At 32.0% G+C, this 71,113-nt stretch overlaps 8 protein-coding genes and 1 long non-coding RNA gene across 14 annotated transcripts in view; 5 read left to right on the top strand and 4 right to left on the bottom strand.

Annotated features, from left to right (window-relative positions):
- The window catches only part of LOC130954078 (increased DNA methylation 3), a 1,925-nt gene extending 1,714 nt beyond the window's left edge, over positions 1–211 (top strand). For both annotated transcript variants that reach the window (XM_057880814.1, XM_057880813.1), the window contains exon 3: positions 1–211. This exon is cut by the window's left edge and continues 103 nt beyond it. In XM_057880814.1, the coding sequence (XP_057736797.1) occupies positions 1–130 (130 nt within the window). In that variant the 3' untranslated portion in view covers positions 131–211.
- A 1,318-nt stretch (positions 212–1,529) lies between these two features.
- On the bottom strand, positions 1,530–5,204 carry LOC130958065 (uncharacterized). Its single transcript, XM_057884955.1, has 5 exons — positions 4,719–5,204; positions 3,782–3,891; positions 3,314–3,685; positions 2,308–2,917; positions 1,530–2,059 (listed from the first exon to the last, which is right to left on the bottom strand). The coding sequence occupies exons 1-5, from the start codon at positions 4,963–4,965 to the stop codon at positions 1,965–1,967; spliced, it is 1,434 nt and encodes a 477-aa protein (XP_057740938.1). The 5' UTR covers positions 4,966–5,204; the 3' UTR covers positions 1,530–1,964.
- A 9,765-nt stretch (positions 5,205–14,969) lies between these two features.
- On the top strand, positions 14,970–16,951 carry LOC130956662 (serine/threonine-protein phosphatase 7 long form homolog). Its single transcript, XM_057883682.1, has 4 exons — positions 14,970–15,041; positions 15,462–16,102; positions 16,322–16,393; positions 16,471–16,951. Exons 1-4 carry the CDS (start codon positions 14,970–14,972, stop codon positions 16,949–16,951), a joined length of 1,266 nt encoding a protein of 421 aa, XP_057739665.1.
- Positions 16,952–18,015: 1,064 nt separating this feature from the next.
- Positions 18,016–20,293, top strand: LOC130956459 (uncharacterized). The gene is made up of 4 exons (XR_009077127.1): positions 18,016–18,166; positions 18,258–18,312; positions 18,401–18,529; positions 19,966–20,293. It is a non-coding gene; the product is annotated as an uncharacterized LOC130956459 (long non-coding RNA).
- Positions 20,294–30,075: 9,782 nt separating this feature from the next.
- Positions 30,076–31,311, bottom strand: LOC130956661 (uncharacterized mitochondrial protein AtMg00810-like). Its single transcript, XM_057883681.1, has one exon. It carries the CDS (start codon positions 31,309–31,311, stop codon positions 30,076–30,078), a length of 1,236 nt encoding a protein of 411 aa, XP_057739664.1.
- Positions 31,312–36,235: 4,924 nt separating this feature from the next.
- On the top strand, positions 36,236–39,915 carry LOC130954921 (probable plastid-lipid-associated protein 4, chloroplastic). Of its 2 annotated transcripts, XM_057881692.1 has the most exons (6): positions 36,241–36,689; positions 37,424–37,537; positions 39,152–39,250; positions 39,339–39,413; positions 39,497–39,564; positions 39,659–39,910. In XM_057881692.1, the coding sequence occupies exons 1-6, from the start codon at positions 36,393–36,395 to the stop codon at positions 39,729–39,731; spliced, it is 726 nt and encodes a 241-aa protein (XP_057737675.1). In that variant the 5' UTR covers positions 36,241–36,392; the 3' UTR covers positions 39,732–39,910. The 2 variants fall into 2 exon arrangements, with proteins under 2 accessions (XP_057737676.1, XP_057737675.1); XM_057881693.1 differs by lacking the exon at positions 39,152–39,250 and having other exon boundaries at positions 36,236–36,689; positions 39,659–39,915.
- A 1,649-nt stretch (positions 39,916–41,564) lies between these two features.
- LOC130954419 (uncharacterized) lies at positions 41,565–44,266 on the top strand. Its single transcript, XM_057881156.1, has 7 exons — positions 41,565–42,117; positions 42,238–42,381; positions 42,757–42,829; positions 43,116–43,221; positions 43,321–43,417; positions 43,531–43,626; positions 43,709–44,266. Exons 1-7 carry the CDS (start codon positions 41,596–41,598, stop codon positions 43,862–43,864), a joined length of 1,194 nt encoding a protein of 397 aa, XP_057737139.1. The 5' UTR covers positions 41,565–41,595; the 3' UTR covers positions 43,865–44,266.
- A 4,120-nt stretch (positions 44,267–48,386) lies between these two features.
- On the bottom strand, positions 48,387–53,295 carry LOC130954800 (sterol 3-beta-glucosyltransferase UGT80B1). Of its 4 annotated transcripts, none has more exons than XM_057881566.1 (15): positions 53,185–53,295; positions 52,890–52,961; positions 52,288–52,381; positions 52,040–52,182; positions 51,820–51,890; positions 51,485–51,566; positions 51,185–51,286; positions 50,965–51,020; positions 50,738–50,772; positions 49,886–50,090; positions 49,565–49,774; positions 49,272–49,331; positions 49,120–49,159; positions 48,769–48,990; positions 48,387–48,601 (listed from the first exon to the last, which is right to left on the bottom strand). In XM_057881566.1, the coding sequence occupies exons 1-15, from the start codon at positions 53,251–53,253 to the stop codon at positions 48,548–48,550; spliced, it is 1,515 nt and encodes a 504-aa protein (XP_057737549.1). In that variant the 5' UTR covers positions 53,254–53,295; the 3' UTR covers positions 48,387–48,547. The 4 variants fall into 4 exon arrangements, with proteins under 4 accessions (XP_057737549.1, XP_057737550.1, XP_057737551.1 ...); XM_057881567.1 differs by having other exon boundaries at positions 52,061–52,182; XM_057881568.1 differs by having other exon boundaries at positions 51,820–51,886; positions 52,072–52,182.
- A 6,006-nt stretch (positions 53,296–59,301) lies between these two features.
- LOC130956660 (protein SUPPRESSOR OF GENE SILENCING 3-like) lies at positions 59,302–62,348 on the bottom strand. Its single transcript, XM_057883680.1, has 5 exons — positions 61,533–62,348; positions 61,033–61,327; positions 60,393–60,637; positions 60,009–60,139; positions 59,302–59,524 (listed from the first exon to the last, which is right to left on the bottom strand). Exons 1-5 carry the CDS (start codon positions 62,346–62,348, stop codon positions 59,302–59,304), a joined length of 1,710 nt encoding a protein of 569 aa, XP_057739663.1.
- Positions 62,349–71,113: the final 8,765 nt, after the last annotated feature.

Here is a 71,113-nt window from a genome sequence, read left to right as displayed (position 1 = left end):
AGTCCGGCAGTTGTGCTCGCCTGGACCATTCACGCTTTCATTCAGACTTCCAGGGCCGGTCGATCCAAGACTGTTTGCACCTAACTTCAAATCTGATGGCATTTTTGAAGGAGTTGTAATCAAGCACTAGCTAGTTATCAGGGAAAGAGTTAAGAGCAATTAGTCTTCCTTTGTAAGCAAAATTTTGAAGTTTCCTCAAGAGAATGAACTACATTCCTTACCTTTTGTGGAAACCTTGATTGGCTAATGAAGTAATTTTGTTCATGTAATTATTTAGTATAATTTAAAGAGTTTTATCTTATGGGAAGCCTTTTTGGTACAACTCTTTTAGACTTTAAGAGTCACTTTAATTAACTACCATCTATGGACATACTTGACTTCTTAATCTATCCTCAACAAATTTAACTTCAATTTCCACTGGAACTAGTTTACGTTTGTTCAACTACTGATGTGTCATCCAAACCTTTATCAATAGCTACTAGATAAAAGAATTTCCCTACACAACAAAAGATGATTGGCACTGGTTTAGGCACATTTCAATGCAAATGTGTCATACTTGGAAATTATTTAACCTCTGTTGAGACAAAATCAGTCTCATTCTACCAAAGAAAGAAAAATGAAAATCGAAGAAAAAAAATGTTTTACTATGTAGTGAGTTGATAGGATAAAGATTGCACTTCTAGAGTATTTTTTATGTATACATAACAAACTATAATTCTTTGGAAAGTTTTCAAGTAGACCGGTACACTGGTATTTCAGTGATTTTTAACCGTTGATTTTAATTAGGTGGAAACTTAGGTGCAGTCGACTTCATGTGAAGTTAATAACTGAGAACTATTAGATAATTTGACCGATTTGACTAAATTTTCATCTAACAGCTCTTAGCTATCAACTTCACGTGAAGTTAACTGCACCTGAGTTTTCACCTTTTAATTATAAAACACTGATATATCGGTACACTTGAAAATTTTCTTAATTCTTTACCTATTTAACAAGAATTATCTAGAATTTTTACATTTATCTATAGGAGTGTATAACAGAAGCAACCTTTGATTGTATGGGAACTAGTTACATTTTTTCTAATTTTAATTTAAACCACCATTATTTAGAATTCATTGACCTTCATATTTGAGACATTATTCGACTTGATATAATAACTTGTCTAAAGTCAGGACCTTCATACTTCTTAGGGTTATGTTGGACCTAGTCACATTACATGTGACAACTAGCTAACTACAAGTATATTCTGCTGCCAAATTTTACAAAAACCTTTCGAGAATAAGGGGAAAGAGGTTCATCCTTTTCCATATTCCATGCATATGGCATATGTATATTGTGTGGTACGTATAAATTGCAATTTAATCCGCATATGCCTTACTTAACTACACAGAAACTGAGAAAAGTATCATTCAATTTTTTGTTTTCTAGCGACTTCCATGGTCCCTTTCAGAAAGCATCTTGTTATCTTTTATCTTTTTCTGCATATTTTCCACTTAGCGAATTTTTTAAGAGAGCACAAACAGTGAGTACTGTAAACTTATCACATTGCTGCATGTTACTACTGTAAACGTTTTACAGACTCAGATGCTCAAAGAACCTGTAATTACTTTGCATATCATACAGTTGAAAATGAATACAAGGGATGGTTCTTTTGACATCTGAAGGCCAATATTGCTCTGGAACATTCTCTTCGTTAGTTGATCCCTTTGGAATCAATTTTCAATGCTTTATAGAATAATAAAAACTAGATTGAGAGGCCTGCCAACTTTTCTGGCTTTGACCTTTTTAAGTTTAACCACCGGAAGCTTTACAATGGTGGTTGCGTTGGCTGGAGTAAAAGTAAGACCTAGTAGAATTTGTCGAAAGCTGCTTCCTTCTTTCGTCTGTGCAAAACTTCCAAAGCATCATGGTTAGGTTGATGTCCTTGCATGGCTTCAAGATCCTTAGGCAACATCTCCATGTCATCAAAATGTGATATCATTGAGGAAAACAAAAGAAACTAATAGCATACAAAATCCCAGTAGAAAAATTTTGCTATGGAAATCACCACCTGCAGAAGCTGCACCCCAGAAACAAAATATGAAGTTAAAAACAGACGTTTTAGGATCACAAAGCTAATCGGGTGGCCAAAAATCAAGGGATCTATTATATTATGTTTAACAGAATCTAATAAAATAGCACAAGAACTTTAAGATCATGATATAGGTTTCACTTGTTAGAAACATATTAGGTAAACTTATCATGAATCCCACTTACAGCAAAGCAAAAGAAAACAAAAGAAGGATCAATCAGTCCAGATAAACTTACATATTGAGGATGGAGCAAGTGAATAAGACACCAGTCTTTTAGATATTTCTTCACCCTGCAGAAGCTTGGAGCCACGGGTCACCCGAAGATCAGGTGACGCATCTGGGACGTTCTCCGTGTTGTGGCTTGCTGAATGCGAGGTAGGAGTAGGAGCGGGAGGTGAATGATAGCGGGAAAAGGAATTTTTAGAATAATCCTCTCGTGAAGGCTTTGAAGGATATAATCCACTATATGGACAGGGGTCTGGAGGAAGTTTAGTCATAGCAGAAGATGCAGGTGCAGAAGCTTCACAGTCGAAACAAGGGGGTTGCTCAACACTTGGTGAGGGTACTGGAGAAATTGATGGCGTCGGAGAAGGAGAAGGAGAAGGAGAAGGTGAGGTGGCACGCAATGTATCCCTTAAAACAGAGGATAACATTATTTGTATGACAATGCCAAAGCGAGAGTAATCAAGGCCAAGATTTCTTGCAGCAGGGCCTTTTAATATTTCAGCTAATTGTCTCAATCTTCCAGGTAGGAGGCTCCCAAAGCCTGGCATGACTGAAGCCTGCACTGTTACTGGAGGAGCTACTGTGGAGCCCTTTTCACTTGTTATTTTAACAAACACATTCTGCAGAGGAAGTGACAGCGTATTGTTATTTATTAGACATCACATAAACAGTTAGTAGAAGGTTTATTTGGCAATCTATGCTAGACTCAAACAGAAATTGTAAAAGTCAACTGGAGCAAGAACAGAACATGAAAGAGTTGTGCATCTGGACTTTGCTGTATCCAAAAACTACATTATTTTCTCACCAATAAGGACGGATTTTATTTATCACCAACAAGGTTTTGGAGTTACAGAGCTCGTACTTTGCCAAAATAGTACAAAATTTAACGAAGAGACATTAAACTTCTGTAGCCGTTTACCAACATCACTTGTTTTGCTTTTCTCATTAAAGGGATATTTTACTAAATTATGCACAAGATATAAGTAGCAAAACAGGTTATGAGAATAAGACTATACCTCATTTGACTTCAGATGCAATCCAGACTTCAATTCATCCTTTAGGTCATCAATATTATCCAGCACTTCTGATGTTGAGTTATAAAGAGTAAAATTAAAGAGAACCTCAGGTGTCTGCCAAATAGTAGCCGACTGCACTGGTATTACAGTCAACCCCCCAGAAAACTTCAATATCTCAAATATGCATGCATTCCCAAATATTGATTTTGTCAGAGTCAGATTGGTTTGCCGGAGGAACAGTTCAAGAAACGATGACCGCAGCACACTCAAGAGTGCTGGATCTATTGAAGCATTCATTGGAACAGAAAGAACACCGAAAACCACGTCAGTCCAGTTAGGTTGAACACTTTGGCGCATGGATAGGACAGCCACCTGTCAAGAGTGAATAGCTTGTAAGAGACTTGCCATGCCTAAACTGAATCTAGGGGGATGAAAAGAAGATAAGACCAAAGAAGCTTGCGGCTGAACCTTTGTATTTGGAAGACCTATTTCACCATATATATCATATTCTAATCTTTCAACGTATGGCAGAAGTTCTGAGATGGGTCTGTCCATTCTGAAGGAAGCTTGAAGGAAAGCTGAAAATATTATCAGGAAAAAACATCATCGTAGTAAATTCAGGAACATCGGTTACAGAAGCATCGAAATGGATATACCATCAAAAGAACATTCATAGGAAATATAATATAAAAGAAAGCCAAGCACAAACAAATGAGTACACAAATCAGATGCAACATACACAACAAATGATGTGAACAACAAAAAGACTAAACATTGAAACATTGAAAATCAATGCCTTGGACTGAACATTAACCACAGTTTCACAAGTATTACAGTTCTTGAGTCCTCTTGGAGATTCCCATCAATATAATTTTGTCGGCAGAGCTTATTTCCAAAATAGAACAAATTTTATATCTTTTGATCCACACATTTGTAGTTCCAAAACATTAAGAAGAAAATTAACCACCAATCAGAAAAACATCAGACTCGTATTAAAAGCTGAATAACTACTCTAACAGCCAGAGGAAGTATATAATTCCTCAAACGAATAACCAAATAACCAAAAAAAAAAAGGAAGCCATACAACAAGAACCGAAAAAAAATAAAAAATTTTGAGAAAAATATCAATACCAAATTACCAATAAATAAATAGACGGTTTCTCAGAAGAGCCAAATTCGGGTTAACAGAACACATCCCCAGCGAACTGATTACTGAATTCGTGTTAGTAAGTACGCAATTCAGCAAACAAATCATAAATATATATAATTATTAGAAATTTAGAACATTGAAATAAAATAACGAAAATGAAAAATATAAGAAAATTTGGCGTTGCTTAAAGCATGAAGAAGGGAATAATTCCTCAAGCGATGAAATCAAAGAAAAGAGAAAGCAGTAAGGACAAACCGCTATGCTTAATTTCAACTTTGGCGTCGTAGCTGAGTTTTTGGGAGTAATTGGGAAGAATCCAGAAGATTCCAGAAAGAAGAGCGGAGAGACTGAGTATGAGAACGAAGACGCACTTGAAACTGATGGTTCCGAGAAGAAAGGAGAAAGCACGGCACACGATTCCCGATGAGTGTCGTTGTTGCTGTTGAGCGTTGTTCCTCTGCTGTTGGTGCTGCAGGTACTGCTCTGGTTCCTGTTTCCCCATTTCCAAAGCATCTGGAATGAATCACAACGCAGCAAACCACAATTCTCTCTCTGAGGTTCAGAATTTGTCAGAAGCAATGAGAAGCAGTGGTGGTTAGAGAACAAATGTTCATCTTCTTTCTTCTTTCTTCTTTCTTCTTTCTTCTTCTTCTTCTTCTTCTTCTTCTTCTTTTCCACTTTCTCTCTCTAAAGTAGAAATTTTGAACACATTCTCTCACTAAAATTATAAACACTTTTTACGGTTACTGTACAGTGTTAGTGTGTAATATCTTTACTTGCAATGCAATCTCTTTATTTCTCACTAATCTTTTTTAAAAAAATATAGATTTAATTATTTTGTTACAACTTATTATTTTAGTAAAATTATAATTAATTTTTTATATTTTTGTTTTTTAATTAAATTTTATATTATTTTTAAATTTATAATTAAATTTTTTATATTAAAAATATTAAAATTAAAAGAATATTCTTTTTATAAATATATAACAAAAATTTAATTAAATATATATATAATAATTATTTATGAATTTATCTTTTATTAAATTCAGAAAAGTAAAGTAAAATAGTTTTTTTTAATAAATAAAATGACAATTGAGAAATGGGAGAGAATACCCTAAAATTATAAATCTTAAGCACTCTATTAATATAAGAATACAATAGTTTTTTTTTTGTTTACATAAAAGGTACTTGATAAAAATGCGACAAGATAATAATAATAATAATAATAATAATAATAATAATAATAAGTATTTTAATTTTTATATATTATCGATATAAAATAATTTTATGTAAATAATATATTAATAAAAATAATTAATTTTTAAATTAATTGATTTAAAATTCCTCTAAATATATAAATCAGATTGAATAATTATGTAAGACTTTTTATTTTAGATAAAAATTAAACTTTAATAATAATAATAATAATAATAATAATAATAATAATAATAATAATAATAATAATAATATTATTATTATTATTAGTAAATGCCGGCTTTAAAGGGTAGCGAAACGTTGAGGAGAAGCAAAGGTGAAAAAGAAAGAAAAGAAAAGAGTGTGCGAGCATAAAGCCAATGGAATATGTTATGACTTATCACCATATTATTATCATCATACTTCAATCTTATGCAATGCCACACACTATTATCATTCTCAATCAATTTTTTTTACATGATAATAATTTCTATATACATTTGTACCATTATTGTTATAAGACCTAAAAAGTATTTGAGTTCTTAATTAGGTATTTTAAAATGTAAATATATATTATTGAATGAATAAAATGAAAAGAATAAAAAAAAGACAACTTTGTAAACCATTTTAATTCTTTTTTTGTTTTGTATATTAGGTTGATAATAGTTTTCTTAATTATAAATTATTGAGGTATTAATTTCAAATGTAACCGCGTTTAATTTAGGATATAGAAATTAAATTATATAATTTCTGAAATACAAAAATTAAACTCTTCAATTTTTACTTCTAAAATTTAAAAAAAAAATTTTAAGTACAGAAATCAGACATTAATTTCTATACCTTCCATATTTTAAAAAATTATCAAAATTACAATGATAAAAAAATTCACCCGTCTCATCTTTACCCAACAAAAAATTAGCCATTTGGATTACTTATTAGAATACTAGTAAATAGAAATTTTACTAAAATAAAATAATGAATTATTGCTTAATGCTTATCATGTACTGGTATTCCAACCTCCTCTATTTAATAATTTATAGTTTTTCATTCACATTTACAACTGGCACCACAACAATAGCATTTTTTGTCCTTTAAAAACAAACAAAGTAACATCTTTCTTAATCCTTATCATAATTAACCGCGAATTTAAGTTAAGTTTGTTTGGTTTATTATTATTTTTTTGTCATTATAATTGTTTAATTATTCATATTTGACTACATAATGGAACTTTTGTGCGATGCTTTTGTGAGGAAGAAGCTAAGAAATACACAAATGAACGCGAAGCATGTGGGTGACAAGGGGGGAATTTTTATTCGTATACTTTATTTTCCGAAATAAAAAAATCATATAACCAATGAGACTAATGATATATGCACGTTGTAATTGTCAGAACCAAAGATCACATAGCAATTGGACAACAACTATTAATTGAATTTGCCAACGCCTTCCACTTAATAAGCACTATCATATATAATTATGGAAAAGTATAGGGTACCAACATATTATCTGTCAACTTCTGTCAATTTTTATTTATATTTGTGTTTCATGGAAGTGTGTTCGTAGATGTATCTAATAATTAATATATTTTAAATACATATATAAAGAAACACATCTAGAAAATATATCTATAAAGATATTTCTATTAAACACAGTTATAAAAAAGATATTTTTATTAGACACATCCATAAACACACTTCCATAAAACACAATTATAAATAAAAGTTAGTAAAAATTGGTAGATATGCTATTGATAACGTAGCGAAACCGTATAATTATATACCTAATTAAAGTATCCCCCACGTACACCAAATGTTTCTCCATTTTTCCTAGGCATGCCATCTATGTTATAAATAATTATATATCGTTTTTCATTCTTAAATTATTATATTTCTTTAAATATAGTATTCGTTTATTTGATTTTATTATATATATGCATGGTTAGATAAGTTTTTGGTTAAATATCACTTAAATTATCATTCAAGTTTATAGGGTATATTTTTGGCTTGCAACGAAAGGTAAAATATTTTTTATAAATTATAATTAGAACTCCAGCTGTACGTGTATTATCCATGAATAGAGAGAATACTTCAAAATGATTATTTAGGGATTAAATTTTTATATTAGTATTTAAAATTTATAATTTTTATCATTTTTTATTTTTTAAATTTAAAATATTATATTGGATTTTAAGTCTAATTTTAAGCATTATATTATTTTATAGAATTTTTTTTTGATTGAGTTAATGAACAGAATACTAAATTTATATTTTTATTTTGTTTAAACATTAAAATAAAATAATATCGTTTAGTGTTATATTTAGTGTGACAAGTTAGTGTTAAAAAAAATTTAAAGACTAATATAATATTCGAAATTAAATTTTAAAGATTAGTAAAAGAAATTTTAAATTTGAAAGACTAAAATAGTAAAAATCGTAAATTTAAAAAAAAAACTATTTTGAGGATTTAATCGTGTCATGCAGTGTTATCATTATCATTTTATACAGAGATCATTTTCTTTCATCTTACCGCTCAAAAATTCACATTTAATCTATGAAATATGAATACTTCGCTGAGTTATCGTGTCCGTCGAACACATTTTGGACACGACTTCTATCGACACTCGTCTGACACGCGTGTCTGCTGTGTCTAACCGTGTCTTAATAAAAAATAAAAAGTTTTTCTCTGGATACGTTTGGACACACCCAAATACCATCACGTGTCAAGTCTTATTCTTAACATATATTTTTGAAATAAATTTAAATATAGTATATATTATTATTTATTAAAACAACAAATATTTTAAATATTTGATATAATTAAAATAATACATTAAAAATAATTAAAAAATTTAATTTATATTTAAATATTAATAAAATATCAAAATATCATTACGAGTTATTTAAAAAATACTTTATATTTTATATGTATACGTGTCCTCATATCTTATAAAATTTTAAAATTCGTATATCGATGTGTTTCGTATCGTATCGTGTGTCATGTCCAATGTTTGTGCATCATAGCATTTAATTAAAGGCTCGAATGAATGAACTAAAAAAAATTGTCTTCTTTTTCTTCAACAAATGAAGAAGAAAGGTTTAGGTTATTTGTTCAACAATGATCACGAAGTCACTCTTCAAATAATGCAAAATTTGTTATGATAAGTACAAAGGATGTGGATGTCCATTTTTCATAAAGTTCAAATTTTCAATAGAGATTTCATTTAATAAGGTTTGATAAAGTAACCTTATGAATGTATATAAATAGAGGCTTTGCCTCTCACGAAACATATAACAAGCAATAAACTATTTTTTCTCTTCCTTATGTTACAATACTTCTCTCTCTTTATATTTCTACTACAATTTTCTCTCTTTCTTTATTTTATAAGTATTTTAAATACTCTTTTCTATTACTCTTTACATATAATATTAGTAAATATATTAATCATCTTTATTATATTGAGATAGTAATTGTGGTACCAGAGTCTTCTATTTATAGTTCTTTATTTTATATTTATTTTATAACACGTTATCAGCACGAAGCTCTAATGAAGTTTTAGGAAGACTTCAGGTAACAAATTTTTATTATGTCGAAACTCTTTCATCTTGAATATAATACTTTTGATATATCTGGAAACAATTATTTATCATAGATACTATATGCTGAAATCCATTTTGATTCAATGGATCTTGAAGATACCATTGAGGCTGAAAATAATACATCCCAGAAGGATAAAAGTCAAGGCCATGATTTTTCTTTATCGTCATCTTAACGAATGATTGAAAAATGAATATCTCACATTAAAAGATCTTGCAAATCTGTGAAAAAACCTTGAAGAAAGGTACAATCATTAAAAGACAGTGATACTTCCTCAAGCCTGATATGTTAGAGAAAATTTTCTCGACCTTCCATGTCTTGAATGTGCTCCTGCAGCAGCAGTATCGAGAAAAAGAATTTAAAAATATTCTGAGTTAATTTCTTGCTTTCTTGTTGCTGAACGCAACAATGAGTTACTTTTGAGAAATCATAAAGCGCGCCCAGCTGGCGCCGCCCCATTTCCTGAAGCAAATGCGGCAAATTATAACCCCAAAAGAGGTAAATGGAAAGGCTATGGTAGCAAGAAAAATTTTGGAAGAAAAATAAATTATGTTCACAAGAAAGGATCTCACCAGAAGTGGGATAAAGAAAGGAACAATGGGCAAAATAAATCAATTGAGGATAAATGCTTCCGTTGTGGTGGAAAGGGCCATTGGTCACGTACCTGTCGTACCCCAAGGCACCTAGTTGATCTTTATCAAGCATTCTTGAAAAAGAATGACAAAGAAAAGGAAACAAAATTTGTTTCAAATTATAAAAATTCCACCACTCATTATGATGTGTCTAATTTCTTTAAGAATTCTGAAGGAAATATTGGCTATTTAATCAATGATAGAATAGTTTAATATGTGTGTTTGCTAAATATTCATATGAATAATTTTATTGTGCATGTACTTTTACTCATTTTATTATTATTATTATTATTATTATTTATTTTTGAAGAAAAATGGCAAGGACATATTCTGAAGATATTTGCCTTGTGGATAGTGCAAGTTCGCACACTATTCTTAAAAGTAATATATATTTTACCTATCTTGTGCCAAAAGAAGAATATGTTAAAACTATTATTGGTTCAGGCAATGTGATAGAAGACTCCGGAAGAGCTATAATTTTGTTTTCCGGAGGAACAAAATTCATAATAAATAATGCACTATTGTCTACCAAGTCTCGAAGAAACTTGTTGAGCTTTAAAGATATTCGCCGAAATGGATATCATATTGAGACTATGAATGAGGAAAATCATGAGTACTTATGTATCACAACTCATGATTCAAATAAGAAAGTTATATTAGAAAAGTTGTCCTCACTTTTATCTGGGTTATATTATACAAGGATTAGTGCAATTGAATCACATGCCATGTAAACCAGAAGTTTACTAGTCCAAATGAATTCATAACTTGGCACGACGGATTGGGTCATCCGGGAACAACCATGATGAGGAGAATTATTGAAAACCCTCATGGATATTCACTAAAGAACCAGAAGATTCTTAAATCTGGTGAATTTTGTTGTGTTGCATGTTCTCAAGGAAAGTTAATTTTAAGGCCATCACCATTAAAGATTGGATTTGAGTCCCCTGAATTCCTAGAAAGGATTCAAGGTGATATATGTGGACCTATTCATCCACCATGTGGATCGTTTAGATATTTTATGGTCCTAATAGACGCATCTTCGAGATGGTCACATGTGTGCTTATTATCTTCTCGCAACCTGGTGTTTGCGAGATTACTGGCTCAAATTATTCTATTAAAAGCACAATTTTCAGAAAATCTAATCAAAGAAATTCGTCTTGATAATGCTGGTGAATTTACTTCCCAAGCTTTTGATACTTACTGTATGGCTAATGGAATAAGTGTTGAACATCCAGTAGCTTATGTTGACACACAAAATGGGTTAGCAGAATCGCTTATTAAACGCCTCCAATTAATTGCTAGACCCTTGCTTATGAGAACAAATCTCCCAACCTCAGTTTGGGGGCATGCTATTTTACATGCCACAGCACTTATTCGTTTGAGGCCAACGAGTTACCATCACTTCTCTCCTATGCAATTAACTTTTGGCCAGCAGCCAAATATTTTCCATTTAAGAATATTTGGGTGTGCGATATATGTTCCCATTGCACCATCTAATCGCACCAAAATGGGACCTCAAAGAAAATTGGGGATATATGTTGGATATGATCCTCCCTCTATAGTGAGGTATCTTGAAATACAAACTGAAGATGTATTTAAAGCCCGATTTACGGATTGTCATTTTGATGAATCAAAATTTCCAACATTAGGGGGAGAGAATAAGTTTCCTAAAAAGAAACTTAATTGGAATGCATCATCGTTGATGCATTTAGATCCTCGATCAGGCCAATGTGAACTAGAAGTTCAAAAAATTATACATTTGCAAAGAATAGCAAATGAATTGCCTGATACATTTTCCGATACAAAGAGGATAACCAAATCTTATATACCAGCGAAAAATGTCCCAATTCGAATTGATGTCCCAGTAGGACAAGTAGCCACTGAGGCAAATTCACGCCAGAAGCATGGCAGGGCGGAAAATGCCCCAATTCGAATTGATGTCCCAGTAGGACAAATAGCCACTGAAGCAAATACACGCCAGAAGTGTGGCAGGCCTGTCGGTTCCAAAGATAAAAATCCTTGAAAGAGAAAAGAGGTAAATACTATTCCTGTTGAAAAAGACATAGTAGAGACACCTGCAGTTGTCCAAAATTCTGACATAATGATAACGCTAGAAGACGTTCAGGTTCCTGAAAATTGTGAAAATGATGAGATCTCGATAAATTATGTCTTTACAGGAGAGAAATGGGACCAAAATAAGACAATTGTCAATGAAATATTTGCATATAATGTGGCATTGAATATCATGCATGAAAGTAAGGATCTTGAGCCAAGATCAGTCGAAGAATGTCGACAAAGGAATGATTGGCCAAAATGGAAAGAAGCCATGAAGGCTGAATTAGACTCACTTGCAAAACGTGAAGTCTTTGGACCTGTAGTCCGTACACCTGAAGATGTTAAACCTGTTGGATACCGATGGGTATTTGTGAGAAAACGAAATGAGAAAAATAAAGTTGTGCGCTATAAATCCCGACTTGTGGCACAAGATTTTTCACAAAGGCCCGGTATAGATTATGAAGAAACGTATTCCCCTGTAGTGGATGCGATAACATTGCATTATTTGGTCAGTTTATCTGCATATCATAAACTGCATATGCATTTAATGGATGTGGTAACAGCCTATTTGTACGGCTCATTAGATCGGGATATCTATATGAAAGTCCCTGAAGGACTAAAGATATCTAAACCATCTAATGAATATTCGCAAGGGTTATACTCAGTCAAATTACAAAGATCTTTATATGGTCTAAAGCAATCTGGACGAATATGGTATAATCGTCTTACTGAGTATCTGGCCAAAAACGGATTCAAGAATGATGATATCTGCCCATGTGTTTTCATAAAGAAAACTACATCTGACTTCATTATAATTGCTGTGTACGTTGATGATTTAAATATCATTGGGACTCCTGAAGAGATTCCAACAATTATAAAAACTCTAAAAGAATAGTTTGAAATGAAAGATCTTGGAAGAACTAAATTTTGTCTCGGCCTGCAGATCGAGCATGTAAAAAATGGGATCTTTATTCATCAAACAACATACACAGAAAAGATCTTGAAGAGATTTTATATGGATAAGTCACATCCTTTGAGTACCCCAATGATCGTAAGATCTTTGGATGTGAAAAAGGATCAATTTCGTCCTAAAGAAGAGAATGAAGATATCATTGGTTCTGAAGTACCATATCTTAGTGCCATTGGAGCGCTAATGTATCTTGCTAATAATACGCGACCTGACATATCATTCGCGGTAAATTTACTAGCAAGATATAGTTCCTCTCCAACCAGAAGACATTGGAGTGGAATCAAACAGATCTTTCGATATCTTCATGGAACGGTTGATATGGGGTTATTTTATCCCTATGGATCCAAGTCACAACTAGTTGGCTATGCAGATGCCGGATAATTGTCTGATCCACATAAAGGGAGATCTCAAACAGGATACTTATTTACATATGGTGGTACAGCTATATCATGGAGGTCCACGAAACAGACGATAGCAGCAACCTCCTCGAATCATGCTGAAATACTGGCAATTCATGAAGCTAGTCGCGAGTGTTTTTGGCTGAGGAGCCTGATTCAATATATTCTGTTATCATGTGGACTGACTGATCATAAGATGGCTCCAACTGTCCTATTTGAAGATAATACAGCATGTATTGCTCAACTTAAAGGCGGATATATCAAACGTGATAGAACAAAGTATATTTCTCCCAAATTCTTCTTCACTCATGATCTTCAAAATCAAGGGACAATTGATGTCCAACAGATTCGCTCAAGTGACAATCTGGCAGATTTGTTCACAAAGTCACTCCCAAAATCCTCCTTTGAAAGATTGGTACATAAGATTGGGATGTGCTGATTTTGAGACATTAAATGATGTCGGCAAGAGGGGGAGACTGTACTCTTTTTTCCTTGGTCAGGCTTTTTTCCCATTAGATTTTTCTTGACAAGGTTTTTAATGAGGCAGTCCCCATCACAAAGGATATTGTACTCTTTTTCCTTCACTAAGGTTTTTTTCCACTGGGTTTTTCTTTAGTAAGGTTTTAACGAGGCAATAATCCTAAATGGTCATCCAAAGAAGAGTGTTATGATAAGTACAAAGGATGTGGATGCCTATTTTCCATAAAGTTCAAGTTTTTAAGAGAGATTTCATTTAATAAGGTTCGACAAGGCGGCGACTCTGGTGTAGAAGCTCTTATGGCTTCTACACATGTAGAAGTGCAGTGGCGGATGGAGCTGAAGACACGTGCCTGAGGAGGGAACACAACTTGTGCTGCTGCAGGTGATGTACAAGGCATGTTCAGTTTTTATCACGTGGGATTATGACAATCTCCTTGTGTAATTATGTGTATTAGCGCTTAATGAAGATATCATGGTTACGGGCCAATAAATTGGGCTGAATGTTGAGGGTGTTTTTTTTAAGAGCGTATTTTTTTAATTTAAGGGCAATGTTTATATTCAGCAATTTTAGAAGCTGAAAATGTAAAAGATATGTAGAAGTTTGTTTAATTTGTCATATGTTATTTGTTTATTTTTTTTGGTTTTGAAAAAAATAATTCAAATAAATATAATTACATTTAATTAAAATATAATTTCTTATCACTTATTTAATAGGGTAAAAAACCATAATAAGCCAAGGCAAGAAGTGTGTAACGTAAATACGCCAAACCGAAAATCGTTTCAGCAATAAGCCAAACACTATCTTTATGTAATTCGAACCAAGGTGGTTCGAACTACAAACCTTAGTAAATCGAACCAGGGTGGTTCGAATTAGGGGGAGAGGAACTTTGAACGTAATTCGAACCAAGGTGGTTCGAACTCATCATGTACGTAATTCGAACTGGTCTAGCTCGAATTATTCATTCGAAACCAAACCATGTAATTCGAACCAACCTGGTTCGAATTACCCTTAGAGTGCTCCTTCATAAATCGAACCAAGGTGGTTCGAATTAGGGGTGATTCGGCTATATAAGGAGTTCGAATCACCCTCATTCGAACTATTATTCCTCCCCCCTACCCCACAAAATCTCAGAGAAAACGACCCAGATTCTCTCCGAGGAAGACCTGAACGGAATACTCTGCTCATGGGGGACGATCCGGCACGGTTATATCGCTTGGACGGAGTCGCTCATATAGCCGGGGTCATCAACAAGGAGGTTAGTACGGAAATATTTTTTATTCTAGCGGTATTTGTGCCTTAGTGGTTTTGCATGTGGATTAGATGGTGGTTTATGTTAGTGGTTTATGTAGGTGGTTTATGTTAGTGGTTTAAGTTAGCGGTTTAAGTTAGCGGTTTAAGTTAGTGGTTTATGCTAGTGGTTTAGGTTTGTGGTTTAGGGTAGTGGTTTATGTTAGTGGTTTATGTTAGTGGTTTAAGTTAGTGGTTTCTGTTGGTGGTTTATGTTGGTGGTTTATGTTAGCGGTTTTTGTGAGTGGTTTATGCAAGCGGTTTATGTTAGTGGTTTAGGGTATGTGGTTTTATTTAGCAGAATGGTTTGTTGATGATTTATCGTGCTGCTTATGGTTGTGGTTGGTTTTTATGCTGGTTCTAACTATGCGGTTCATTTTGTGCGCAGCCCCAGCGATGCATTAGGAGCATGCGGCGGCAGCAGGGCATGCGACTTGATGACAGATACGTTCCGTACTTGCAGATGGCAGGTCTATACCATCTTGCAAGGCTGAACGACCGATGGTTCCGGCTAGACGAGGCCCTTGTCAGTGCATTCGTGGAGCGATGGCGTCCCGAGACGCACACGTTCCATATGCCGTTCGGAGAGTGCACGATCACACTCCAGGACGTGGCATACCAGCTGGGTTTGCCAGTGGACGGCCGTTACGTGAGCGGGTGCTTGTCAGAGTTCCATATATACATCGAGGGTGGCCGTCCAGCCTGGGTCTGGTTCCAGGAGTTGCTCGGAGTTATACCTCCTCCCAGTCAGGTTCAGAAGTACGTAGTGAACTGCAACTGGTTTCAGGAGACTTTCGGTGAGTGCCCTGAGGATGCAGATGATGACACTGTGCGCCGATATGCCCGTGCGTACATCATGATGTTGTTGGGCATGCAGCTGTTTGCGGACAAGTCAGGGAACCGAATTCACATCAGATGGCTTCCGTACGTAGCGATGCTGGAGAAGCTGGGTACCTACAGTTGGGGTTCTGCCGCACTGGCTTGGTTGTACCGGTGCATGTGCCGAGTGACGAACAGACATGACGTCAAGTTAGCGGGCCCGCTTCAGCTACTTCAGTCTTAGATCTTTTGGCGCTTTCCTCGGTTTAGGCCTGCAGGATATGAGGAGTTGAGCTGGCCGTTGGCCTCGAGGTACTATACTAGGCCTTATCTATTTCAATTTGACATACATAACTGCGTATTCATTAATATTCTATTGCATAATCTGAACACATATTTCAGTAGATGTAACACATGTGTATGGTGCAGATGGTCAGGTTACAACCCTTCCGGGAGCGAGAAGGGTCCTAGAGTGCAGATGTGGAGGCTCAGGATAGACCGGTTACTAGACAGGGAGGGGAGTATGCTAGTTAACAAGTGTCCTTTTATAATCAAGCTTTTCTAGTTGTGTCCTACAGTTGCCCTAACAAGGGTGAGTTCCTTTTGCAGTTTATATGGATGCCGTACAGTAGCCCCGACGTACTTCAGGTTGTGCATCCAGAGGTTTTGGAGCCTCGGCATATGGCGTTGTGGCGCTCTGTGACCGCGCTGATCTACTTTTCTGTCATAGAGTGGCATCAGATAGATCGTGTTCTTCCGCAGTTTGGAGGGGTACAGCCCCCTCCGCATCCCGCCCTGAACATTGACTTTCTGATGTCCAAGGACGGGAGAGGCGGCGATCGATGGTTCCCGTCTACTTTGCAAAAGTGGCATCTCCTTTGGGACTCTCGTCAGGACTGTGTGCTGAGGTTCGACGTTGTTGCCGACCCCGGACCGTCGCATGCGTTCCTTGATTGGTGGAGTCAGCATGGGAAGAGGTTCTTGTCTCCGGAGACGCAATTGGGGGATCCTAGAGCAGTTCCGATTCCAGTTGAGGCCTCACAGCGGGGTCCGGGGTGAGTTCCTGACATGGATCGTCCTGAGGACATGCCGGACAGGCGTAGGGTTGAGAGGAGGATGGGTGTGGGGACACGGCGGAGCCAGCGTGAGTGGAGATGGCCTGATCATGCTGTGCACGATGATTACGACGCCGGTCCCGCTAGAGGCGGACGACGAGGCCAGGGAGGTAGGGCGAGGGGGCGTGCTGACCATGGGGACGACGACGACGATCAGCATGGGCACGTTGGCGGGGGTGGTTCAGGGGCTGCTGCAGCTGCTGGTACTAGCACACACGATGAGGGTCATGCAGGTGAGTGGTATGGTACAGGGATGGGTGACGGGGCTGACACAGGTGACGCTGTACTTGGATCAGGCCCTCTTGGAGATTACTTCGTTGGTGTGCCAGCCGATGACCAGCCTGAGCAGGGGGGTACACCTTGGCGCATCTCGGGATCACAGTGGTCAGACTTTATTGGGTCAGACACGCTTGTTGGGGACTTCGGGAGTCCACGCTTCCTAGAGGAGATCACCGCCATCATGCAGGGGGACGTGACTCCCCGCAGTGGTGGTCAGACCTCAGGCACACAGGCCCCGTTAGATGTTGATCTGAATGAGCCTCCATCCTCATCCGCTGGTCACCAGTTCTGTCTCGGAGGTACTCCTCCATCTGCCTTCACCGCTGCATCAGAGTCTGTCGCAGGGCTTTCGGCGGCACCCCTGCATGTTGCACCACCAGCACAGCCTGCCCCACAGGAGGATGGGGATGACATCGAGGATGAGGAGCCGTTTATCCGCCGAGGTCAGAGGGCACGGGTAGCCCGTGTAAACCCCGGTTAAATTAGTAGATAATTAGTCAATAAATTAGTTTTTAATAAGGAGGATTATAAATGTAAATATTATACCAAATTAGGATAGAGCTCATCGAAACGAGAATTTTGACACCAATTTCAAAAAAATCGGTCCAAGATTGGACCGAACGGGTCGAACCGGTTGAACCGGACCCGAACCGGGCTGTCGGTCCAACCGGACCAACTCATTAAAAGAAGCCGAACTCCTTTCTCTCCCTCATTTGGATGCAGCAGCGTGAAACATTCCAGGGAGGGGAGAAAGCTTCCATAAGGTTACGGTAAACTTCCGATCCCCGTAACTTCTCCGTCCGAGCTCCAATCGCTGCACCGTTTGCGGCCACGCGTTCATCGCGTCGAGCTCTACATTTCTATCGGAATAATTTCACTGGTAACTTGTTTAATCACTCTCAGCCTTCTCTTCCCCCAATTTTCGAATTTTAAGTGGGAATGTTGAATTTCTTTGATTTCTGATGTTTTAGGATCCAATTAGCTTGAGGAAAACGTTTACTCTTGCTTATGTGAAGCTTGGGTAAGGTGAGGATACGATAATTTTATTTTAATTTCATTGAATTTGAGCTTTGAGTATTAAATTGGATATATATGTGTTATGAATGTGTATTAGGTTGTGAATAAATAATTGGAGCTTGAAATTGTGAATACTGGAACTTGGAGGAAGCGGATTAGTTGAAGTTTTGAGGGCTGTGTTCTTTTAGGAAAATTGTCTTGGAATAATACTTGGGAATCGGCTAAGGTATGGTTTAGGTTTCTTGCATTTAATATATAATGTTCTGTGAAAACTTAGGCTAGATGACCATAGGATAAGTTGGAATGCGGGTGTATGTTTAATGTTTAGTAATTTTTTGATGAATATATTTGGTTGAAGTTTATTGGATAATTAGTTATTAATTTTGGATGGTGAATGTTATTATTGATGAACATGGTTAGTTTGGTGCTTGTTGATTAATTAATAATTTGGTGAATTATTGATTTGAGGTATCTTGTGTTAGAAGCCTAGGATTAGTGAACTATGATCCTTAGTTGAATTTTTGGTTGTTGGATTTGAATATTGTATGAGTATAATTGTTGATCTGAGGTAGATTTATTGTGGTGACTGTTATGATGATGAGGAAGGGTGTGTTGAATTGAAAAGAAAGCAGGTTTGGACCCGAAAAGGGTGGCAAAGTCCGAGTTTTAGAGGAGGTGCTGCCAAAATTTTATAAAAATTAGAGATTTTGTTTATATGATTATCTAAAAAGATTTAGATTCAAAGATTATATGGTTTGAATTAGAGTTATTAAGAAAATAAGTATGTTTTAAGTTTGAAGTTTGATTCTTAGAAAAGAATGAATTATGTTTTGAATTGGAACTATTGATGGACGAAATGAGAGGTGTGATATCGAAGGATAAGGATTGAATATGTTTAACGTATGATGATGAATGAGATGCAATTGAGAATGATGTGGATGTTAATGAATTATAATTGAATTATTTATATGGCTTATGAATTTGAATAATCTGAGATACGAGGTTCCCTGGATAAAGTGCCGTGGCTTGCCACCACGTGTACCAGGTAGAAAACTCGATACTCTATTGACCCTACGACGTAAGTGTGACCGGGCACTATATAAATTCCCGGGAATGTTACCCCCATTGAGCAATATTGATTATTTGAGATAAAGCTATGCATAGACTCTTGGGGATGCACGTCGGGGGACAGTCTAAGGACAATTCAGACTTGTCGGGTTGGCTGGATAACCGACAGATGAGCCTCATCAGCCATAGGACAGGCATGCATCATATGCATACTATTTGAACTACTTGCTTGTGCATTAACTGGGTGTGCCTAAATGTATCTGCTATGCTAAATGTATATTTGTTACTTGCAGTACTTGTAACCTTCCTGTGCTTGCTTTATCTGTTTGTTTGTCTGTGAAATCCTGATGGAGATGGAGGTATGGAGGAATGGCAATATGAGATTTAGGTTTAAGGTTAAGTTAAATCAGGTTTACATATTCTTAGAAAACCACCTTTTATGGCTTCTGTTTAATACTTTAAGCTCTACAAACTGAGTGTCAGCGTTCTAGGATTGCCTCTGGCATTCCCAGGACCTTATATATTATGTGTGTGGCACCTTTACCATACTGAGAACCTCTGGTTCTCATTCCATACTATCTTGTTGTTTTTCAGATGCAGGTCGAGAGGCATCTCGTTAGGCGTCTGGACTCTTGAAGCGGAGTGGTTACTGGGTTATTTTGTTATGTTATGATGTATATATATGTACTTAGCCTTCTCTCCACATAACTTATTCTTTTTGATCCTCCTAGAGGTGTATGGAGAGGCAGAATTTTGTTTATGTACATTTAGGTTTTGGATATGTATATATATATGTATATATGGGTGTATATTCTCCGGCCAGTCTTGACTTCGCAGGCTGAGTCAGGAGCTCGTTATTTTGTATCTTTGACTCTCTGTTCTTGTTTTGGGTTTCTTTACACTTGACAGCTGTAGCTTTCTTAGCATGCAAGTTAACTCTTTTCTCGAGTGTTGCGCTTTTATATTCGCGATTTTTTATTTCCTCTATTCTTCAAGGCTCCTAGCATATTATAATTCTTCTGCTATTATAAATATACATTTTATTTTAGAGGTCGTAATACCACACCACCTCTGCTTTACGACTTAAGCGTAAAGCTTAGTGTGGTAGGGTGTTACAGCCCGTCGCTGTGGTACTGGCTCGCATCTGTTTAGATGATTCACGTTTCATGTATTTTGTTCCCTAAAGTTCAATCATGTATTATAGTGATATGTACTTTTCTTCTTATGTTATAGTATGTTCACCTATGTTTAATCGAGACTGGAATGCGATAGAAAAACTTCTTAACCCGCTTCGCACCTTCCAGGCCAAGTTTCATCAGGACAGATCTAACAAGTTCATCATACCTTATCGTTGGATTCACGACAATACAGAGAGGATCCTTAGCTGTGAACTTCACTCCGGAACGAGTTTTCCTCTTAATGGATCCTCTGTGGTGAACCAGAACAACAAAACTCTCCTCACTAGCCATCTTACTCCATCTAATGAGACCAACTCACGTTTAGAACGGTTATATAGAGGTCTCTCTCCCACTAATTCGAACCGGCCCGGTTTGAACTAAGTTTTGTGTAATTCGAACCAGCCCGGTTCGAATTACTAAGGCCAGACTCTCTCTCTATAATTCGAACCACATTGGTTCGAATTATGTGAACTTGAAGTTCGAACCGAGCTGGTTCGATTTATGAAAAAATTCAGGTTGTAATTCGAACTGCCTCGGTTCGAATTACTTTCATTTGCAGTTCGAACCATATTGGTTCGAATTATATATATACAAGATCCTGCGCATTATTGAAACGATTTTCACTTTGACTTATATACGTCAATTTGAGATGGCATTGACTTATACTAGTTTTTTACCCTATTTAATATGTGTCTTTTTTGGGCGTATATATATATATATAAACTGTGATATTGTTGAACAAATCAAACTAACTTTGTGAATTATTTGAATTACATAATTTGATAGTTTAATTTAATATATTACTTCAAAGATTTATTTAAAATGGATGACATAAATACTATTTAACTATATTCTATTATGATTTTTTAAATTTTAAAATTATTTTACTGAATATAATTTTTGTTACTTGTATTTATTAAATATCTGTGCTACAATTTATAAAAAATTCTTTCAAAAATTAATTTTAATAAGTTACTTTTAAATTTAGAAGTTTTATCAAATTAGTGTTATATCTAAAAAGGCAAAAAATATACCACTTTTATAAATTACAATCTTTAATAAACCCACGCTATTTGTCTTTTGTTACTCATTTGTATTCATTTTACCTCATATATAACACATATTTTATAAAAATCTTTCTATATAGTAAAAGAAATGAGATTTGAAATCACAATCTTTCTTATATAATGACTTATAATAAGTGAACAACCATTAAACTAGTTAGTTAATTTAGTAATTTAGAGCATTAGTTTTTTATTTTTTATGTTATTAATACGTATAAAATTCGAAATAATTGAATTTTATATTTATTTTGAAAAAAATTGATATTTCTGCGGGTAGGGTAGAGTAGAGTAGGGTTTAGAATTTTAGGGTGCGGGTAAGGTTAGGGTTGAGAGATTCTCAACCCGCGGATAGAGTAGGATAGAATTTTAATGAAATTTTCAACCGCGAGTAGGATTAGGGTAGGGTCCAAACCCTACCCTACCCTACCAATTGCCAGCCCTATTTAGTATCATCACATTGCTTTTTAATTGTTTACTATCATAAAAAATGAATATGTTACTAAAAGACAATAAAAATTATTGTTTACTATCACATTGCTTTTTTAGTATTCATTTCACTTTTATGATAGTAAACCATAAAAAAGCAATGTGATTGATACTAAAAGACAATATCACCCCTAGAAAATGAGTACAAGTAATAAAAGATCGGGAGAATAAATTTTTCGTAGTTTAATTTTTAGCGTGGATTTATTAAAGACTGCAGTTTGTAAAAGTGGTATAGTTTTTGCTTTTTAGATATAACACTATTGATAAAACTTCTAAATTTAAAAGTAACTTATTAAAATTAATTTTTGAAAGAATTTTTTATAAATTGTAGCACAAATATTTAATAAATACAAGTAACAACAATTATATTCAGTAAAATAATTTTAAAATTAAAAAAATCATAATATAATATAGTTAAATAGTATTTACGTCATCCATTTTAAATAAATCTTTAAAGTAATATATTAAATTAAACTATTAAATTATGTAATTCAAATAATTCACAAAATTAGTTTAATTTGTTCAACAATATCACAGTTCTTTAGAAAAAAATATAAACGCCCAAAATACCAATATATATATAAACACCCAAAAAAGGCACATATTAAATAAGTGATAATAAATTATATTTTTAATTAAATGTAATTATATTTATTTGAATTGTTTTTTTCAAAACCAAAAAAATTAACAAATAACATATGACAAATTAAACAACTTTCTACATATTTTTTACATTTTCAGCTTCTAAAATTGCTGAATATAAACATTGCCCTTAAATTAAAAAAATACGCTCTTAAGAAAAAATCCTCAACATTCAGCCCAATTTCTAAGCTCGTAACCATGATATCTTCATTAAGCGCTAATACACATAATTACACAAAGAGACTATCATAATCCCACGTGATAAAAACTGAACATGTCTTGTACATCACCTGCAACAGCACAAGTTGTATTCCCTCCTCAGACTCGTGTCTTCAGCTCCATCCGCCAATGCACTTCTACATGTGTAGAAGCGATAAGAGCTTCTACACCAGAGTCGTCGCCGTTTGACAAAATAACCTTATAAATGTATATAAATAGAGGCTTTGTTTCTGACGAAACATATAACAAGCAATAAACTATTTTCTCTCTTCCTTATGTTACAATACTTCTCTCTCTTTATATTTCTACTACAATTTTTTCTCTTTCTTTATTTTATAAGTATTTTAAATACTCTTTTCTATTACTCTTTACATATAATATTAGTAAATATATTAATTATTTTTATTATATTAAGATAATAATTGCGATACCAGAGTCTTCTATTTATACTTTTTTATTTTATATTTATTTTATAACAAAATTAACTTATTAGTTAATTAAGTGAGATTATTTTAATAAGTCTCGTTGGTAATTTGGTATAAAATATATATATATATATTATATTCATAACCTCCTCTTTTTTTTTATCTATTTTGTTTTGGCAAAATTGGAGATTTATTATTATTTGACCAACAAAATATATTTTAATGCAATTGATTTGATATTTGTCTTTCGAAGTTATTAGTAAGGTAGTATTTGTTTTGAGGTATTGAGACAGACATTGGAAGACAGAAATTTAGTATCATGTTTATTGGTTAAAAAATTAGTACTAAAATTTTTGTTTCTGTTTTCAAAATTTCAGTATTTCAGTACCTCCGAAAAATGAGAACACAGGAGACTAAAATTTTTAGAGATGGAGACTGAAAGTTTAATAACATTTTATACCTAAAATACCCTCATTTCAATTAATTAATTTCAATTTTATTTTTTGTGCAAATTAAATTAGAGTTTCATTTTTATTTCAATTTTCGTCTCTCATTTTGCACCAAACAGAATACTGAGATTTATTTTAATCTTTGTCTCTTAGTCTCTGTTTCTCAGTCTCAATCTTTCTATTTTTGTCTCTCCACCAAACACTACCTAATAGTTTTCATTTGTATTTTCATTTAATTTATTACTTTGTGATATTCCAATACAATCTTTATCTTGGATTTTACACTTTAATTTGACGTTGTTATTGGAGGTTGTTATTCCTCCTCTTGAATAGTTTACAATACCATAGTACATATCTAACGTGTAGTTAGTAATTCCTTTAATTAATTCCCTTTTCCCATGGCTTTTGGTTCAACAAATAAGATAACTTACAAACACAAACAAGTAATTAAAATATTCGGTGTCCACTAATTTAGAAATAAGCAAGAATCAATGAACTAGCTAGCTCCCGTGATAAGCTGGAATCATGTAATTAATTTAGAAGATAATAACCTCATAATTAATTAAAGTGTACGTAGCATAAACTTATCGAATCATCATCATATTATTCCATATGGGACACACTGTTAGTTTCTAGCCATTTAATCTGTTTTCTTAAACTATAAACTAAAGCTATAGTACCAATGACTATGGTAATGAGTGAAAGAGACATGTATGTGTTTTCATCTCTTATAAATTGTTCACACTATTTTGATAAAAATAAAACAATAATTTAAGAAAAAACTTTCTTTAGAAGTAATGACTCATGTTTAAGACTGGAAGTGAGTCAAGTTAGCTCATGAACTAACTCAAATTTGACTCATTAATAATTTGATAAACTGAATTCATGATCTGGTGAGCCGAAATTGAGCTTGGATAAGTTCAGCTCATTAGCTCGTGAGTTGACTCGATTTTATATATATACATATGCATTTAATATATACTTTTAATATTATATATAATTTTATAATATGGAATATAAATAAAAAATTTATAATTTATTAATAGATAGATAATATATAAAATTATAGATTATGTTCCTATTTTTTAAGTCAATTCGTGAGTTTGAGTCATCTCGTAGAATTTTGATGAGTCAAGTTTAAGTTTAAAAAATAGACTCAATTGTTAATAAATCGAGTTATAAATCAATTCAATTTTCGTGAGTCGAACTTAAGCTGAATCTAACTCGACTTAACTTGGCTCATGTCTAACCCACATGAACCTACTCATGTGTATATGTATATACTCTCATAATTAAAGTTCAATGTTATTGAAATTTATTACATTACAATTTACAATGAGATCAATAACATTTTTAAGAAAAGAAGAGTAATTATTTATGCTCAATGCATTGATTTCTTTTAATTGAAAGCGGTTTAGAACTTAGAAGCCGTTTTTATTAATTGATATAATCATAAAGAATGACATGTAAGTCAATTTACTAATTAAAAAAATAGAAAAGCTTTGCATTCATATATTTTTTACATGGTTGTTAATCAAATAATTTCTTCCACACGCGCGTTCCTCATTTCTCACTCGTTTGTTATACACGCACTACATATAACGTGATGCAACTTAAAACTTTGCTCAACGTAAACTTTTTGTTGCAACATAAACCTCCTCCTCCTCCTCCTTCTTTTTCCTTATTGATCTGCATTGCCTTCGTCGTTCTCCTCTGGTCGCATTCATCTTCTCGTTTTTTTATTTCGATCTGGTTGCATTTATCTTCTTCCTATTATTCTTCATTTTCTTCTTCGATCTGTACTTTTGAATCGCAGCAATAAATGATTCAACTTCAAATCAGGAGAGCGATTCGGATTACTCTTCTAAAACGAATCAATCTGACAAAGTTTGGATTATTCAATTTTGAATCGAATTGAATGGAATGAAATTACTAATTTGAATTGAATTAAATGGATGGAGGTGTACTGAATTGAATTGAATTGAATTGATAATATGTAAATTGTAGGCAGAGTTATTTGAATTTGATTTTATATAATAGATTATGTTTCGTTCACTCAATACTATACAATTGTTTGACCATGAGTATTGTGTTCGGTTCATTCTGCAGAAAGCTGTTTGAATTTGATTTTATATAATGGATTATGTTTCGTTCACTCAGTACTATACAATTGTATTGTGTTCGGTTCACCATGAGTACTGTGTTCGGTTCATTCTGCACTATTCAAAACTCTTCTTCCTCACCTTCTACTACTTCTTAACCAGAGAGAGAAAAAGGAAAAGACAAAAAAATACAGCAACAACAACAACAAAAGAATGACGATAGAGTTTCAGGGTTTAAGATTTTAGGGTTTAGGGTTAATGGGTTCAGGATTCAGTGTATAGGGGTTCAGTGTGTTTCAAACATTCGATTCGCCCCGTGTATTAATTTTGGTTCACCATGTTCATGGTTGAGGGTTTAAGGTTTAGGGGTCTAGGGTTTAGGGTTCAGGATTTTAGGGGTTTAGGGTTTACGGTAGCGTTCAGGGTTTAGGGTTTAGGGTTTAGCATTCAGGGTTCAGAGTTCAGTGTTCAGGGTTCGGGTTCAAGATTTAAGGTTTAGGGTTTAGTGTTCAGGGTTCAGAGTTCAAAGTTCAGGATTCGGGTTCAAGGTTTAGAGGTTAGGGTTTAGGTTTTAGGGTGTAGGGTTTAGGGTTTAGGTTTTAGGGTTTTAGGGATTTAGGGTTTATAGTTTTAGGGTTCAGTGTTCAGGGTTCTGGTTTTAGTGTTTAGGGTTTAGGGTTCAGTGTTTGGGTGTTCATAATTTTTTGGTAAACAGGAGAGCGATTTGGATTACTCTTCTGAAACGAATCAAACTGATAAAGTTTAGATTATTCAATTTTGAATCGAATTGAATGGAATGCAATTGCTAATTTGAATTGAATTAAATGGACGGAGGTGTACTAAATTGAATTGAATTGAATTGATAATATGTAAATTGTAGGCAGAGTTATTTGAATTTGATTTTATATAATAGATTATGTTTCGTTCACTTAGTACTATACAATTATTTCACCATGAGTACTGTGTTCGGTTCATTCTGCAGAAAGCTGTTTGAATTTGATTTTATATAATGGATTATGTTTCGTTCACTTAGTACTATACAATTGTATTGTATTCGGTTCACCATGAGTACTGTGTTTAGTTCATTCTGCACTATTCAAAACTCTTATTCCTCACCTTCTACTGCTTCTTCACCAGAGAGAGAAGGAGGAAAAAACAAAAAATACAGCAGCAACAACAACAAAAGAATGACGATAAGGAGAAAACACGTGAAGAAGAAGTAACGCGAAAAAGGAGGAGAAGGAGGAACGCGAAGAAGAAGGCGAAGAAGAAGAAGACGCTCCGTGCGTAAACGAGCGTGAAAAGAAGAAGAAGAAGAAGAAGAAGAAGAAGAAGAAGCGTGGGAGAAGAAGAAGAAGCGTGGGGGAGAAGAAGCGTTGGATAAGAGCGATTTCGTGTGTGTTGGGTGCGTGTATTTCACGTTTCATTTAATCGTATTGGATTTTTTTAGTGTTAGGCCAACTTAGTTATATGGGTTACATGGATGTGTCGCATCCCCTTTAAAAAAGTATTTGTCAAATTAATTAGATGTTGGTATACTTAACTAATCAGTGTAACATTTGATACTAGATATTTTGTTTTTTTTTTTAAGTTGCTTAGTTTGATATTATTAGTTAATATTTTAAAAATTCATTAAAATAAAAGATGAAGCACTCTTATGTGAAACATCAAATGAATTATAATATGACAAAGCAACAACAACCGTATCAAATATTAAGTACCGAACAATATGGATATACCATATGGCTAGGTCCTACCTGTATTCAACATAAGACAACATAATTTTTATAAGCTAAGGATACAGAATATCCAATATATAAAATAGAAAAATAGATAAAGAAATCTATATAAAATTAAATCTAAGAGAGGTCTTATTAGAAAAAATGCTTATTATTTGGTGAAAATGTGTAATGATTTTATAGTAATTGAATTAAAAGAACGTTTAAAATCTCACATAGCCTTGATTTAATATTATTTCTGCATGTTGACATAACTTAATTAAAAAAATTTAGCAAAATAATGTAAAAAAAAAAAAAATAGAAGAGAATGAAGGCCAGCCACATGCACCATCACAATTTTGAAAAATATAATAGTCTTCTGTATGTGCATGAACATTGCCAAATTTAATGTCATGTATAAAATTCAATCAATAATATAAAGTGGGGAAATTAAAAGGGTGCGTTAATATTAATATTACAATAATGTTAAAAAGACAACGTCTAAAATTACTTCGGACTATATTTAGTTTTGAGAATACGATAAGACATGACACTTAGAATAGAGATATAAAAATTAATATTTTTGTATTTTATTTGATGATAAATTAAATATAAAATAGAATAAATAATAAAAAGTCTAATTTATTTAATTTTTTCACATAAAATTTAGAAAGAAAAATATATCAGTAAAAATTATAATTATGAAAAACTAAGAATGAAAATAAAAAAAAGATAAAATAAATTATATTTTCGTCTAGTGTCTCTGTATTTTTTTTTTTGTACGGAAAGGACACAAAATATATTAATTTAGTGTTTTAACATACAATATTTATGTCTATATCTTATTTGTCAAATATAATTTTATGTCGTTGCGTCTATGTCTTAGTATTTTATACTTATAAATAAATACAATCTTATATAATATAACATCTATAATTTCATCCATATAACATTCATTCATATATAATTACATATTTATTATATTTAAAATTGTACAATTATTCTAGTAATAATTAATAAAGACTAAAAAAAAGACAACTTTAGACGATTTGGATTGACTTTTTATATTATCTTTCAAACATTATTGTGAATATTAATATATCAAAGAAGAAAAAAGTGTGGTGGTTTTTTCTGAAGAATGAGCACAAGAAATAGGTGTTTGGTGCAACACCATGAGAAGGAAATAAAATTGAGAAAGTGTCAACCACCTAGAATTTGATAGCACGTCGTAGCAGCTTTCATGGTGGTTGGATATTGTTGACATATGCTTGTCCGTCCTCTAACAAGGTAGCAACTTGATGCTCTAATATACCACACAAAATACACATCTCCATTTCTATTCTTGAATTAACAATTCATTTTGAAAACCACATTTTATTTCTCTCTCTTTTATTATCTTCAAAAATACTCATAAATAAGCCTCATTCTTAAACACTTATTTTTATTAATTAAATCAATTTTAATTTATTATTTATTATATTTTATATCAATAGTTTAAATTTAAAATTTATAACTCAGGATTTATGATATTTTATTTGTTATTTCTCTTTTTTTAAATTTAATAATAAATTAATTCAAAAATTGTTTTACTATTTACTTTTTACTTTGTAAATAACAAATTTAATTTTGATATAATTGTACCATTCATTATTTTTTTTAGGAGACATGGAATGTTTAAAGAAGATGACAAATAAATCTTTATTCGTTTAACTCAAAGATAAATAAATTTTTAATTAATTAAAAATTTAAAAATATCATTCATCTTTTGGATGACATAGGATCGGATTGGATTGACTTTTGAAAAAAAAATTTTATTTTTTTAAAATTTTTTTTTTAATAAAAAAATTATTTTATATTTAGATAAGTTTTTTAAAAAGAATTTTTAAATATTAAAAATGTCTTTTACTTCTACTTTTTTTAATAAAAGTAATTTTTTTTAAGAGTAAAGTATCATTTTTGTCCTCAATGTTTGGAGTAAGTCTTAATTTGTCCCTAATGTTTAAATCGTCATATTTAAGACCCTAACATTTTAAAATTGACTCAATGTTGTCTTGCCGTTAGGGATCCGTTAACAGAATTGACGATAGGAAAAAATTGAGACAATTTTGAAACGTTAGGAACTTAAATAGGATGAAAAAGTTGGGACGAAAACGATACATAGAAATAAATTTTAATTTTATCCTTCAATAATATCAATTTTTTGCGGTACATAATTATTCAATTATTTTTTAATCACATCTAAGTAAATTACACTTAATCACATTACTTTTATTCTTATTGAACTTAATTTTGGAAAAAAATGAAAGACCTCATTCTCATTGAGTTGGTGTTGGTATATATATATGTACAGCAATACAAGTAGTAGCTTAACTAATCCATCATTTGTACACCTGGCATAGCTTGGTAAATATCATTCTAATACTAACTATTAATTCTAATATCCCCCCTCAAGTTTGGCATATAGATGTTTAAAATGCCAAACTTGGCTATAAGACTGTGAAACTGAGCTGCTGAAACGGGTTTGGTGAAGATGTCGGCTAGTTGGTGCTTGGACTTAACATGTATCAATTTGATAAAACCAGCAACTACTCTCTCTCGGATGAAATGGCAATCAACTTCTATGTGCTTTGTGCGTTCATGAAAAATCGGATTGGTAGCTATGTGTATAGCTGATTGGGAATCACAAAATAACATAGCAGAATCAATGATGACATTAAAATCAAACATCAATCTTTTTAACCAACTAAGTTCAGCCGCCACTGCTGCTAATGCCCTGTACTCTGCTTCAGCTGAGGATCTTGATATTGTAGTCTGTTTGCTTGATTTCCAGGATATTAAAGAGTTGCCAATGAAAGTGCAGTAGCCTGTGACACTGCGTCTGGTGTTTGGACAGCCTGCCCAATCTGAATCAGCATATGCCATGAGCCGTATGTCAGAGTTGGCTGGAAAAAACAAACCTTGTCCTGGACTTCCCTTCAAGTACCGAAGGATGTGGTGGAGAGCATCCATGTGGGACGAGCTTGGACTTTTCATGAATTGACTCAAGGTGTTAACTGCATAAGTGATTTCAGGTCTGGATATTGTTAAGTACATTAGCCTGCCCACCAGTCTTCGATATAAGGATGGATCACTCAAAGGGGTGCCATCTGTTGAGCTCAGCTTCAGGTTGGGTTCCATTGGTAGCGCAGTTGGCTTACAAGTTGTGAAATTAGTGTCTTGCAGTAGGTTGAGGGTGTATTTTCGCTGACATAGATGGATGCCATCAGTGGATTTAGCAATTTCTAGACCAAGGAAGTATTTCAGATCTCCAAGAATCTTGAGTTTAAAGATGGATTGAAGCAATTTCTGAACGTTTGACAGCATAGTGGAAGAGGCACTTGCTAGGATGATGTCGTCTACATATACCAGTAGATAAACCACATCTGTACCAGACCCATAAGAAAAGAGAGAGTAATCATTTCTTGACTGTTTGAAGTTGTTCTTCAACAAGGCAGTTAAGAACTTGAAAAACCACTGTCGCGAAGCTTGACGTAGCCCATATATAGAACGATTTAGCTTGCAAACAAGTCCTTTATTTCTGTCCTTGTGTCCTAATGGCAACTCCATGTACACCTCTTCGAAGAGGTCTCCATTTAAGAAGGCATTATTTACATCCATTTGCCACAAAGACCATCCTTTGATAGCTGCTAAGGATAGGAGAACTCGAACAGTGGCAAGCTTAGCCACTGGGGAGAAAGTATCACGAAAATCCACTCCAGCTTGTTGTGTGTACCCTTTTGCAACTAATCTCGCTTTATACCTATCCACAGTACCGTCAGCCTTGCATTTGATTTTGTACACCCACCTACATCCAATGGTGTGCTTGTTTGGAGGTAGTTGAGTCAGGGTCTAAGTGTTATTATCTTCCATAGCTTTCAGCTCTTCATCCATTGCTTTTCTCCACTTTGAAAATTTTACTGCCTGATGGAAGTAGGCTGGTTCTGGAATGGCTTGGACATTTCCAATAAAAGCAGCATATGATGGAGTTAAGTGTCTCTCAGTGTCAAAGTTACAAATAGAGTTGGCCTGGTTGCATTGGTAGTCAATAAGGTAGCTAGGAGGTTTGTTTTGTCTTTGTGATCTTCTAGTAGTAGTTGTTGTTTGGTTTTCAAAAAGGTGAGTGTTTGTGGTGGTTGGGACAGTGTCAAAATTTGTTGTTGCAGTAGTTTCTGTTGGAATCGGTTCGGTATTGATATGTGTTAGGGTAGGGTCAGTGAGTGCAGGTATGTGTGGGTCAGGGATGGGTGAGGGTAACACTATGTCAGGAAATTCTTGGATGAGGGAATGGTCTAAAGTATTGATGGAGTGGAATGGGAATATATTTTCTGAGAAACTTACATCTCTAGAAATAAAAATCTTCTTCTTCTCTATATCATACAGCTTGTACCCTTTATAGCCAACTGGGTAGCCCACAAAAATAGCTTTGATAGCTCTTGGAGAAAATTTGTTTCGCTGAGATAATAGGGTGGATGCATGGCAGAGACAGCCAAACACTCTCAAAGCTTGGTAATCCGGCTGCTTTTGGAAAATTCTTTCATATGGAGTTTGAAAATTAATAATAGGGCTGGGCAATCTGTTGATGAGGAATGTGGCTGTGAGAACGCACTCTCCCCAAAATTGAATTGGTACCTTGGACTGAAAAAATAGGGCGCGGGCTACATTTAACAAATGTTGATGCTTGCGCTCCACAACAGAGTTCTGCTCAGGTCTTTCAACACAGGAGAATTGGTGGAGTATTCCTTTGGATTGCAGGAAATCAGTGAGAGCTAACTCCTTAGCATTGTCTGAACGGATCTGTTTCACCTGTGCTTTAAATTGTGTCTCAACCAGAGAAATGAAATTGATCAAAGAATTTGTTGCATCAGATTTATGCTTCAGTAAGTAAGTCCAAGTGAACCGTGAATAATCATCAACAATTGTAAGAAAATATCTCATTTTATTATATGTAGGAGTATGATATGGCCCCCAAATGTCACAATGGATCAAATCAAATGGAGATTGACACAAGTTGTTATTTGCATGAAAAGACAAACGTTTAAATTTTGCTAAGGGACATACCTCACATCTTGAGTGATCAAATTTCAAGGGATTATTTGAAAGAAACTGACTCAATTTTACAAACACATTTTCTGACACATGACCTAATCTTGCATACCAAGTATAACTATCTACATGACAAACTAAGGAATTAGAGTGTTTAACATAATTGAAGAGTTGATGGTGAGGAGATTCCAACAAGAACAAACCTCCACACTCATCACCTTTGCCAATCACCCTCTTGGAAATCTGGTCCTGTATTGTGAAAGAAAGATCAGAGAAGTTGACACTATACTTAGAAAATTTTATTAAACTACTGACTGATATGAGATTGACTCGAAAAGAAGGAATGTAAATGACATTATGAAGAACCAAATACTTTTTTATGTGAATGGTACCCATGGCAACAGCACGTATTCTAGTATGGTCAGGTAATGAGACATAATGGTTTGACAATGGTTTTGGATTATTAAGTAAGGCATAGACATTGGTTATATGGGTGGTAGCACCTGAGTCAATTATCCATGAATGTGTTAAAAGATTTGGATCCAAGTAACTAGTTGAGAAAATTTTACCTGCACATATCTCAGGATTGTCATTACTGGAAAGAGTTGGTTGAGATTGCAATAGACTCATGAGTTGTTGGTACTGGGATGCTGTGAGAGAAAACCCAGAGTCTTTGTCAGCTATATGCTCCTTCTCTTGCTCAGATATTGTTTCAGCAACATGATTCACCTGATTCCTTTGCTTGTTCTGACTGTACCCTGGTGGATATCCATGGAGCTTATAGCATTTATCTTGTGTGTGACCAAGTAGACCACAGTGGGTGTAGAGCGGGCGGTCTCGCTTTCCTTTTCCTCTGTATTGATTCGCTGGCTGGCCTCGGTGTGCTGCAGGAGCGGGCTTCACGGCAAAAGCGACTTGTTGAGGTATCACAATAGAATTTGCCATGCCAATAGCGCGTTGTCGCTCTTCTTGAAGAACCAAAGAGAAAATCTTCAAGATAGGTGGAAGGGGGTCCGATAACAGAATTTGACCTCTTATGTTGGAGAAGGAATCATTCAAGCCCATTAGAAAGAACAAGACGTGTTCTTGATCAAGATGAGATTGGAAGGCTTTTGCTCCTCCACATGTGCACATTGCAAGCGGCCGAAATGTGTTGAGTTCTTTCCAAATTGTTTTTAATTTGGTAAAGTACTGAGAAACAGAGAGATTACCTTGAGTTAGGGTAACTAAAGCCTTTTTCAGCTCAAAAATTCTTGGACCGTTGTTTTGAGAGAATCTTGTTTCTAGGTCTTGCCATAACAAAGCTGCAGAACCAGCATAGATCACACTAGCAGCAATATCCTTTGAAATAGAGTTTAGAAGCCAAGTTGTAACCATATCATTCGTGCATTGCCATGATTCAGCAAGCACAGAGTCGATTGTTGAATCTGGTTTAGTGATGGATCCATCTATGAATCCTAATTTTCTCTTTCCACTTAACGCTAGGCGAATTGACCAACTCCAAGATGCATAGTTATCTTCTTGTAATGGTTGAGAGGTCAACACCAAATCAGAATGATCACCAGGTTGTAGTGCGTAAGGATCTTGAACAGAGAATCTCACCGATTGAGGGGCTTTCATCGATCGAGGAACATCCATGGATCTTGAACAGAAAATTGGGAAACGAACCGGGAATTGGAAACAAAAGGAGAAAGAGGTTTGTGAAATTGGGAATCGGAAATTGAAAATTGAGAAGAGGTTTTCTCAAGAAAAATTGGGGAAAGAAACGCGGCGTTGCGGAAGGGAAGGGATCGTAGAATGTGGCGTTGCGGAAGGAAGGTTAGTGAAATTTCATTCCATCTGATACCATATTGAACTTAATTTTGGAAAAAAATGAAAGACATCATTCTCATTGAGTTGGTGTTGGTATATATATATGTACAGCAATACAAGTAGTAGCTTAACTAATCCATCATTTGTACACCTGGCATAGCTTGGTAAATATCATTCTAATACTAACTATTAATTCTAATAATTCTAAATAAATTTATTTTTTTATAATTTTACTCTTAAAGATTTTTACTTATCATGAAATATTTGTAGAATAACTAGTATATAAACTTGTAAAAAAGAAAAAAAATGATACATATACAATAAAGTATAAATTATACTTTTTGTCTCTAATATATTGAAATTCTTTGATGTTTAATTTAATTAAACTTTATTTTTAATTTTAGTCTTCAATAATATCAAATTTTTACGGTAGCTAATTATTTAATTATTTTTTAATTTTATTTTTAATTACATTATTTTTTTAAGTGAATTTATTTTTGATAAGAACAAAATTGAAAAATAAATTAAGTAATTATTTGTCGTAAAAAATTGAAGTTATTAAAGAAAAGATTAAAATTTATTAAAAATTAAAATTATTAAAATTATTAATTTTTTTTTACTTTTAATAAATTTTAATTTTTTTCCAATAATTTTAAATTTTTTACCACAAATAATTACTTAATTTATTTTTTAATTTTGTTCTTAATTAAAAATAAATTCACTTAAGAAAAAATAACGTGATTAAGAATAAAATTAAAAAATAATTGAATAACTATGTACCTAAAAAATTGATATTATTGAAAGATAAAATTAAAATTTATTTCTATGTATTGTTTTTGTCCCTAAGATTTTTGTCCTATTTAAGTCCCTATTATTTCAAAATCGTCTCAATTTTGTCACCCAGTCAGTGCTGTTAACGAATCACTAATTGCAGGATAACATTATTGAACCAATTTTCAAACGTTAGGAACTTAAATAGGACGATTTAAACGTTAGAAATAACTTTAAGACTTACCCCAAACGTTGAGGACAAAAAGATATTTACTCTTTCTTTAAAGACGCATCTAAATAAGTTTTAGATTGAATAAAAGTATTTTTTTTTAAATAAATACTTTTTTCACTTAAAAAATCAATCCAAACTAACACATATTTATCTTTGTATATTTTAGATGGAAGAACGTATATGTCTTATATTTTAAAAAGTAGGATATATTTTTGCATTTTTAATTAGTTAAAAACATTTATTTTTGAATTAAAGAGTCAAATATTTATTTTTCCTTTTTACGAAGATTTCTGATTTTATTTTTTTGGTATTTGTTTCTGATAAACTTAAAATTCATTTAGATAGCAAAGCCCAACAAATGAGGCCAACAAGTTGGTGAGACTAAAAAGCAGGCCCATAACCAAGAGGGACATATTGCTTATATATACTCATCTGGGCCGAATTAATTTGGCAAAATTCTTTTAAAAGTCTTGGATAAATTTTAAACAAAAGAAAAAAGAAAAGGAAATCTCAGTTAAATTAATCTCACACTCCTTAAATTTATCAAAATTACATACACTGCTTTCTCTATTTTACTATATACATTTACCTTTGTTTGGGGGGGGGGGGGGGGGGGGGGGGGGTTAAAAATGACTTTCTATTAAAAAAATTTAATGTCATTTCAGTTTTTTTTAATAAGGCAATACAAAGAATATAAATACACTAGCCAACATTTTCTTCGAATATAAACTGGAAGCAAATTTTTGCAATAGGAAAAAAAAACATGAATTTTCAACTTGTATCCATTTTCATTTTCAGCAGACAAAATGTTAGCATGAAAATTTGAGAGTATCATCTCGAAATGGCTCTCTCTACTACTCTTTCCTTCAAATACATAAGAATCGATTCCCATAATTCCATACAACAACAGCCACCATATCCTCTTTTCTCATCTTCACCACAAAAATTGAGTAGTAGCAGTACCTACATCACACTATCTGATTCTGGAAAATGGAGGAACAAGGTTTCCTTCTTCCAAGGATTTCGGAGCAGAGGAAAAAGAGATGTTGAGAGCCTCAAGAAGGAGCTCCTTGACACAATTGAACCACTTGACCGAGGTGCAGAGGCTTCTGCTGAGGACCAACAACGTGTGGACCAGGTTCAACTTCAACACCTGTCTTTTACACATTATTACATCATTACATCACCACATGAGCAAAAACAATTAGGGCGATGTTCTTATAAAGATCCTCAAAACGTTTTTACATGTTTTATATTATTATTACACATATTAATGAATTAGATATTTTAAATTTTTAATAAATTAAAATAAAATCAATTTTTTTATAACATTAATAATAAATCTATTTTTTTAAAAATTTAATTATATTTTTAAATTTTTAGAAATTTAAATATTTACAAAATAAAAAATTAGAGATATATTTATTTTTTTATCAAAAAATTTAATGATATTCGATTTAGATTATGTAATTCGATCGGATCAAATCGGATCTAATAATTATAATCCAAACAATTGAATTTATTATTATTGTTATAATAAATCGATTTTGTTATGGTTTATTAAAAAATAAATTATTAACCAATTTAATAAAAATATCTAATAATAATATGACACATATAAATATCTTAAAAAAATATTTTTTAATATCTTTATTAAAGTAGAGGGTGTGTTTTGTCTAATATTCGAAAGTTTCTAATTTTGTTCAAATTTTTATTTTTTTTTGGTTAATTTTTTTTCATTTTACATGTAAATTTAATTTCGTTGTTTAACTCACGTTTACCAAAAATTAAAAATTTTAATTTTTATGTATATTTATTTTTGTTAGATTATTAATTAAAAAAATTTACTTTTTGGATTCTGTATCATTCTAGATTGCTCGTAAACTTGAGGCCGTTAATCCTGTTATGGAACCTCTTAAATCTGATTTGCTAAATGGAAAATGGGAGCTTCTGTATACAACATCTCAATCTCTTCTGCAGACACAGGTTTATTAGTCTAGTTTTATAAGTTTCCATTTTTCACGTTCTTAGGGAAAAGTTTTTTAGTTGAGAGTTGAGACATAGATTTAGGGTTTAGGTGGTAAAACTTTTATTTTTTTAGAATAATTTATTAAAGTTAGTTTTTGATAGATAATATTTTTAAATTATAGTATTTATATTTAGTAAATTAAATTAAAAATAATTTGTAATAAATATAATTATTTGATAATAACATTTAAATTTAAAAAGATTATAATAAATATAAATATAGTAATAAATTTAGATTTTATTAATATACAAAATTATATTAAATTTTTTAATTTTGATAATTATTACAAATTAACGTTAAAAAATATATTTTTATGTGCTTTTAAAACATGTTAAACTTTTAAAAATTATAAACACAAATAATACATGATATCTTTTACTCACCATAAATAAATAAGATGTTTGCACGTTTTTAAAACACAAGTAGTTTTCTTTAAAAAAAAAAAAAACTTGACTAGATGCCTGTTTGGAAGGTTCAAAATTTATTTTTTTAGTTTTTTACTTATAAAAAATAGTAGTATTAATGTCTAGTGTAATTTTTAAAATTAAATTATAATGTTTTAAAAATCTATTTAATTGTTTATAGAGAAGTTAAAAAAATGACTTTTTTCATAATAAAATATTTTTTTATCATATTTCTTTTAAAATAAGTATTTTTAAAACTAAAAAAGCAAATACAAAATAATTTATTTATAAGTTACTTTTAATATAAATATTTATTATTTAAGTTATTTTTAAAAAAAAACTTAATTAAACTTAAAATTGGCAAACGGGTCTAAACCCGTCGGGTCAGCCCGCGTAATCCGCAAAAAAAGACGGGTCGGACTAGAAAATTGGAACCACCAAATAGTAAAATCCCGCCTAACCCACACCGCTTAAATCGTGGGCTTTGGTGGGGCAGGGCGGGCTTTCCCGCCGGACTTAGTTTTTTTTAGTGAGGGGTATTTTTGTAATTTTTTGGCAAAATCTAACTTTCCCCAACCTAACTTACAAGGGTATGATGATGAAAATTGAGTGTTTTGGATTATGTTTATGTTACTTTGAAGACAATATTTATAATTATGTTTTGGATTATGTTTATTTTGTTTTGGAGAGAATATTTATACTTATATTTTGGATGAAAATTTGGTTTATAATTATGTTTATTAGATATTTTATAATTACAAAAATTTTAATGTTTATTAGATATTTTATAATTACAAAAACTTTAATGTTAGTGAATATAAAAAATATAATTTTTATGTCTTTAGAAATTATAAATTTATTAATATAGTTGAAAAATTATATATATATTATTTAATAGTTAATAGTAAAAAAAAAAGAAACTTTGGCGGGCTTAGCTCGCCAGCCCGCAATTAAGCGATTTGGAGTGAAATTTTAGAATCGCCTCATTAGACGAGGCGGGGCAGGGCGGGTTTCCCCCTTACCACCCCTAATTAAATTGAAGCTTAAGCGCCACTTTTATGTGTGTGAGTCAACCTTGCTCTTATTATGTTCTAAATTTATTATTGATTTGCCTTAGCTAGCTAAGTGAGAATTAACTAGTTATTGGTGAATTAAAATATGGTATAGAGACCTAAGTTGTTGCGACCAAATGGAAAGATATATCAGGCAATCAATGTGGATACCTTAAGAGCTCAAAATATAGAAACTTGGCCATTCTTCAACCGGGTAATGCATATTTCTACCCACTAGGCCTCTACAATCTTTTACTATACTTTGGAAGGAGCTTATTCTATTATATTGGACATTGGTGCAGGCCACTGCAAATTTAGTGCCACTAAACTCAAGAAGGGTGCTTGTTAAGTTTGATTTCTTCAAGATTGCTAGCCTGGTATTACTTTTATAAGTTTCATATGTGGTCTTATTTATCATAGATTGTGCTGTGTTTCTTTTATAATGCAATTATATGCGCAGATACCTATAAAATCACCAGGGAGTGGTCGTGGTCAGTTGGAAATTACTTATTTGGACCAAGATTTAAGGTTATCTTACTTAGACCAAACACCAATGTTAAATAATGTTTCTATTTGTTCATTATTATTGTTACTGTAATCTGAATTTGAATTTACCTTACAGAATATCAAGAGGCAATAGAGGTAACTTGTTCATCTTGAAAATGGTGGATCCATCCTATAGAGTTCCTCTTTGATGCTCTCCTTCAACTGCCGATGTTTTGTATGAGCATATTAATTTATGTAAAGTTAATAGTTAATCATTATTAGATAATAATTTAATCAAAATGATCAAATTATTTAACGATTTTTAATTATCAATTTTATTATAGATAACTTCATATATATTTTTACCTTTATTTATATGTGAGAAATGATTTTTTTCTGCGTGTCTCTATAAATTTGTGTTCTGCAATATGAATTTACTTTAACTAATTTGATCAAAATACCTACTCTTTGGTTCATTCAAGTGCAGAAAAATCACCATCTTAATCCCTCAAGGTGGCGCGGATTTGAGTCGAATTCCTAACTTTGACAAAAAAAAATTGTAAATGTTGACTCATCAAATATTGACACAAAAAAAGAACTTAATTAGAACTCAAAAAAATAAAAGGAAAAAGACATATAGATCTCTGATTTTTTAAATTTTTGATAAATACATCTCTGATAAAATTTAAATACAAAAAGTCTCTGACTTTAACAAATGGAAGACAATTTAGTCTTTCCGTCTATTTTTCTCTCATACACCAAACGGAACTGGCTGACGTGGCTGAAACGGTGTCCAGGTGTCCGTTACGGTGCCATGTTGGAAGAGAAATAAAGTTCGAAGGACAAATAAGTCCTTGAAGTCATTTTACAAATAAAGTTCGAAGGATAAACAGGTCATTGAGAATTTTTTTTCAAAATTAATAAACTCTTTTCCTAAATTCTCTCATCTACCTCTCTCCATTTTTATATTTCTCTCTACTATTTTTACTCTATATATAATTATATTTTATATTAGTAATTTGACAAATCAAAATATGTCATTTGATATTTTTTACAATTAAAATATTTTAAATGTAAAAATATACACATTAAATTATTTTAAATTTTAGAGAACGAATGTTAAAATTAATTATTAATAAAAAAATTAGACTTTTTCATATAAAAATAATAACTAAAAATCTTATTATTTAATTTTTTATATATCTTGGTCTTTTTAGTCAGAAACTTTTGTCAACTTACGACTTTTATGTAAAATTAGTTTACTTTTATAAATCTTTTGTGTCATGCATAATTTATACTATTAGAACAAAGTGAACTATAATTTTTTTAAAAAAATTATTCTCGTAATGTTATTATGGATAAAAATACTAGTTCTAATATAATACACAAATGCACTAATGCTAACTTAATACATGAATGATGCACAAATGAACTAATGCATGAACTGATGCTAACTAATGCCACTGGTATGATGAAAACTGAACTAATGCAATTTAACAAATTCTAATATAATACACAAATGCACTAAAACAGAACTAATGCAATTTAAGAAAAAAATAGAAACAGAACAAGTCCAATTTCTACAATTTTAATACAAATAATTTAAATTGCAGAATACAACAAGTTAACTAGATTTCAAAATACAATTATAATTTTATAAACTAAATTCTCATAATAGAAACATAATAGAAGTAGAATGAAAAAAAAATTCTCAATGACCTATTTGTTCTTTGAACTTTATTTGTAAAATGACGTCAATGACTTATTTGTCCTTTGAACTTTATTCCACTTTTAGCGTGGCACCGTAACGAACACCTGGACACCGTTTCAGCCACGTCAGCCAGTTCCATTTGGTGTATGAGAGACAAATAAACAGAAAGATTAAATTGTCCTCCGTTTATTAAAGTCAAAATTTCTTTTGTATTTAAATTTTATCAGAAATATATTTGTCAAAAATTTAAAAAATTAGAGAACTAAATAAAACAACCTAACATGCATCGTGGAAATCGAAATCACCGACCAAAGGAAAACAAGTATGTGTTGTGTGTGCGAGTTTGTTGATGTAACACGTTGATGAACATGGCTCCTACTACACTCTCCTATCTTCTCTCACCTGCAAATCTTCACCGTTTCCCTTCCCCAAACCCTAACCCTAATTTCCTCCATCCGCGTGCCACCACCCAATTCCTCACCTTCGCGTCCAATTCTTCACCGCAAAACTCCACCGCCACTCCTCCTCCTCCTCCTCCTCCCACTCCGCCTCCGCCGGAACCCTCCGAGAAGAAATCATTTGCGGTGTCCACCGGCGAGCTGTTCTTAGGTATCGCGACGCGCCTGATCAAGGGCAGCAGGGGAGGAAGCATCGTAGCGGATTCCTCTTCGGCTTCGGTGAAAGAGGAGGAAGAGAGGATTGGTGCGGTGGTGGAGGATGAGATCCAACCCGACGTCATTTGGGAGCAGAGAGTGAAGGACGTTGAAGCTGAGCGCAAACGCAGAGTCGTCACAAGCCCTGGCTTTAGTTTCTCTGCTGCTGGTCTTCTCTTCCCTTACCATCTTGGTGTTGCTCAATTCCTTATTGAAAATGGTTACATCAAGGTCTTTTTTTTTTTTATAGAACAACTCTTGTTTCATGTGCTGTTCTTTTTGCCTGATTAATTATTTGGGAAATGATCAAAATTATTGATTTTTAGATTGGAATTGTTTGTGTTGATGCAGGAAACTACTCCTTTAGCTGGTTCCTCTGCAGGAGCTATAGTATGTGCTGTGATTGCTTCTGGAGCTAGCATGGAAGAAGGCTTGAATGCTACTAAAATCTTGGCTGCCGATTGCCGCGACAGGGGGACTGCATTTCGACTTGGGGTTTGACTCGGCACTTGTTTAATATTTAGTCGTTCTTGGTATCTATGCTTGTTTCTCTTTCGGTTACCAATGGATCAGTGATGATTTAGTTCAAATAACTTGCCATTATTATACTCTTATTTACACTCATGATCCTCTTATTTTGGACTTTTGTGATTACAAAGACTTGCAATAAGCAAGCTATGATCTGTTCTGTTCTGTTTGGTTAGACCATAGACTCTTTAGGTGTGTCTTATTTTCTTTTATTTTGTAACTTGCGCTGCTAATATTGAGATATCCCTAGATAATGATCATAAAAGTTGTTTTATTGCGATATTATGCTTGTGCCTTATTTTGCTTTTTGAGTGTAGGCTGTTCTTTTGTTTTTCTGTGTAGGCTGTTCTACGGGACGTTCTTGAGAAATTTTTGCCAGATGATGTTCATCTCAGATCAAATGGGAGAGTTCGGGGTGAGATTGGATATCTAGATTTTTTTTAACAGAATTATAAAATCTATAGCTAGAAGTGATATGCTATAGAGAAGGAAAAATGTGGCGTGTCTTGTATAGTGTTGTCTACAGTAATCATATACTATTTAGTTATAAAGTTGCATTTATAACTTAATGTTATAATTATATTATTTGTGTCTGGAACAAAATAAATAACTCCAAAGTGAAGATGGGGAGCTGTCTAATTTTCCTTTGTCAGTAGTAGACTAGATGCGGCCGAGCCTTATTATATTACCTTCCCTTGCAGTTGCTGTGACACAGCTTCTTTGGAGACCCAGGGGTTTGCTGGTGGATCAGTTTGATTCTAAGGAAGATCTCATCAATGCAGTTTTTACTTCTTCCTTCATTCCAGGGTGATTTGTTAGTATACCATTTTTACTTGGTTGGATGTGATCTTCTTAACGCAACATATATGATAAGTGAATTTGTAACTTATTTTGATTGTACTCTAGATATCTTGCACCAAGGCCAGCAACAAGGTTTAGAAATCGACTATGCGTTGATGGGGGCTTGACATTGTTTATGCCACCAACATCTGCAACACAAACGGTATTCTTGATCTTTATGATTGTTTTGTTTCAATTCTGATATGCTTAAAAGAATTTATGATTGATAAGACTCTTGTCATATTTCGACCCCAATAAGCATATTCCTCTTTGCAGGTTCGTGTTTGTGCTTTCCCAGCTAGCCGATTGGGATTGCAAGGGATAGGGATTAGTCCAGATTGCAATCCTGAAAATGTTACTAGCCCCCGACAGGTAATTATGCAGTTTTTGAATTGTCATAACAATTTTCTTAAGGACAGGAGATGATTGATCGTTATGCATTGAACTATTTCAGCTTTTCAATTGGGCTCTCGAGCCAGCAGATGATGCAATTCTTGATAGACTCTTTCAGCTTGGATATTTAGATGCTGCTGTCTGGGCGAAGGAAAACCCAGTCGAAGAAATAGTTCAAGATGGTAGTCCTGCGCTTGGAAATAGCATTGCAGAATAGCTCATTATGTAGATTGAAGATGCACGAGGAACAAATTATGTTACCCTTGAAATGGAGTGTCAAGTCAACAAGTAATGATGTCTTGAAGTAAATAACTAGAGGAATGAATTTCGTTGTTTTAATGTACATTGCCATAGGCGAAAGAAAAATGGAGAGGTATACATGTTAAATTTCTAAGCCACAAGGGTCATGTAGTTTAATTTAGAATCCCTGACCCTCTATCTGATTTATTGTGAAATAAAACAGAATTTATTACCTTATCGGTGACAAAAGTCATAATTGTACTCGAGTTCTCCTCCATAAGTGATGCCATTTTCCCATGTGATCATATCAGAAACTATCGGGTCCTTCTAGTGTTATGGTTATTGATACCAATGATGAAGTATGGACAGGCAAAAATATCAGTATCAAGATATTCTAAAGTGAAGGAGTTGGTAAAGTGATAAAGTGAGAAATTAATTACTCTTAAATTAAGATAGTGAGGTACATATTTTATGGAAGTTATAAAATCAATGATGATTAACTTTTTATTTTACCTCTTTATTAACTTTCTCATTTTAGAATTTAGAGGATTCAAATTTAAAATATTATATATGCGTATAGTGTGCTTATTAATAGGTTCTCACATTAACTTTCTAATGCTTTATTTTATAGTTAAAATAAAAGGTGGATAGCTTAAGGAATATTGTTATTTTAAATGACACAAGTATCATAGATATTTCACAGAATAAAATTATAAACCAATAAAAAACTAACTTGGGTTGATATAATGGTTAGATCGCTAATCCGTTTAAACAAATATCAAGAATTTAGTATTTAACTAGGTTCTTTAAATATTTAGACTAGAGGTTTAAATTTTGATATATAGTCAATTTGGGGCAGAGATTAGTACATAAGAAAGGAACAATGACCCCTCTAAATTTATAATATTTACATATAAAGTTCTGTATTTTATAGTTAGGCTCCCCTAATTTTATTTATTTTCTCTTCTCTCAAGTTATGAAATTAAACATTAAAGTAGTTTCTAAAATTGATTACGACTATTAAGACAATTTCTGAAATTTCAATTGTAATAATTACTTTCTTAAAATTGACAGAAATACACTACATTACTCCCTAACAACAAGATAAAAACTATTTTAGTATAGATATTTAAGAATCACTTTAGAACTTAACTTTAAATTATGTCTTTCATGTTAGTCTCTTCTAATCAAAAGCTCTGGCTCCATCTCTGAGTAGTTGGTATATCAATCTTGTACGGATGACTAAGGGGTAATAACAAAAAATTGATTTATTAAAGGCATCATGAAATGCCTTCAAAGTTAGTTCAAACTAATAATGATGAATACATAAACAAGATTAATTTCGTAACAGAATAAGGCCCGTTTGAAACCTAGGAGTTTGAAGTGATAGAGATATATAATATATTGTATAATGTATAGTTGACAAAGAAATTAATAGAAACTATATAAAGTGAGTGGGAGACAAGGACAGCCCATTTCGCATCTATCAAGCTTTTGCAGCAGCAAGTCAAAAAGCATAATAATGAAAGTATGAAACTTCATGGCCACCGGGGTCAACGGACATACAAGTAGCAGTTAACTCATACTCATTATTGTTATTATTATTATCATAGAATATAAACCTCAGTTTCAATTGCATGATGCTATAATAATAATAATCCTTTTGCATAACCTTGTTTACATTGTTCCACCTAAAAAGACACCAGTCATATGTAACATCAACATATATTAGCAGATATTCCTTTACACCATTCACGTAAATATTTAATAATAACATAAACTTGGACAGACAAATGCAACCTTAAATTCAAAGTAGTATTAATTTCACTCTTTTTCTGAAGCATCATATGCGCCCACCATGTAAACATGTATCCCCACAAATAGTACAAGCTCCATGCACGCTAGTTTATGCACCCATCTTTCTTCAGAAAAGCTACACCCTCAAATTCAAACCAATTATAGAAAAGGAAAGAAAAAAAAAACACAATAAGAAAGAAAAATAAGGTATATAGTATGTAGCACTTTGTTTCTTTCTGGTTTATTTTTTCATTATATTATAACTAACCTAGCTAGCTATCACTTGTTCTTCAGAGTTGGCTAGGTTTTCTTCCATTTCCTAAGCTTTGTCTTTGCTCTTTAGGGTTTCTCAGGTGTCATGTTCCATAGACATTTTGGCATTCTGTCCACCTCCATTATTGTTAGCTGCTAACATTCTTTGTAGCATTTGGAGGTAGCCAGTATGCCAAACAGGCTCTGTGAACTTGTCTCTAAGAAGCCTCTTAGGGCTCTTTTGCTCTAAAAACCGCAGCCCGGATATCTTTCTAAAGAGGTAATTTTATTCGAATCAAGAAAATTTATAGGTAGAAACTCAGGCGCAGTTAATTTTATGTAAAATAGATAGTTGGGAACTGTTATATAACAATTTAATTAAATCTGTTAAATCATTTAACGATTCTCAATTATCAACTTTACATTAAGATAATTGCACCTGAAGTTCTACCAAATCTATATCGTTATTACTAGCTCTTAAGAGAAAACAAGTATGTAACACTATGATGAAGGCTCTACATACATTTTGACATCATTTGTCTTCATTATTCTTTTCTTCCAACAAATTATAATGCACTCTTTTTATGGATTAGGAGTTAGTTTTTTCAGATATTTTAATCTAATGTGTCTTAGTCTTTAACTTTTGTAGGTTTCTAACTTGATTACTCCTAACAAATAGCATTTTAATTTGTTTAACTAAAGGATGTGGTATATATTTAGTTATCTTTGCATATTGATTTAATAATTTCTTTGCCAGTGAAGAGAGATCTGCATGCTATGGACATCAAGATTCTAAGATGTTTCATGAACTTGAAAGGTGAATATTTACATATTATTTTACATTGAGCTCCGGCAATTTAACGATTTCGATCTCTTTAATTCATTGAGGACTTGTAATTAGAAAAAGATACTTAAAGAGTTAAGAGCATATAATAGATGCATCATTATCTTGTGTATGTCTATTTTTTTAATCCTATCTTTATAAAATTAAAATCAACTTCAAACATGAGTATAGGTGATGATATTACTCTTTCTCCCTCCTTTTTTTTTTTGGTATTTGTGTCCTCAACTTTTGTCTTGGCTTGTTAAATAATGGGGAAATTGCAGCTTTTGCATGTTTCAAACTTTATATATTCTTGTCCCTCGTGTTGTTTTACGTCCATATGTTTTGAACCGCACGGTTTCTTGCATTAAAGCATTGATCTCTTTCTCGTAGATTAATTGATTAAATCAATAAATAGAGATGTTATCTATATATGATCAACCTTTTTTATTGCTTTATTTAATAAAACATAATATGTACACGTCAAAAACCATTGTGTATATTTATATATAAATACATATGTTATTTTATATCATTTTATATATTTTGTATATCAACTCATATTTTATATAAATTGCTGATTTAGTAAAAGCTTAATAATTAAAAAAAAGACATGAATATAAAAAATCAAATACAAAATTATGTTTAAATTAGAGACATGCATGTAAAAGAGACTGTGACAGCATGTGTTGTGAGTACAGTACTTCTATGAAGACAGTTTCTGCACTTAACATACACACATTTATAGGATATATAAAAGTCAAACATGCTCATCACCACAACCCACTACCAAAAGTTATTTTAAGTCAGCTCCATATATACATTCATTCATTGTAAATTTTCCTCCCATTCTTAAACCATTGGATTTTTTTTTTTTGGTATACAATGCATATATCTAGATATATTGATCAAACGTTTAAAATGTCCTATATGAAAGGGTTAGAAAGCTATTGCTAATTAAGGAGCTGCCCTTCTATTTATTATATTGGTTTAATTTGAATTTTTACAGAGCCAACATAAAAGAATATTAGGTTAGTGTAATTGAATTTTGAAGAGTAAACAAAGGCACAAAGTCCAATTATACTACTCATAATCTTGCAAGGTTGAAACTATGGATATCATACCTTAGTCATAATATTTTTTTGGATTATATATATATTTCCAGTATAGATGATCATGATTTTACCACAACCACATTTCTGTGTGTGTGTAGAATTCTAAACATACAACCCCAGCTTATAGTCTTTAAAGATTCTTGATTAAACTTGCAATGTATAATAGCGTTTACGGTTGCAATTAGCTTAGTTTAATCAACTTTCCTACTTAGAAATTATGGGTACATCATAATTCCATTTTTCTCGAGAAATCACGTTGAGGTTCAAAGTCTTTAGTAAAACAGCGTAGTCATTAGTAAAAAACAATGGTATGAGATCAACCACTTCAAGATACAAGTGACCTATGTACAATAAAGCTCCCTCACATCATAAAATTATATTTAATTTAGTGATTGTCATGATATCTAAAGTTTGGTGCTTAATTTGTCAAAAAAGATTAAAAGTCAATATTTAATTTAAATAGTATAAAAATAAATAATTTTTAAATATTTAATATTTACTTTAAAAAGAAAGTCGGCAACTGAGAATTGGCCTATTTAAATATGAATCTGTAAGTAGAATGATTAACATATGGTACAAGAATTATCTATAAAAAGAACCCCCAAATATCCAATGATAACGAGAAGAAAAACATGAATGGATTCTTGGGAATATTTCAATTGTCTTGAAGATCTCAATTTATACCAAGCTCTTCTTTAAGGCACTTAACTGCTTCTGATACACCGTCCTGCAAGTGTTTAATACCATGAATACATTCAATTATTGCATATAATGAACTAATAATCTTACTGTTACAAAAGGAGACCAAGAATGCATATAGAGCAGATGAAGTATGTAACATCATCAGCCATGAAAATTAATTAAATTATGCTTTGTATTAAGAATATGAATTACCTCAAGTGATATTCTTTCAGAGATTTCTGCAGCTCTTGCTTTGACTCTTGATGATAATGCATCATGTATTGCCTTTGATAGCACATGTGCAGCTTCCTGTACACTTGTTTCATCATTTTTATCAGGAACCAAATGGTTTCTACTGAGCGGTTCTGGCGAAACGCCAAGCCAGTGCATTCTCTCGGCCCAGTAGAACTGATCTAGCATGAAAGGGCACACAACCTACAAGTTTTGCTCAACCTAGTCAAGTACATCAAAGAGTGATACTCATTGCAAAAATGAATAGAAACCAAATGAAGTGGATTCTTCCTTGGTTGTAACAAAATATGGTAGCAAGGGTTTGATTCTAACCTGAGGCGTGCCTGCTTGTAATGCAGCAGCAGTAGTTCCACTAATTAGAGGCAGCAGACAATCCATGCAAAATATACATATTAGTACACGTTATCGTATATGTTTCACTTTAATTACAACTTTGAGGGGCTCAGAATAAAATTTGGTCCAACCTGCCTCCATGATGAATCACAGCAGCACAGTTTTTGAAGAGCCAACTATAGGGTAGGGAACTATTTACAAAACATAAAAACATGCCATTACTTGATGCTGAAAAAAAAGTTGTTAAATCGTCTAAATACGGATATGGTTTCTGTTCATGACAAAATATTATGGTGTTGTTTGATGTATGTAGGCTAGCCCAAAAGAGGCTTACATGGTTGCTTTTTGGTGTTGATAAAATCTTAAAGAGTGCATTAAATAACTGTAACTGTAAGTGACACTAGAGTAGCTAAAGAAAACTCACCCAAAAAAGCAAAAGAGTTGTCCATCACAAAGACAAACACAATCTTCATTCCATTTTTTCTGGTCAGATGATTCTTCAGCAGCAAGCTTATGAACAATCAATTCTAAAGGTTCATAGCCAGCTGTAAAGAGAATAAATCTGTACCTTGTAGTGTTCAGGACAGTCTGAAGAACAGAAAGAAATGCATGGGGGTCTTTCAAAAAACCCATGCTGCAAGTAAATAAGAGAAAAATCAGGTTGAAAAGACATAAAACTACAATGACTGAAACAACTACTATATCTGACTCAAGACAATGAAGAAAAAATTGAAGCAAGGTGTACCTCCCAATGGAACTCAACCCAACAAAAACTGGATTAGTCTTTATAAAATTATGCAACTCCAAATGGCTCGGACATAAGTCGTCTTTAGCATATTGGCCTCCAGATGAAAAATATACTGAAATTTCTTGGCATCTCTTACATGTAAACTGCCATTCAATAGGTGGAAACCAAAATCCACAAACCCGTACTTTCGGTGGCCAGTATGCTATCAATGAACTAACATTAGTCAAGTGTTGAAACATAAAACCTATAATAAATAAATAATTTACAAAAAAAAAAAAAAACACACTAGAGGAACCATAAACCAATCAAGAACACAAATTTTCTCAAGAACATGTTAATAAAACAATAAGGAAACAGATTTAAGTACATTGCATTTCTCAGTAACAAAATAATGAAGAATTAATCACAATATTTTTTTCTCTTAAAAGGTCACAGATCTTCCGATTTACATAGAATTTTCTGTTCGATCTTTTTGGTATGAGAATACTTGGTTGAAACAAAATTATAAAGATACTTATTTAAACCCACCACGGGTCTTGATACATTCCTCATTTTCATTCTTCCAATCTCTCCTACCTAGTAAACTCAAAACAGAATTCAGATGCAACTATTATGAGCATTCATCGGAGATCTACTCTTCACCTCTCAGAAAGTTATGGCAGCTGTCATATGAAACCGTCTTAACGTTATGGTTTAATACAGGACATTTGCTACGAATGGATATAAAATTAAAGAAAGGGTATAGATGCAGGCAGAAGAGGACTAAAGCATGAATTAATAGGCAACATCATGAATATATATATGCCATGTAGTGAAAGAGAAGCTTTTATCAAAGACCACAAAACATACCAGGGCATTCAACAACTTCTTTACTGAACCCATACCTGTTGAACAATGTACCTAGTCAGCACAAAGATCAGATCTAGTATTGCACAGCCGTTCAAAAGACAATTAAATGTATGTATCACACAAATATACAATTTAAAGGTGTTTTATCATGAAGTTGTATCAAAAGTGAAGTATTCTGTATCAAAAGCTAATTGAATAGACAAATTTTGAAGTGTGTCCGCGCTTACATTACTAGAGGAGATTGTGGCCTTTGATGCCAAGTCGGAATTCCTGTCACTGGATCCTGAAATCACCAAATAAATAAATAATGGTTCCTGTGGAAATTTTAAATAATGAAGGGTTCCTCATACTAATCTGCAAGTTTACATGTCTAAAGCAACCTAACTCAGGTGGCACAGACATGGTTTTAACGAATGCAGTGGAAAGATAAGTATAGGAAACACTTACTGTAAAAGGACATGAACTCAGATGCAGGTTGTCATTTCTCCACAATCCCCAATTTTCTGTGAAAAGAGGCCACATCCAGTGAATAACATCCTGCCAGCAAACCTATGGGGGAAAAAGATTAATCAAAATGAAAAAAGAAAACAACAAATTAATATACAAGCTGTATTTCCCAATCGTAGACTACAGCATGCTCTCCTTAATAAAGGGAAGAACACAATTGTAAGCAGGAAAAATCAGAATCAGCTGTTAGCATCTTTCCAAACTTAAAACATTAGAATATAGAAGTTTGACGAGCAATACCTTGCCAGAAGGAGATTCAGTGAGATATCTATACAAAAGAGGAAGTTCTCGTTGGAATTGGCTTTCAAATGTTGCAGGTGCACTACACAGGATATCAATGACCATAGTCATCAACTGGATATGACCTTCTATATTCATATATCTTGAGATAGTAATTTTTAAAGGACAAACATAGTGCATTTCTGTTTTTTCTTTTGCTGTCAGGCAGGGCCACTGGGGATGGGGGCATTAGAGGCAGCATGTATACCAACCAAAAGCAAGGAACTTGAAAACAGGCATTGCATTACAATTTCAGGAAGTTTAACAATACACAAGAGGATGAACTTCTTTAGTACCTATATGGAACCACATAAGGTGCAGCTACAACACAACGGACACAAAAACTTTCTGCAAGGCTCCATCCTTCCTGAACCATTAGGTAAAGCTCTTCGTAACTATACACTTAACCACTTGGTTAAATTTGTTTATGTCTATATATAAGCAATGGAAACTTTTAAAATAGCAGCTTCTAGATTTCAAATGGCAATCTTGACAACACTATTCAAATTTGAATACCAAAGCAAAAAAATTTATCACAATAACGTCACCATCCAAGGCAGAGCCATCTCCAAATATCCTCTCAATTAAAGAATAGCATTCTTGTCGATGATCTCGTGTAATTTTCTTTTTTTGCAAGGAAAAGGATAAATCTTCCTTCCCTAATAAAATAAGAACATGTTAGAAACTGTAGTCACCCCCTCCCTTAACCCTATATATATAGCATTCCCCACATCATAAAGGGTTATAAAGTTGATAGTTCAAACCTTCCAAATCATTATTCTGCTCAGCAGAAAGAACCGGAGGAGATGAAACTGGGCAATATTCGACATGCTTTTCAGCCAAGTGAGAACTTAAGCTCTGTAAGAGTGATTTGTGAGTTGGGATTCGGAGGGTAAGGTAGGGAAGGGAATGGATTGAAATTTAAACCCTTCCCTTCACTCTCTTTCCAGCCAAGACCTCAACTCACAACAGTGTTAACGTTTTGTTCAAGTGTCAGATATTAACAGCATGAATATCAAATAAAATGCAAATACAAAAAATAGTGACTTGATTTGGCAATAAAAGTCATCTCTTATTAATTTTATAGATATTTTACATTTATTTATTGGAAGGACAGTTGATTAACTCGTTTCAGCTTCCAATTACGAGGAGAAAAATGACTAAGAACTCTAAACTCTAAATCTATGTATGGTATATGATAGTAACCTGTCAATAATTTACACTTTTTTTTAACAATTAATCCTTAATCAACATAATTAGATGTTACTCTGGCCTCTGTATCGTATAGACTATTTAACTAGCTGCTTAGAATTCGCAATTACAGTAGTAAACAAGTGTTATGCTTATCAGATAATAATGCAAACACCTGGTGTGCGGAATGAGTTATTAGAATGACTTCATACTGCTTCTGGTCACAAGCAAAAGCTGCAGCAATGGCCTGCAATTAACAACAGTGCAATGCAAAGTTTGAGAAACAAAACAACCGTCGAAACGGCTGAAGTAAAGTCTTAACCTTTATGTATGAAACAAAAAAGGCATAACTTTTGTATTGTTGCTCAGTTCAAGAAATTTCAAAATAGAAACAGCGACTGAGCTCATTTATTTTCTTCTTCACTTCGATTTTGGAAATGAAACAAGGAAGAAGAAAAATCACTACTCACAGAAAGAGGGTACACGTCGCCTTTGGTTCCGAAAGCCATGAACACTGCTTTCGGTTTCGTTCTCTCCATTCTCCTCCTCTGCTACAAAAGTTCTACTATTTCTGTCCGTTTTCAACTTCAATTAAAAATTGTTGTCTTTGGATATAATAATTATAGGAAGAAAAAATTTAATAATAGGAAATATGATATTTAAATTAGGATTCCACTTATATTAGAAATGAACCGAGTCTAAATTACTCTAAAAAGTAAAAACTAGCTTAAAGTTAAAGATTGTTGTGATAAGTATTGGACGTGATGTCCATTTTCTTTATGAGAATTACGTTCTCAAGAGAGAATGAAATTAATAAAGGTTGAAAATATTCTTTCTATATGCTTATAAAAGAAGGTTAAGTCTCTTTGATATTACACTACAACATATCAATAAAATAACTCTTTTTTTCTTTTATGTTGCAGTACTTTTTTCACTCTCTTTATATTTTTTTATATTATATTTGTTACATCTTTTTTATTTATTTATTTAGTTATTTTATAACACGTTATCAGCACAAAGTTCTAACAAAATTTTAAGAAGACTCCAAGTAACAAATTTTCATTATGTCGATACTCTTTCATCTTGAATATAATGCTTTTGATATATCTGGAAATAATTATTTATCATAGATACTAGATGCTAAAATCCATCTTGATTTAATGGATCTTGGAGATACCATTAAGGTTGAAAATAATACATCCTAGAAGGATATAGCCAAAGCCATAATTTTCCTTCGTCGTCATCTTGACATATGATTGAAAAATGAATATCACACATTAAAAGATCCTGCAGATCTGTGGAAAGACTTGAAAATAGTATAATCATCAAAAGACAGTGATACTTCCTCAAGCCCGATATGTTAGAGAAAATTTTTTCGACCTTCCATGTCTCGAATGTGCTCCTGCAGCAGCAGTATCGAGAAAAAGAATTTAAAAATATTCTGAGTTAATTTCTTACCTTTTTGTTGCTGAACGCAATAATGAGTTATTTTTAAGAAATCATGAAACGCGCCTAGCTGGCGCCGCCCCATTTTCTGAAGCAAATGCGACAAATTATAACCCCAGAAGAGATAAATGACAAGGTTTTAATAGCAAGAAAAATTATGGAAGGAAAATGAATTATGTTCACAAGAAAAGATCTCACCAGAAGTGGGATAAAGAAAGAAACAATGGCAAAGTAAATCAATTGAGGATAAATACTTCTGTTGTGGTGGAAAGAGCCATTGGTCACGTACCTGTCGTACCCCAAGGCACCTAGTTGATTTTTATCAAACATCCTTGAAAAAGGATGACAAAGGAAAGGAAACAAATTTTGTTTCAAATGATTAAAATTCTACCACTCATTATAATGTATCTAATTTCTTTAAGGATTGTGAAGGAAATATTGGTCATTTGACCAATGATGGAATAGTTTAATCTGTGTGTTTGTTAAGTATTCATGTGAATAATTTTACTGTGCATGTACTTCTACTCATTTTATTATTATTATTTGTCTTTGAAGAAAAATGGCAAGGACATATCCTGAAAATATTTGCCTTGCGAATAGTGCAAGTTCGCACACTATTCTTAAAAGTAATATATATTTTACCCATCTTGTGCCAAAAGAAGAATATGTTAATACTATATTGGCTCAGACAATGTGATTGAAGGCTCCAGAAAAGCTATAATTTTGTTTCTCGGAAGAACAAAATTCATAATAAACAATGCACTATTGTCTACCAAGTCTCGAAGAAACTTGTTGAGTTTTAAGATATTTGCCGAAATGGATATCATATTGAGACTATGAATGAGGAAAATCATGAGTACTTATGTATCACAACTCATGATTCAAATAAGAAAGTTATATTAGAAAAGTTACACTCACTTTCATCTAGGTTGTATTATACCAAGATTAGTGCAATTGAATCACATGCCATTATAAACTAGAAGTTTACTAGCCCAAATGAATTCATAACTTGGCATGATAGATTGGGTCATCTGGGAACAACCATGATGAGGAGAATTATTGAAAACTCCCATGGACATTTACTAAAGAACCAAAAGATTTTTAAATCTAGTGAATTCTGTTGTGCAGCATGTTCTTAGGGAAAGTTAATTTTAAGGCCATCACCAGTAAAGATTGGATTTGAGTCCCCTGAATTCTTAGAAAGAATTCAAGGTGATATATGTGGACCTATTCATCCACCATGTGGATCTTTTAGATATTTTATGGTCCTGATAGACGCATCTTCAAGATGGTCACATGTTTGCTTATTATCTTCTCCCAACCTGGCGTTTGCGAGATTACTGGCTCAAATTATTCGATTAAAAATACAATTTTCAAAAAATCCAATTAAAGCAATTCGTCTTGATAATGCTGGTGAATTTACTTCCCAAGCTTTTGATGCTTATTGTATGGCTAATGGAATAAGTGTTGAACATCCAGTAGCTTATGTTCACACACAAAATGGGTTAGCAGAATCATTTATTAAACGCTTCCAATTGATTGCTAAACCCTTGCTTATGAGAACAAATCTCCCAACCTCAGTTTGGGGGCATGCTATTTTATATGCCGCAGCACTTATTCGTTTGAGGCCAACGAGTTACCATCAGTTCTCTCCTATGCAATTAGCTTTTGGCCAGCAGCCAAATATCTCCCATTTAAGAATATTTGGGTGTGCGATATATGTTCCCATTGCACCACCTAATCGCACCAAAATGGGACCCCAAAGAAAATTGGGGATATATGTTGGATATGATTCTCCCTCTATAGTGAGGTATCTTGAGATACAAACGGGAGATGTATTTAAAGCCCGATTTGTGGATTGTCATTTTGATGAATCAAATTTTCCAACATTAGGGGAGAGAATAAGCTTCCTGAAAAGGAACTTAATTGGAATGCATCATCGTTGATGCATTTAGATCTTCGATCAGGGCAATATGAACTAGAAGTTCAAAAGATTATACATTTGCAGAGAATAGCAAATAAATTGTCTGATGCATTTTCTGATACAAAGAGGATAACCAAATCTTATATACCAGCGGAAAATGTCCCAATTCGAATTGATGTCCCAGTATGACAAGTAGCCACTGAAACAAATTCACGCCAGAAGCGTGGCAGGGCAAAAAATGCCCCAATTCGAATTGATGTCCCAGTAGGACAAATAGTCACTGAAGCAAATACACGCCAGAAGCGTGGCAGGCCTGTCGGTTCCAAAGATAAAAATCTTTGAAAGAGAAAAGAGGTAAATATTATTCCTGTTGAAAAAGACATAGTAAAGACACCTGCAGTTGTCCAAAATTCTGATATAGTTTTAACGCCAGAAGACGTTCAGGTACCTGAAAATTGTGAAAATGATGAGATCTCGATAAATTATGTCTTTACAGGAGAGAAATGGGACCGAAATAAGACAATTGTCAATGAAATATTTGCATATAATGTGGCATTAAATATCATGCATGAAAATAAGGATCTTGAGCCAAGATCAGTCGAAGAATGTCGACAAAGGAATGATTGGCCAAAATGAAAAGAAGCCATGAAGGCTGAGTTAGACTCACTTGCAAAATGTGAAGTCTTTGGACCTGTAGTTCGTACACCAGAAGATGTAAAACCTGTTGGATACCGATGGGTATTTGTGAGAAAACGAAATGAGAAAAATGAAGTTGTGCGCTATAAAACCCGACTTGTGGCACAAGGTTTTTCACAAAGGCCCGGTATAGATTATGAAAAAATGTATTCCCTATAGTGGATGCAATAACATTGCATTATTTGGTCAGTTTATCTGCATATCATAAACTGCATATGCATTTAATGGATGTGGTAACAACCTATTTATATGGCTCATTAGATCGGGATATCTATATGAAAGTCCCTGAAGGACTAAAGATATCTAAACCATCCAATGAATATTCGCAAGGGTTATACTCAATTAAATTGCAAAGATCTTTATATGATTTAAAGCAATCTGGACGAATGTGGTATAATCGTCTTACTGAGTATCTGGCCAAAAATGGATTCAAGAATGATGATATCTATCCATGTGTTTTCATAAAGAAATCTATATCTGGATTCATTATAATTGCTGTGTACGTTGATGATTTAAATATCATTGGTACTCTTGAAGAGATTCCAACAATAATAAAAACTCTAAAAGAAGAGTTTGAGATGAAAGATCTTGGAAAGACTAAATTTTGTCTCGGCCTGCAGATCGAGCATACAAAAGTGGGATCTTTATTCATCAAACAACATACTTGAAGGGATTTTACATGGATAAGTCACATCCATTAAGTACCCCAATGATCGTATGATCTTTAGATGTGAAAAATGATCAATTTCGTCCTAAGGAAGAAAATGAAAATATCCTTGGTCCTGAAGTACCATATCTTAGTGCCATTGGAGCGATGATGTATCTTGCTAATAATATGTGACCTGACATATCATTCGCGGTGAATTTACTAGCAAGGTATAGTTCTTCTCAAACCAGAAGACATTGGAGTGGAATCAAGCAAATCTTTCTATATCTTCATGGAACGGTTGATATGGACTGTTTTATCTCTATGGATCCAAGTCACAATTAGTTGGCTATGCAGATGCTGGATACTTGTCTAATCCACATAAAGGGAGATCTCAAACAGGATACCTGTTCACATATGGTGGAACAGTTATATCATGGAGGTCCACGAAACAAACGATTGCTGCAACATCCTCTAATCATGCCGAAATACTAGCGATACATGAAGCTAGTCGCGAGTGTTTTTGGCTCAAGAGTTTGATCCAATATATTTTGTCATCATGTGAACTGATTGATCATAACATAGCTCCAACTGTCCTGTTTGAAAATAATACAGCATGTATTGCTCAACTTAGGGGTGGATACATCAAATGTGATAGAACAAAGCATATTTCTTCCAAATTCTTATTCATTCATGATCTTCAAAATCAAGGGACAATTGATGTCCAACAGATCCGTTCGAATGATAATCTGACAGATTTATTCACAAAGTCACTCCCAAAATCCTCCTTTGAAAGATTGGTACATGAGATTGGGATGCGCCGATTTTGAGACATTAAATGATGTCGGCAAGAGGGGGAGACTGATCTCTTTTTTCCTTGGTCAGGTTTTTTTTCCATTAGGTTTTTCTTGACAAGGTTTTTAACGAGCCAGTCCCCATCACAAAAGATATTGTACTCTTTTTCCTTCACTAAGGTTTTTTTCCACTGGGTTTTTCTTTAGTAAAGTTTTAACGAGACAATAATTCTAAATGGTCATCCAAGGGGGAGTGTTGTAATAAATATGGAACGTGGATGCCCATTTCCTTTATGAGGATTACATTCTCAAGAGACAATGAAATTAATGAAGGTTGAAAATATTTTTTCTATATGCCTATAAAAAGAGATTAAGCCTCCCTTGATATTACACTACAACATATCAATAAAACAACTCTCTCCTCTCTCTCTTATGTTGCAATACTTTTTTCACTCTCTTTATATTTTTTTTATATTATATTTGTTAAAAATCTTCCTTATTTATTTATTTAGTTATTTTACAACAAAGATGTCTCATTTATAAGGATTATTAGACTGTTATTTTTAAAATGTGAAACTTGTGGGATTTTATACGCACTTCATTGGACAAGGACTAGAAGGGTGAAACTTGACAATGTTAAGTTCTAACTTTGCTCTAAACTATATTAAAAATGAAGTGGGTCTAACTGATGTTACTTAATTTCTAATAAGTTGTAACAAAAAAAGTAATAAATAAAATTATAGTTTCAATCATATATTAAGGATTTAAGATCTAGGAATAAATCTTAATTCTTAATGCATGTGGTGATTCATCTTAAACTCAATAATCAGAATTTTATAATGTAAGCATTTTCAAACAGAGCATACAATCTACTAAAATACCAGAAACAACTGTTTAGAACCAGAAAGATGGGATGAAAACTCTCAATCTTGTGATACATACCAGATAACATAAACTCTACCATTTTTAAACTTCAAAAAATAATCCAAAAAATATTGTATCACTAGTTCACTACAAAATTAAATTATGCTTTCCTCAGCATGCGTTTCTCTTTCTCTTGCCGGTGTGATCCACCCGCCATTCATTTCTGAGAGTTTTCTTCTTGAGAAATGGCTGAAGCATTGTCCAAAAGTTGAGTCAGTTCATTTTCCAAATCCTTCACAAGTTCAAGCTGCTCCTCGAACTGCTTCTTCCTCAGAGCCATCATCTTCTGATGATAAATTTTTGCAATATTAATTCTCACCTCCCCAAATTGCTTCATCCTGCTCTCTTCAACACTTAGGAAACCAATGACTTTCTCAACACTGTTGACACAGACAAATATATCTGATTTGAGAAATGCCAAAATAGATCACACATCAAGGTATATAAGGTGTAAATTTTTACATACAAGTCTAAAATTTTATATATCAAAGTTATTCGTTAAATATTTTCAACTCAATTTTACTTATAGCCAGACATACCTTTATATACAGAAAGAAAAAGTATGGGTAAGCAATTTTTAGTTAGTTAATATCAGTCAATTTTGTTTTAAGATTTATAATTTAGAGGCTACAAGTAAGGGTTTATGATTTAGGGTTTATATATATATATATATATATATATATATATATATATATAAACTAATTTGTAAAACATTAGCTGATGTTGGCTAAAAAAAATTGACTACCTAGTATTACTTACAGAAAATATGTGTCATCAAAGACTAAAAGAGTGATAAACTAAAACAGATTTTGAGAGAAGCTTAGAATAATTTATAATATAATAAGAGGAAAGCAAGATGATTACCTATGTATGTTTTCCTCTACCCCTTTTTCTAGCCTTGCTTGCTGCAAAACGTCATAGTCATCTTCTTTTGAAACTATAGCTTGCTCTATGATTTGGAGTTGCTGTTTGAAAAATATCTCTTGTGCATCCATCTAGAAAAACAATATTATAAGGGGGTAGGAAAAAAAAATCAGCTCTAGAAGAAAATTTTTATTCATCACCAAGAAAAGTGTCAATTTTTTAACATTTCCTTTGACAAACAATATCACAATCAAGCAACTCAGGCATTTCAAATTGGATTTCGTTGGTATCGCTGTTTCAAGAAAAGAATCAAGTTATCTTCTTAGACAAACAAATGAACACTAAGAATAATAGTAGTCCAATTTCAGTCTCATAACATGGTACCTCCTCTGTGCTCTCTTGATGATGTTCTTTAACACGCTCCCTCATAACACGGTTTTCTTCCATTGTGATGCGTAATTTTCCAGTCATTCTAGATAAAGACTCTTCAAGAACTTTTGATTTCAATTGTTCTTTAGCTATCTTATCCTTAAAATATCCAAGCAATCGACTATCATCATTTATATGCTTTATCTTGCTCTCTATCGTGCCTTGGTATGATCTCATTTCAAACTTCAATTTTGACTTTCCTGAAATAGTTATGTAGATACCCACAATAGTTAAAACATACAAATAGCAAAACACAGAGTATGAATATAATAAATTGAGATTTCAAGTTCATCTTAAATTCATTTCAGAACCTTTCTTAGGAAATGAAGTCATTCAAAAATTAAAACTTAATTATTTGATTTGAAATTAACAGCATATAATTCAGTTCTTCAAGGAATTAGATTGCTTCATACAGTTCAAAAGTAAATCAACAATTAGAATTCAATTTCTTGACTTGAAATTAAATAATAGTATAAGATTCAGTTCAATTCAATTTTGTCTCATCTTAGTTATCCAAACACCCTGATAATAAGAGTTAAGATTAGAAACCGGTGAGATGAAATAAAGAATGATGTTGAAAGAAAGTAAAAAAGACCTGCACAGTGCCAGTTGAAAATATCCATATCTTCTCTAGAAGCCAAGTAGCCATAAAGTTGGCGCTTCCCACCTGGAACAATTGGATTCTGACATCGATTCCATGCCTCCTTGTCTCTTCCCTGCTCTTTGAAATGCTTGTGGAGGCGCACAGCTTCTAAATAACCTGCTGGTGATGCATCAAAAATCAACATACTCATCCCCCGGTGTCCTTGTGGACCATATGAGTGCCTAGCCTTTTGTGCAGCATAGTTACTGAAGCAATCAAGGAGCTCTTGATTCCCCATTCCATACCACTACAATTCAATTCACATAAGTCAAACCACAAAATAATAATTTAAATTCGACAAAGAAGGGACTAAATAACTGTTAATTTGGAGTATTCAATGCAACAATATTTTGAATCAAATACTTTAGCAGTGTGATGTAAATATAAATAACAGCAAAAGAGTAAGACTATATCCATCTCCTATTAGAAAACAAGGCAATGAAGTTATATACCTTATTGTTTTCATCTTGCTCATGTCTTGTATTCATTATGACAACCATTGGAGGCCAAACTATTTCATGATCCTTTACTTTCTTATCAAGGCCCTCCCATTTACCATAAGCTTCGTTAGCTGCCCTCAATGGAATTCTTTTCCTGTTGCACTCCTCCTCCAAAGTGTCGGCAAACACTCGGTGCAGCCTTGCCCTCCTTGATTGTATTGTCCTTGAATGAATCAGAAGGGGCTGTAGCCCTTGGTACCAATCAATAGCCCCAACACCCCCTTGGCATGCAGGGCAATGCAATGACATCTCTTGTGAATTGATTTGTTCAGTGGTCATTCTATCTAATTTGTCAAAGAAATTTCTGAACCACTTGCTTTTCTTGCACCCTTCATGGCTTATCTCGAGAGTATCTTCATCGTTGCCATCTAAAGAAAGCTCATCATCACTATCAAACACAATTTCAGACTCACTTTCAACGGTTTCTTCATCACTTATTTCACAAGAAACTCCATTTCCACATGCCATGTTCTTTTGGGAATTGCTCTTGTCCACCACTTTGCTGCTGTTAAAACCTGCTGATTTGTCACTGCCCTGGTTCACCAATTTGTGAGGTGCATTTGGATTTCCCCATGCATTTGAACCAAAATTCTGAGGAAACCAAGGTCTTGGAGCACTTCCACCGGGTTGGTTCTGTGGCTGCCTAGAGTCAGCATTTTGTTTAGAATTGAATTTGATATCGTTAGCTCCTTTCTTGTTCTGTCGATTAGATTTCACTCTATACACTTTTCCCAACTCTGGAAAAGGATCAGCACTACCATCAGCCATGATTCAGTTTTTACCTGCAATGTGATGTGATTACAATTATTTTCAAATAATAAATTGTGGGTTTGGCTAAGATAAGGTCTTGAACTTTGAAAGGAAAAATAAATATTTCAAAGTTCCAATTGCATTGAAGCTTACAAAATTATTAACTTTGGAAACCATTACAATAAATGCAATAAATGCATTGGAAACTTGACATACATATAGCATAGAGCAGTTCATAAGACGTTATTTGATTTCATAAATATTGAGAGGCACGAGCTAATTCAAACGATCTTGTTCAACAATATAATTAGGTAATTTTGAAACACTTTATCTCTTCTAGTCCAACAAACAATGCAGAGAAAAAAAAAGTAAAAAACAGCAGAAAACTTGGTCACAACAACAAAACTGATTTCTTATAATCAATATAATTGAAAACAAGATCAGAGTCATCAAGACTCAATAAATCGTTTTCAGTAACACAAATACTGCACATTCAGCTGCAAGTTCATTCCAAAAATATCAGTCAGTTCCATTACACGAAGCATTCACCAATCGATTTCCTCGTTTTCCTTAATTTTGCTGGTTCTCGTGAGAGGAGAGGGGACATTGGTACATAACATCAAACATCTTGCATTGACACCATTTTAATTTCCGTTAGAATCGCAAGAGCGAATCATCGTTTCCAAATACAAGGAAATGACAGAGAAAGCGAAAATAGGAAGTTGAAACGCAAAACAACAGTAATGAATTAGAGTTGCTATTAATCTTTGTTTTGCATTTAAGAATTATAAATATATTATCATCATCATCATCGTCATCGCATTATTATAATATGAATAAGAATGCATTGCATGGATGAATGAGAGGTGAGGTAAGCAAAGCAACACCTGAAGCTGATGAGTGATGAGTGATGCTAAAAACGTTGCGCCACTATCACTCTCAGCGTTCCAGTATTATTTGACACGCTGAAAATGAAAAGGTGTAAGGGGTCTGAAATGCAGGCGCCCCTATGGACGGTGAGTTAGTCGTTTTTACTTTTTAGCGAGGTCGTTGAGGGACACCGCCTCAACGGTTCAACCTAAACCAACCATGTTATTAATAACATAAAAATAGTAATCTTTTTAACATGAATTCTACTTGGGAATCAAGAAAGGTATAGAACAAGCCAACATGTATATTTAAACTACATTTTATATTAATTAATTATCACTAATTATTAATTATTAAATTTTATTTTTTAAAAATACAAAATTAATGATTATTGATTACCTCTTTTTATTCTAATTCATCTTTTATTATTTATTGCACAAATTCTAATTTTTCTTTTAAAAATGAACGTCAAAACTAAAAAAAATACCAAAACATAAAATAAACAATCGTCCAAATTCTAAAAAAAAAAACATACAAAATATCTATTATATATATCTAATTTTACAACTAAAATGTGTCACATGTCACTTTCTTATTACAATTGAAATCAATTTTTTCACTCCAAAATTAAAGAATTCTATCTTTCTTCCTACTAATTTTACAACCAAAATGTCTCATATGTCACTTTCTCATTACAATTAAAATAAAATCTTTCCCTCCAAAATTAAAGGGATATTCCCTCATCCCTACTAATTTTACAACTAAAATATACCACATGTCATTTCCTTATTGCAATTAAAATCAAATATTTTTCTCCAAAATTAAAGAGTTATCTCCTCCTCCCTCTCTCTTTATCTATCTCTCTCATTCCTTCAACCACTCTATCTCTTTTATATATCATTATCATTATTAATGAATAATTATAACTTTAACAATCAAAATGTGCAACATAACATTCTTTAATTATATTAAAATTAAAATATTAAAATTAAAATTAAAATATAACTATATTATATATTATATTATATTATAGAAAGAATTTCACCTGTGCCAGTGTATTTTACTGGTACACTGGTGTATATTAAATCTATACCATTAAAATATTAATTTAAAAATATAGATGAATGTGATTTTTTAGGTTGCGTTTGTTTATTGTATTTTAAATACATTGACACAGACACAAATACACAAAAAGACATATACACAAAGATACACAAATTTTTTATTGTGTTTGGTGATATTGGACAAGACACACAATATAAACTAAATATCAATTTTACCCTTATATTATCACCAATGGAATAAGGACAAGAGTAAATTACTAAGGATAAAAGAGTAAATATTTGTGTTTCATCAATGTGTCTCCGTGTCTCATCTTTTTTTAAGGACACCAAATACATGTATTTATGTATGTTTGTATGTCGCCGTGTCCTTCAAAAATCAGTGTCTTAGCAAATAAACGATAAACGTGTACCACCGTGTCTATATATTAATGTCTGTGTCTCATCAAACAAACCCAGTATTATGTAACACGTGCTTATAATGAAAAGTATTATGAGGTGTGTACCAAATTTTGCGTTTCACGAAGTATGATTTATGGAAATTACATCCTGCTGCCTCTTGACACAAGCTTCCCTTGTTGGTGGCGAGGCTTGGTGGCTTGGTCGTTGGTTTTTTGGATGGTTTACCTTATGTTTTCGATATTTTTTTTTTTTGTCATGACCTTTTGTTTTTGGTTTGGCTGATTTCTTTATTGCACAGTTAATAGACCTTTTTTGTACATGATTTTTCTTATATTAGTTTGAGGATAATGAATGATTTTTCAGTGCATCATTTTTGTATGATTTTTGGCTAGGATTATTTTATGAGATTACAAACTGTGAAACCATAATTGTTAAATTGATACTCTTTTTTATTTTTTATTTGTTTTATGATTTAGACTGAGAAATTCGACCCACACACAACAAATGGAACTAAGTTTTATATATCTATTAAGTATTAATATAATATAGTAAAGAATCATGCCACACTCTCTTTTCTTCATAAAGTAGTATTTTTTGTTTTTTATATTTGAAACAAATTTTAATTTAGTCTTTAATATTTTAAATACTATTTTCATTTCAAAAAATTTTAAACAGATTTAATATAATTTTATTATTAAATTTAACACTAATAGTTAATAAAATGAGTGATATAGACGTTAATAACATTACTAATTAAGTCATATCTTCTCCTATGTATTAAAAAAAATATAGCCAAAATTTTTTTATAACATTTTTTCTCATTTTTTTGGTACAAAATTTTAAATCTTAATAATCAATCATGAACACTTCAAAATCAAAAGAAAAACTTTTATATTAGTGACCGTTGGTGGATCGATATTACTTATATACTGAAATCGAATATTATTGGTTATTTAATATGCGAATTGTTTGTGTCAAATTTAATGATGGGACAACATTAAATCTACTTAAATATTTTTTGGGATTGAAATAGGAGATTTGAAATTTTTTTTTATTGAAGTATGACGTTCGAAACGTTAAGGACCAAATTAGGATTTGGTCAAAACATTGAGAACCAAAATAATATTTTATCCCATTAAATAAACTAAATAGGGTTCTCTTGGAGAAAATAATATTTGATCCGATTAATAACTTTTTGTTATGTTTATTTGTACTGAACTATTTAAAATAAATGGTTTCAAATTACAATAGAGATAAACATCAATTTCAAATTATTAGTGTACACGTAAAAAATTACTAATTTTTCAAAAAATATATGAATTTACGTAAAATTAGTGAATTAAAATTGTCCATTTAAAACCACCAACTCATTATATTTATATAAACCAACACATTTAAATTTTAATTATATATGTTCAAATAAAATTTATTAAAATTTTTAATTTTTTTATAATTTTCTATTCTTTTTTAATACTAATTTTTTTGTTTGAATACTAATTTAAATGTGTTGGTTTTTATAAAAATAATGTATTAGTTTCAAATGAACAATTTTAAACCACATCGATTTTTTTAGAAATTAATAATTTTTTGTTCGTATATGCTACTAATCTAAAATAATGTTTAAAATTTTAAATTTAACTAAAACAAAAAAAAAAATGAATACGAAAATTTAGTGCATCCATAAATATGGAGAATCGAAGAAGGTAAAAACCGTATGTGAGTAATGTAAAGTTATTGATAATTATTTAAATTATCAAATGAATAAAAAATGATGGTTATGAAAAAATGTTATATGGATCTCCCCAATTACTTTTTTAAGTAAATCGAATGAACTAGACTAGATTTAGTTCTTTATGTAAATCTAATCATCTTATTTCGATTTATGCATGTGTAAATCTAATCACTCTTATTAGATTTACTAGGATAGCATGCATGCATGCATAAATCGAAACAACCTGATTAGATCTATTAGGATAACATGCAAATATATATAAATCGAACTAGACTATTTTTATTTATATAGAAAGCTAAATCTAGTATGCCTCATTCGATTTACATAGAGATCTGATTAGGGTGATTCACGTTACATTTTTCATTTTGGATGATTTGCGTAAAATTAGATGAATATTGGTTTATTAATGTGTGAATTACTTTTTATTTTATTTTGTTATTTTGGTTATATTATAGACGGACAAAATGATTCCACATATATACAACAAATGGACATGATCCCAGAACTTAATATTAGAGGGACCAAATATTATAATAGATTAGAATAAATGACCACCATTTGTATCCATAAAAGATGAAAACACTGACACATGTACCCACACTCAGTGACGGATCCAGAAAATTTTAAGAGTGGGAGCAAAAATATATACACTAAAATAAAATTTGTTGAACATTATTAATTATATGAAGATATAAAAATTTAAAAAGTTAGTAAACACTTTTATTTTTAAAATACTATTCATTATATATAATTTATAAAAAAAATTATTTCTAAAACTTGAAATTAAGATATTTTAATTAAATTATAGAAAACTTGTTATCCTAACTAATTTTTTTATACACATTTAATAATAAAAGACTGAATTAATTAACACATTAGCGGCTAATGATACACTAGTATATAATTTGAAACTAAAATTATATATAAATACTAGCAAAATTAAATTTGTATATAAAAAGTATGTTTATATAAAATAATATAAACATAATTTACAATTTTTTTTCTTTCTTTCTTTTTAAAATAATTAATTTTATTATATTTTTTAATTTAATTTTGATATAATGTTAGATGAAAGATTTTATGCATCTATTTAATTATGTATTGTAATTTAAATTTTGTTATTATTATTTCTAAAAATAAAAAATATATTCTAAAATAGTAAATTAACCAATTTATTTTAAAATTTTATATGAAACATAGGTACATATAATAGAACAAAAGATATAAAACAAATAATAAGGATGAATAAATTGAGAATAAAATAAAATATATAAAGTCACGAAGAAAATAAAATATTAGATTAATACTTAAACTATAATTATTTGAATTAAAATTTATAATTTAAAATGTCAAAAAGAGAAACAATGAAATTGAAAGATATACATAGTCATAGAGAGTTATATAAAAAAAAATATGAAGAATTTAAAATTTATCTTTTGATGAAAAAAAGATGATCACTAGACAAGAAATAAAAAAAGAAGGTTGAAAATATAAAAATAAGAAGAGAATTTAAGGAAATAAAAGAGTGATGACACAAACACTAAATTTGATTAGGTTAAATAATAATCAAAATAATAGAGAAATAAAAAATTAATTTAAAACTTTGGCAAATTAAATTTAATTTATTTGTAGTGGGGTCATTTAAAATTTAAAATAGGTCCGTGTCCCCTCATGTGTGTGACTAGGTCCGTGCCTGCCCACACTAGATCGAAACTAAACTTGTACCCACGCAGGATGCTCTCTATGTGACAAAAGTACCTTACGTGGCACTCCAACTCTCCAAAGACAGGATACTTTTGTCACACAGAAAGCATTTTGCATGAGTACAAATTTAATTTTGATTTAGTATGGATACATATGTCAACATTTTTATCTTTTACCAGTACAAATGGTCATTTATTCTAATAGATTATAAGTAAAATATTTGGTTCCGAGATTAAAAAAAAATCCTTTATCATATGGTAAAATTGAAAAAGCGAGATTTGACCAAATAATATTTTTAACAATATTAAAAGTATTATAAAGAAATTAGAGAAAGATAGATTTAATGTATTTTTTTATAAAAAATACTAGAGGACCATTAGAATTTATTATTTCTGCCCATTTATTAGTCATAATTATTTAAAAATATGAGATAAAATATATTGTTAAACTATTAAACTAAAAAATTGAGTTGATAATTAAATAATAACAAAAAATAATAAATTCTAATAACCTATAATATTTTTTATTTTATTTATAAAATAGTCTTCATCATATGTATATGGATAAAAAACATATTTTTTTCAATTTACAAAACTTAAACCCAAAATTTCTTAATTAAAGAATAAGATATTCATATACTCGTCATCTTTATTAATCTTGCATTGTAATAATTATATATATTTAATAAATAAAAAGAAATTAAAAAGTACTTCTATACCTACTAATTTACTAATTTATCTATCTATCTATTTATTAATAATGTATTAAAAGGTACTTTTATACCATCCTTTAGTGAGTAGGGGTGTAAGTTACCGAACCGAACCGAAATTTATCGCAAAACCGAGCTGACATTTATAACAACCGAATATAAAACTGAAAAAATTGGTTTTTTGGTTTTTTTTTTCGAATTAAATCGATCGGTTCGGTTCAGTTTTTTATTGGCTCGATAGAAATCGAACCGAAGAAGTGGCTTAGTAATGCATTGAAATACAAATTTTAGACTTAACAAATGTATTTGTTTTATGTTTAGTTGTTGGGATGAGTTGAAATTGTGTTGAATTTGAATGTAATGTAATGTTATTTTAGTTTATTGATTGTTTTGAACATCATTTTACGAGATTAATTTTCTATTAGTTAGGATTTAAAAACCGAAAAAATCGACAGAACCGAACCGTTTTTTATTTGGTTTGGTTCGGTTGTTGCACAGAAAACAAACCTATTGGTTGGCACTCTGTGAAAACCGAACAGATCAGTTCGGTTGGTATTTGGCCAAAACCGAACAAAACTGAACCGATAACACCCCTACTAGTGAGTATCGAACCTGAAAAAAATGGTTAAGAGACACAAACCCTCATCTATGTGTGCCATCTTGCGTTGGTAATTAATACATCTTATCTAATTAAATTACCTTTTAATTCTTCTGTTTCTATTTGAAATATTTTTTAATTTCCTTTACAAAATAAAAAGATCCGTTATTCTATTTTGAAAAATAAAATAGATAATACTAAAAAAGTTCTATTATTCAAACTATTATTTATATTGTTTATTTAAATAAAGTTTTTATTTCTAAAAAAAATATAAAAGCTAACACGAATACTAATACTTTTAGACGAAAATCTCATATTAATCAAAGATACAACAAAAGAAAAAAATATAAAAGATCCAAGAGATATCTTCAAATAAAAAACTTATATACAAAAATAAAATAAAAAGAATATATAGTACAAAACTCAAACAAGTTGATATTTTCAAAAATTGAATTTTTACAAAAACATATGGGAAGAAGAACAAACAAACAATTTTAATAGGAAACAAAAATAAAAAAGTAAAATAAATACCACTTAAAAAAATTAATAAATTCGTTAATTAAAAATAATATAAAAATAAAAACAAAACTTGAATATATAATTTTGTATAATTACAATATAAAATATCTATATATTTTTTTAAAATATATAATATTTTACTTTATATTTTCTTCTAATTAAATAACTACGTTGAATTATATACAAATCATAAAATTAATACTTTGTACAATATTTTTAAATTTAATATTAATTTATATATTATTTAATCAATTTATAAATAATATAATACTTTTAAATTTATATTATAAATTATTTTTTCTATTTATGCATCATACGGATTATTAGTTTAGTTACTATAATATTATTTATTACTATTATAAAATTTTTACTATTCATTAATATTATGACTAATTTATTACCAATGTATCTATTTTATTTAGCGGTGGAAGAGATCCTAATAATAAAAAATTAAAAACATGCCTCTGACAAAAATAAAACAAGTAAACATTGTTCATATTGATAACCATAGATAGAGCAAGTTCAACTTAATGAAACATAACCTTTGATTCAACAAAATTTTATTAAACTGGTTTTATTTGGAATGCAAAATTATTATTTGTCGTCATGTCTTAGATTGAACAAAATTACTAGTTTTAATCACAGTAAATTAGTGCTAATTAATTTATGACTGGATCGATATTTAAGGAAATTTTTATGAAATATTATTTTAGTTTTCTAATAATTTTAATTATCAAATCATTGTTTAAACTTTTATTTTGTTAAAAAAAATTAATTTTTGTATTAAATTATTTATTCTATATATATATATATTCAAATTTTTATTATTTAATAAAAAAAATACTAAAAGGTCATCAGAATTTATTATTTTTTGTCATCACTTAGTCATTAATATCTAAAAGTATGGGATAAAATATGTTTTTAGATTATTAGATTAAAAAGATTAAACTAAAAGAATTGAGCCAATAGCTAAGTAATGATAAAAAATAATAAATTTTGATGGTTTTTTAACATTTTTCTAAATAATAATGAAAGTTAATTTGTCTATTTGTTACAGAATTTAAGATGAAAATTAATTTATGTAATAAATTTAGTAACTGATTTAATAATTAAAATTTATTGAAAATTAAATTTTTTGACCAAAAACTTTTAAAAACGAATTTATTATATTATTCTCAAATTTATTAT

Source organism: Arachis stenosperma, chromosome 10 (assembly GCF_014773155.1).
Source record: "Arachis stenosperma cultivar V10309 chromosome 10, arast.V10309.gnm1.PFL2, whole genome shotgun sequence".
Lineage (NCBI taxonomy): Eukaryota > Viridiplantae > Streptophyta > Magnoliopsida > Fabales > Fabaceae > Arachis > Arachis stenosperma.
This window is presented reverse-complemented; position numbering and strand designations above follow the sequence as displayed.

Excerpts from the sequence above, each read along its gene's own strand:
- LOC130956661 (XM_057883681.1), bottom strand. The coding sequence starts at position 31,311 with ATGGATGTAAATAATGCCTTCTTAAATGGAGACCTCTTCGAAGAGGTG.
- LOC130954921 (XM_057881692.1), top strand. The coding sequence starts at position 36,393 with ATGGCTCTCTCTACTACTCTTTCCTTCAAATACATAAGAATCGATTCC. Across the intron at positions 37,538-39,151 it reads AATCTCTTCTGCAGACACAG|AGACCTAAGTTGTTGCGACC; the intron begins GTTTATTAGTCT and ends AATATGGTATAG. Across the intron at positions 39,414-39,496 it reads TCTTCAAGATTGCTAGCCTG|ATACCTATAAAATCACCAGG; the intron begins GTATTACTTTTA and ends TTATATGCGCAG.
- LOC130956660 (XM_057883680.1), bottom strand. The coding sequence starts at position 62,348 with ATGGCTGATGGTAGTGCTGATCCTTTTCCAGAGTTGGGAAAAGTGTAT. Across the intron at positions 60,140-60,392 it reads ATCAAGAGAGCACAGAGGAG|ATGGATGCACAAGAGATATT; the intron begins GTACCATGTTAT and ends TTGTTTTTCTAG. Across the intron at positions 59,525-60,008 it reads GTAGAGGAAAACATACATAG|TGTTGAGAAAGTCATTGGTT; the intron begins GTAATCATCTTG and ends CTGTGTCAACAG.
- LOC130954800 (XM_057881566.1), bottom strand. The coding sequence starts at position 53,253 with ATGGAGAGAACGAAACCGAAAGCAGTGTTCATGGCTTTCGGAACCAAA. Across the intron at positions 49,775-49,885 it reads GGGTTGAGTTCCATTGGGAG|CATGGGTTTTTTGAAAGACC; the intron begins GTACACCTTGCT and ends ATTTACTTGCAG. Across the intron at positions 49,332-49,564 it reads CAACTCTTTTGCTTTTTTGG|TTCCCTACCCTATAGTTGGC; the intron begins GTGAGTTTTCTT and ends TTTTGTAAATAG.
- LOC130954419 (XM_057881156.1), top strand. The coding sequence starts at position 41,596 with ATGAACATGGCTCCTACTACACTCTCCTATCTTCTCTCACCTGCAAAT. Across the intron at positions 43,222-43,320 it reads ACTTCTTCCTTCATTCCAGG|ATATCTTGCACCAAGGCCAG; the intron begins GTGATTTGTTAG and ends ATTGTACTCTAG. Across the intron at positions 43,627-43,708 it reads ATGTTACTAGCCCCCGACAG|CTTTTCAATTGGGCTCTCGA; the intron begins GTAATTATGCAG and ends GAACTATTTCAG.
- LOC130956662 (XM_057883682.1), top strand. The coding sequence starts at position 14,970 with ATGGGGGACGATCCGGCACGGTTATATCGCTTGGACGGAGTCGCTCAT. Across the intron at positions 15,042-15,461 it reads CCGGGGTCATCAACAAGGAG|CCCCAGCGATGCATTAGGAG; the intron begins GTTAGTACGGAA and ends TTTTGTGCGCAG. Across the intron at positions 16,394-16,470 it reads TGGAGGCTCAGGATAGACCG|TTGCCCTAACAAGGGTGAGT; the intron begins GTTACTAGACAG and ends TGTGTCCTACAG.
- LOC130958065 (XM_057884955.1), bottom strand. The coding sequence starts at position 4,965 with ATGGGGAAACAGGAACCAGAGCAGTACCTGCAGCACCAACAGCAGAGG. Across the intron at positions 3,686-3,781 it reads TAGGTCTTCCAAATACAAAG|GTGGCTGTCCTATCCATGCG; the intron begins GTTCAGCCGCAA and ends CACTCTTGACAG. Across the intron at positions 2,060-2,307 it reads ACTTGCTCCATCCTCAATAT|CTTCTGCAGGTGGTGATTTC; the intron begins GTAAGTTTATCT and ends TCTGGGGTGCAG.